This window comes from Gossypium raimondii, chromosome 12, assembly GCF_025698545.1.
Source record: "Gossypium raimondii isolate GPD5lz chromosome 12, ASM2569854v1, whole genome shotgun sequence".
NCBI lineage: Eukaryota > Viridiplantae > Streptophyta > Magnoliopsida > Malvales > Malvaceae > Gossypium > Gossypium raimondii.
Window position 1 is genome coordinate 2,957,920 of NC_068576.1, and position 72,089 is coordinate 3,030,008.

The 72,089-nt window shown below is 31.7% G+C and overlaps 4 protein-coding genes across 5 annotated transcripts; 3 read left to right on the forward strand and 1 right to left on the reverse strand.

The window, feature by feature from the left end:
* Positions 1 to 7,795: 7,795 nt before the first annotated feature.
* On the forward strand, positions 7,796 to 11,914 carry LOC105762824 (hypothetical protein). The gene is made up of 6 exons (XM_012580745.2): positions 7,796 to 8,098; positions 8,653 to 8,888; positions 8,966 to 9,224; positions 10,889 to 11,068; positions 11,144 to 11,299; positions 11,398 to 11,914. The coding sequence occupies exons 1-6, from the start codon at positions 8,069 to 8,071 to the stop codon at positions 11,569 to 11,571; spliced, it is 1,035 nt and encodes a 344-aa protein (XP_012436199.1). The 5' UTR covers positions 7,796 to 8,068; the 3' UTR covers positions 11,572 to 11,914.
* Positions 11,915 to 13,585: 1,671 nt separating this feature from the next.
* On the forward strand, positions 13,586 to 17,611 carry LOC105762825 (polyadenylate-binding protein RBP47B). 2 transcript variants are annotated; one of them, XM_012580746.2, is made up of 6 exons: positions 13,586 to 14,167; positions 15,357 to 15,837; positions 16,103 to 16,185; positions 16,261 to 16,391; positions 16,654 to 16,750; positions 17,269 to 17,611. In XM_012580746.2, the coding sequence occupies exons 1-6, from the start codon at positions 13,799 to 13,801 to the stop codon at positions 17,290 to 17,292; spliced, it is 1,185 nt and encodes a 394-aa protein (XP_012436200.1). In that variant the 5' UTR covers positions 13,586 to 13,798; the 3' UTR covers positions 17,293 to 17,611. The 2 variants fall into 2 exon arrangements, with proteins under 2 accessions (XP_012436200.1, XP_012436201.1); XM_012580747.2 differs by having other exon boundaries at positions 13,587 to 14,167; positions 17,272 to 17,611.
* Positions 17,612 to 25,236: 7,625 nt separating this feature from the next.
* Positions 25,237 to 26,557, forward strand: LOC105762826 (hypothetical protein). Its single transcript, XM_012580748.2, has one exon. It carries the CDS (start codon positions 25,430 to 25,432, stop codon positions 26,432 to 26,434), a length of 1,005 nt encoding a protein of 334 aa, XP_012436202.1. The 5' UTR covers positions 25,237 to 25,429; the 3' UTR covers positions 26,435 to 26,557.
* Positions 26,558 to 60,123: 33,566 nt separating this feature from the next.
* Positions 60,124 to 61,361, reverse strand: LOC105762827 (hypothetical protein). Its single transcript, XM_012580749.2, has 3 exons — positions 61,129 to 61,361; positions 60,725 to 60,973; positions 60,124 to 60,641 (listed from the first exon to the last, which is right to left on the reverse strand). Exons 1-3 carry the CDS (start codon positions 61,232 to 61,234, stop codon positions 60,382 to 60,384), a joined length of 615 nt encoding a protein of 204 aa, XP_012436203.2. The 5' UTR covers positions 61,235 to 61,361; the 3' UTR covers positions 60,124 to 60,381.
* Between the last annotated feature and the right edge of the window lie 10,728 nt (positions 61,362 to 72,089).

The window sequence follows — 72,089 nt, forward strand, 5'->3', positions numbered from 1 at the left end:
TGAATGTAATATATATAGTTGGGAAGTTGGATTTGATGTCACGGTTATCTTTGTGGTAGTATGGGGGTGTAGAAGGCACTCAAGTAGGGTTTAGCACTTATCTCCAATTGAAGAGAAATTTATAAAGTGAGTTTATTTGAAACTACTATGCTGGGGCAATGGGATGTTTGGCAAATGAGGAAACTATGATTACTCTATGGAGAAAGGATTGTATGAAACTATAATTCCACGTCATTTCTATCTCTTTTTAATAGCAGGAGAAAAAATCTAATTTGTCATTCTCGTATTGGAAAGAGATAAGGATGACGTGGAATCACAATTTCATATAATCACTTCTCTTACTCTATGATGATTTCCAAAATTTTAAAACAATGTCCTTAATAAGTGTTATTACTAATGTTTGATGTGGCATTGTTTTATTGGCCTTTTCCCTCTTGATTTTTAACATTTTTAGTTGAATTTGAAGTTTTTAGGAGGAAAAGGCTGAAAATCAGGAGGAAAAATCTAATTTGTCATTCTCGTATTGGAAAAGAGATAAGGATGACGTGAAATCACAATTTCATATAATCCCTTCTCTTACTCTATGATAATTTCCAAAATTTTAAAACAATGTCCTTAATAAGTGTTATTACTAATGTTTGATGTGGCATTGTTTTATTGGCCTGCAATTATGTTGCTTTGGGGGCCTAATTTCTTTCCAAAAAATGTTGATATCACTAAGTCCAAATATATGTCAAGTTGGGATGAAAATTTTTGTTGTGGATTTAGATATTTATGGATATTCGACTTGAATTTTGCAGATTCAAATAATGTTTAAATTCAGATATTAAAATTATTATATGCTACAGATTTGGAGTGGATGTAGACTCCTCGAAAATCCATTATCCGAATCTAAAACCTCTTATATATAAAGTCAAGTTTTAACCATCAATACTTACATTAAACATTTACACAAATTAATAAATAACATATAAAAATATAATAAAATATTTTCTGAAATTAAATATAATAATTAATAAAAAAAATTAAATATAATAAATTGGACCGTATTGATGTTTGCTGAAATCATTCTATAGGTGTTAGGCTCTGCAATAATAAGATTTTTGAATCCAGAGTATATTAACGAAGTTGAATATGTCTTGCTACTCTTCACTCTCTCGCTTAGTTCCCCCAACAGTTTTGTTGAAGTTTTAGTTATAACAACTAACTCGATAGAAAAACTCAACAAAGGCAAACTGTTGGGGTTTTGACAGCAGCAAAAGAAGAGAACAAGACATTCAACAAAGCAGGAAGAAATAAAGAACAATTTACTTGCTCACAAACGTGCAGCAATGAGGCATTCTACAATTTACTTGCTCACAAAACGTGCACCAAAGAAGCAATCTGCTTTATACGACTGATATGCTTACTCATTCAATATGAAAACAATACATCTGTAATCAAAACACATCACCAAATATTCAACTAATCCCACTAATCAGCACTGAAACATTGCTTGTACTCATGAATAAGCTGACTTATCAGCTCAATCATCACCTAAATCCATCAAAACAGAAAATATGTTGCTGCAACATGCACAATTGTTGCACATGCGTACAAGCTGTATGCACTCAACAAAATCATCATAGCAGCATGCACTTCAACAAAAACATAACAGCAGCATGGTTGGCCATTTTCAACACAAACCAAGGGGTCCTTTTGCAATAATACAAAAAGAGACATGAAACACGAAAAAGCTTAATAAAAAAGTTGGTAATCAGTAGGTCAATAATCAACAGATACGTAACACGATAATATAAATAGTGTATACCAAGAATAGCAAACATTTTGGCCGGTGTAATCCTTAGAAAGAAAATAAAGTTTTTATTACTTTGACAATGACGGGCTGAAGGCCCGCTAGATTGCAACGGGGTGACCGAGGGTAAAGGATGGATGACCGGAGAGGGGAGAAAATGTTAGGGTTTCAATTTTTTTCTGATGTAGAGACTAGAGAATAGGGAAAGAAGTGGTCGGTTTGGGGTTTGGGGTTTGGGAGGGTGTTTTTATAAAAGAGCCCCTGCAAGTTAACAAAAACAATATTGTTGCTTTGAGTTTTTATGGTGCTTGATGTATAAACGACGAAGATAGTTGCTATATTGTGGTGTTTTGTAAAGGATAGTTGCTTCTTCTCCAAAATTCCCCGCAACATTTTACTCCTTTAATGCCGCAATAAGCACATACAAAAATTAAAATTTTCTGCATAATTGCTAGAGGAAATGCCATGGAATCGTGCAACTTATCCCGGCGAAACACCGCTATATGTTAAGTTTAGATGGACGCTGGGTGTGGAAACAATTTCCTGCAAATTAAAAATTATTATACGATGATATTTATGTCTACAAATGTTGTTAAATATAAAACGTGGCTAGAAAATGCCACCAAACCACCATTTTGTTGTACTAGTAGAGAGAGAGAGAAGTTGTGCCTTCTCATATTGACATGTAGAAGGGGCTTTTTTTTCAATTTGGCTGGAGAAGAAATGAAAATATTTATTTGTATTTTTAAAATATTATATATTTATTTCTATTATTTTATAATTAACTTATCATAAATTTAATACACGTCAACATTTTGCTAATTAATTTATTAATTATTTTAAGATTTAATTTTCATTGTCTAATTAATTTATTAATTATTTTAAATAAGTCCATAAACATTTTGCTTTCAAAAAAATAAAATTTGAATGTGAATTATTTATATTATTCATGTATTTATTTTTTTATTTATAAGAAAAATTTAAATATAAGTCATCAAAATTTTGAAATCTATTTTTAAAATAATTTACAAGTTTAAAATATTATTTATAATGTTCTCTGATAAAAGGTTTTAAACAACTAAATAAAAATAGATTTATCAACATTTAAATAAATTATATAAGTTTAAAGCAATTTTTAATGATGGTCACTATTAAATATTTTAATTTTATTTAAATAATAATTTCATATAACATACGACCAGTTTAGGAGATAAAAATCTTCGAGTTTTGAGATAATTTTGAGTTCTAAAATATTTTTAATTATATTTAAAGTGAGTTATATTTTTAAATTAAATTTTACATATGATTTTTGAATCAGTAATAATGAACTTTTAAATAATAAATAGGTAGATTTTGCATAGGCCGATTAAATTTGGGTTGTTGGATTGAAACTTGGAAATATCGAGATGAATCTAATTATTTATGTATTTCAATTATCTTGGGAAATCCGAGCATAACTTTTCAATAAAATGCTTTTAACAAGAAGCATTTTTTAAAAATATTTGGGCAGTCATGTATGATCTTTTTCAACATTTTCAAATATGTTTCACATTTGGTAGTATAGGCTTCTTGTGAAATGGATCCCGAACATAATAAGAAGCATTTTTAAAAAAAATTGTATAATCATATTCGATCTTTTCCAACATTTTCAAGTATGTTTCATATCCGGTGGTAGAGGCTTCCTATAAAATGGAGGTGATATACAGAGATTTTTTGGAGTTAAGATAACCTTTGTGGAGAAAATTTGCATGTCGAGGAGAAGAGTGTAGATGTTAACAATATTAAGTTATTTTTCTTCATTTTTTTGAACAAAGTTCATAGTTGCTGCAACATAATTTGGATACTCACCCTAGTAGACTAATTTGTTTACTCTATTTGTGATATTTTATTAAAAAAACTGAGCTGAATGACGACATGAATGTCAAGTTAAAGATTGATGCGCATTACTCAATTGAGAATGTTGTAATAGAGTTATATACTCAGTTTGAGGATGTACAAACATTTGCTCTAAGTTCGCTCTAAGTTCATTAACATTTGCTATTAATATGTATCCCATTTTTGGTTAAGAAGAGAAAGCAAAAAGTACAACCACCTGGTTGCGTGGTGGTTTCTTAACGTTGTTGGGAAGCTCAAATCTGAAGATGTCAGAATCATCAATACGAAGACATTCATCTGTTGGATTCTTAGATTGCAACTTTGGTGTTTGACATTTTTAAAATTTGCAAAGTTTATTAAATTAAATATAATAATATACAAATAATTTATTTAACAAAACAATAAATTTATAATCTACAATATTATTAAAATATCAATATAGTTAACATAAAAATTTCTTATCTTTCTAAAACATCAATATATAATATAATAATAGTTGCAAGAACTAAAACCTACTATTCGAAATTTTTAACACTTAAAACAAAAGGAATTACCTTATATTTCTTAAGGAATTTGAGACCATAAAAATCGATTAAAGGCACGAAATTACTAATTTTGGTAATTAAGAGAAAATAAAAATAAAAAAAGTATTTAGAGATTGAGATTGATAATTGAGAGAAAAGGAATTTGAGAATGAAATTTAGAGAAATGGTTTGATTAAATTGATTGAGAATTGGATGAAAGTGGGAGGGTTTATTTATTTTTATTTAAATTTTTTTACCATTGATTTCAACGTTGAAAAAATGGATGGTCTTGATTTTTCGAACTTTTGAGACCCAAAAGCTAAGGTTATTACAAGAATCAAAATATTCTCTTTCACAATATTAAATGTAATGCAAGCGAAAGCATGACCTATTATTCAAAATATGACCTATTTCTTTTTTTTTATTTGGTAGAAAGGAAAACAGGCCAAGCGTAAAAACTAAACTAAAGAAACTAATTTCTACTTGACTATATAAGAACGGTCAAACAGGTATCCTCTTTTAACAAAATCTTGATCTTGGACGGCAGATCTAAACGATCGATATCATCACTAATTGTCTTGGCTAGGTAATCTGTCACTTTGTTATTGGTTTTTCAAATGTTCTGAATTTTACTTTCCAATCTCTAGAGTACAAGTTGTTAATCATCTGAATTTCAACAACATTGTTAACCTTTGCAAGTCTGGTTTGAAAAACCTCAATAAGCAAAGCATTGTCACTCTCCAATTCGACTTGTCTAAAACCTTTATCCCAAGCTAGTCTCAACCCTTTAAGAACCGCTCTAGCTTCAATTTGGGAAATATCTGTTATACCTATTGCCATCTTGAAACTAAACAACCAACCACTGCTTGGTCCCCTCGCCACTCCTCGATTGTTTCTCTTAAACCACTCCTTGATAACGATCCATCAACACTAATTTTGATCCATTTGAAGGTCGAATTTTGCCAACTATTCACCGTCATAGATTTGCATGCACACCCATCTTTCAATTGCCCCTCCTATTTGTAATGATTTAGTCCATGCGGTAGTTGAGGAAATAATATTTCTTCTTTTGCAAACAAACTAACAAACAATCCCCCAAAAAACCTCCCATTGTCCACAACCAAATGCAAAATTACCTTCATTCTTTAAGTTCCACGTGATCCATTTTTCAAGAGGAAATGAAAAAGCATATCCAATATTTCATAGGAACAACTGCTTTCCAAACTGATTTTGCAAAAGAACAATCCCTAACAACATGCAATGTGGGTTCCAAAATGGCACCACATTGCTCGTAAAATGGAACCTGAGTCATACCTTGTCTAGCACGCTCCTCATTTGTTAGTAGCCGACCATGAATAAGCAACCACAAAAACATCCTGACTCGTTGAGGGGGCCATAATCTTCCATATTAGCTTGTTGCCCCTAAAATGTCCTGAATCATCCGCAACAAAAAAATGTTTGTAAGACTCCATGACAGAGAACTTCCCTGTCGGTGTCCATTTCCAGGAAACAAAGTGTGAATCGACTCCACTAGTAGGCACTTAGTGTGCAAGAATATGTGTTAAAATTCCTCTAGGGAGAACTGAAGATAACCACGGTATATTCCAGATTCCATCCAAGAGAGCCACTTTACTTACTAAAATCGTGTCATTCAGCTCCCCAGGTCCAAGATAGAATTGTTGTAGAGGACGAATCTCTAGCACCCAATCATCGTTCCAGAAATTGACTAGGCGACCATCCCGAATAATCCGGATAATGCCATTTTTGACTTCATCCCAAATGTGCATCACAAACCTTCATAAGTAAGATGGGTTATTACGCTGAATATCATCAAGTACCAAACTATGGATACTATATTTATTTCTTAAAATTCTAACCTAAAACGCACCAGGATTAGCAATCAAATTGAAGCCAAGCTTCATAAGGAACAACTTGTTTTGAGCTTGCAAACTTTGGATTCCCAGACCACCATTATCTTTAGACCGACAACAGATATTCCAGTTGACTAGAGATGGTTTCTGAATAGAAATAGAAGACCCTCACAAAAAAAGCATGAGCCAGTTTTTCAATTTCATTACAACAAGAATTCTTGCAGTTGACATGAAATAATTAGGAATCGACAGCAAAACAGACTTTACTAATGTCAGATGACCTGCTAATGATAGCTTGCACACATCCCACCCAAAAAGTTGAGCTATGACTTTGTCCAGTATGAATTGAAACATATTAATCCCTACTCTATTGTGAAAGAAAGGCATTATGAGGTATCTCCCCATATCACTGGCCCTTGTAAAGCCAAGTTTAGAGCATACACTCCTAGCTTCCTCGTCCCTAGCATTAGATGAAAAGGAAACTTGAGTCTTTTGCTTGTTAACACGATGACCAGCGAAATGAAAAAAGGTGTCTAAGACATGCTTGAGACAAACGTCTCCTGAGTCATCAGCTCTACAGAACAACACTAAATCATTTGCAAAAAATAGATGTGATTATTGGTTCCCATAGCTTCTGATCAACTGTCGCTTCAATTAAATGGCCTAACAATTCCATACACAAAACAAAAAGATATGTTGACAGAGGATCACCTTGCCGAACACCTCTTGTTGGAATGAACGAATCAGAAATAAAACCATTCCCAAAAAGTTGCATTGAGGCAGACAAGACACATAGCATAATCGCCTGTTGTAAGCTTTTCCAAGATCAACCTTTACCACCATCTAACCCTTTTTACTCTTGGTTTGCTTCATCGTATGGATTACCTCTTGAGCTGTGATAATATTATCCGAAATGTTCTGTGAGGCAATAAAGCTCGACTAATTTTATCGAACCAGATCTTACGTAATTCTTCAGAGACGGATTACAATTGTTTTTGTAATTATTTTATAATTATTTCTTTTTTTTTTCAAAACAAATAACTTGATTAATTTAATTCCCAATAATATTTATGGCAAATTAACTCTTAATATCATTAGTCTAGTTAATTAGTGATAACACTCATCAATCAATTCTAACTCATAGGAAATTATAAAAAAAAAGCATTATTACCAAAGCTCTATTTTGTTTTAATTTTATCATAAATCTAGTATTTTATTCTTTTAACCATCTGCTTAAAATGACATGATTAACTTATTAAATTTTAAATAACCCATTGCTTTGTCCAAGGATAATATTGTTTTTTTATACAAATTTTCCTTTTTTAATTCAATTATATATGATTGACTCCTCCATAATTTAATAAATACGTCGCAGTTGTGTAAAAATTAATATATTTAATAATTTTATTATAATTAATAAAAAAACAAAATATACATAATGCATGAGAAATTGAGGGATCTAAATCAAATTCAAATATTGATAAAGAGAAAACGAAGGAATGGAAAGGTATGTGAGACCCTAATTTATTACAAGGTTAAAAAAGCTTGCTTTTGTTAATGAAAAATAATTAAAGTAACCTTTTTTAAAAAGCACAAGTCCGTTACCAACAAGTCATCATCACATAATTAAAACGGAACCTGTCCACAAAACGCCATCGTTTTCTGCTTGCTCCGTACTCGCAGCTACGATTATTAAAAAGGGGTTATGTGACTGTAAAGGATGTGCAGAAAGCAAAGCAGAGTGAGCGTTGCTTCAGAAACGGGATTTAGGAACAAACAAACAGCCTTCAATCATTTTGTTCTAATCTCCGCCATAATTAATCTCATTCCTTTTCTACTTTCATTTAAAATCAAAATAAAGAATTCCAGTTTTGTTTGAAAGATAAGAAAGATCAAAGCTATTAGCTTCTTCCCTTTTTATCATTTGAGTGAACAACAAAATCCCATTGATAAAGGAGTTGCCAATGCCATTTGATTGCTTTACTTTTTGAGCTCTCATAGTCATGGCCGACGATCTCTGTTTCTTCACCAAGGTCAGTTACCCCCCCCCCACTTTTTCCCTTTTGTAGGAGTGTGTTTTTTTGGGGGGTTTCATTGTCGTTATCTTGAGTGAGATTAAAGATTCTATTAATTATTTCATTTTTCATATTTTAGTGTCATGCGAATATACTGATCTATTTTTCCGTGCACACGCACAGAAAACTGATCTTTGTATTGTAAACCCATATCTTGAGCGGGGCTTGTTTTCTATCGTCAATTCGCAATACCCAGATTTCATTTTCATGAAAGATGTGTTCTTTGATATTTATGTGCATGTTGGTTTATTTATTTACGTTAAACGTGATTAATCAATTAATTCTAATTGTATATTAAATTAAACCAAGTAATGTATTGCTCAACTCACAGCTGAGTCTTCTAGCTAAATCAGATCAGAGTTCAGTTCAGTGCTATAAGAATGCCTACATCATCTCTTTCACAGGCTCCATTTAATGACTTATCAATAACAAAGTTCTGCTTTGTTTCATCTTTTTTTTTGCTTTATTGGTATAATTTGTTATTAATATCTGGCAGATTCATTAAATTTCAGGATTCTTTCATCCTAAAGTCGCCAAAGAAGTCTCCATTGGTGTTGAGGACGGTTGTATTGTTTTTTGTAATGGTTTGTGGAGTGTATATCTGCACGATTTGTTTGAAGCAAATAAGCACTGGCAGCACCACTGAATTTTTGAATTTTAGAGTGGTCCAAAAGCCCTGTCCAGAACCTAATATTGAGCCATGGGAAATTCCTTACGTACACTATCCGAACCCCAAAACTTATAGCAGGTAAGAGAATGATTTTAGTCCTAAGTTTGGTTTCAGTTTTCAGATATAAATATGGGATTAATTTTGTGTGTGATTAGGGCTGAATGTGCCTGCAACCCAGTCCGGTATTTTGCCATTATGTCAATGCAGAGATCCGGGAGTGGATGGTTCGAGACATTATTGAACAACCATACTAACATAAGCTCAAACGGGGAGATATTTTCTGTCAAAGTTAGGAGGAGTAATGTGTCAACAATTTTTGAGACTTTGGACAAAATTTATAACCTAGACTGGATGAGTAGTGCCTCAAAAAATGAGTGCACAGCTGCAGTTGGCTTGAAGTGGATGCTTAATCAGGTGAGCACCTCATGGGTGAAATGCGATTTCTAAAGTTTAACTGCTAATTGCAAATATTTCTATGGCAGAAATACACTGAAAATTACTTATGTTCTTCCCATATGAATCTGCAAAAAGGAGTTGAGTACTAAATGGTTCATGCTATCTGCTATACAAAGCCTTAGTTATACCAGTTAGATTCATATTAGGAATGGCTAATTTAGTGGGCGGGAGCTCTACAACCAGGACACCAAAAATGAAGCAAAAGAAACCCAAAACATCCTTTATGTTTATAAATACACTTGTGCTTTTAGGTTTTCTAATGGTCTTTCAGTGAATGCAAGTTTTGAGTTCCTTCGTTTCTGCAGCATAATCATGATAAACTCATGACAGCTAATACCATTCTGTGTTTGATTGCCTCTTTCTTTTTCTAAATTACCTACTATCTTTGTTTCCCAATCCAGTTTTATGTAATTCTATTAGGAACCTGATGCTTTTGCCCTGTAATTAGAAACCAATCCCCAACTGCTCAAAAAGAATTAAATGACTATCCTAGCATGCTTTTTCACACAAGACAATCCAACATCATGTTATTTTTGTTAGTATTCCAATATACCACCAACCTCATATTCTTAACCCAGCCAATTGATTTCTGTATAACTGCTGCTAATTCGAGCCTTACTTGCATCTAGATACTCCTTTTATTAGGACAGCAGGTTCTGGGTCTTCTTCTCTTTAGATGCGAGTTTGCATAAAGTTGGGTTATGATTATTAGCTATCCTAGTGCTCCAGATTTCTGATAATAATTTAGGGAAAATTATTAAGTGTATCACTAAGGAGAGTTGAGCTGTTGCATAAGTTTGTGGGGTTTTTCTTTTCCTTCTTGTGACTTCTACTTGGTAAATTAAGGGGGTAAAAATGGGGACAAACATGATGTCTCATCTAGGCTCTTAACATATTTGGTCACCCTGGGGATCATGTCAAGCTTTCTATGACGTTGCTTTTGCAGCATGATAATAGAAGAAAGGTGCAACGAGAGTTAGATCAGTTGTGGCCTTCCTTTCATAAAATGGTTGGCTGTAAATATAAAGCTGTGTCTCTATATAGGTAGGAGAGATTGGAAGTCTAAAAAATGTTTACCGTTAATAAAAATTTAATTGTTAGATTTAGATATTTCAAGTTACATTGATCTTTTAATGAGAAGCACATTTATTGGTAAATATTTACCACGACATTGATCCAGATATCATTTTCCATGTTAACTTGAATTACTATAATAGGATTCTTAATCAAAATTATGAAAAGGAAACAGGAGATAAGTTTCTGATAACCAACAAACATGGAAAGAAGACATGACAACAGCTCATGCAATTCTGATGGATTAAGGTAATTGAATTCTGTGTTTGGAAGTGGAGAAAATGTGTATCAAACAGGAGATAATCCCCTTATTTGATGATTTGGAGACTCAACTGAACAATGAGGTCATATTTTGTTAGATCTTGCCTTCGAGATAAACATGTACTTCATGATTTTCAGAACAATGTCTGCAGCTCAATATTCATTAATGAACACGCTTTCCCTATGTTTGAAACTTTTTCAAAGACAGTATTTTGTCTACACACATTGCTAGAGTTTGTGATTATGCTTGTCTTTGTTGCATTCGTGATCATAATCTTTTACTGCAGGGACTGATGCAACATCATAAAGAAATAGTAGAATACTTTAATACTCGGGGTGTTTCAACTATTTTCCTCTTTAGAAGGAATCTTCTGCGCAGGATGATTTCAATACTAGCAAATTCTTATGATCGGGATGCTAAACCACTAAATGGAACCCACAAGTCTCATGTTCATTCACCTTATGAGGTTTATGCCCCCCCTCTCTCTCTCACACACACGCATAAATATCTAAAAGTTTCAACTCTTACGAAATGATTTCAGGCTGCAATACTTGCTAGTTACAAGCCTGTAGTCAATGTCACAACGCTGATTCCAAGCCTAAGGCAGGTCGAAGAGACAACTAAGAAAGGTTTGGAGTACTTCAAAAGCACACGGCACATCATTCTTTACTATGAGGATGTAGTAAAGAACCACACTGTAAGGAAAATGTTTCAAAAAGCTGATCTTTTAGTCTGGTTATGAATCTTTTATCTAAGTGCGGGTTCTTAATAGACTCATTTCTGGTCATTGTGCAGAAGTTAGCCGAGGTCCAAGAATTCCTAAAGGTTCCAAAGAGGGAGTTGAAGAGTCGTCAAGTAAAGATACACAAGGGATCGTTATCCAATCACATTCAGAATTGGGTTGATGTTGAAAAGGCACTCAATGGAACTAAGTATGAAAGTTATCTACATGCAGATTACAGGAAGTAAAGCAGTGGCATTGATGTACATTCCATTTTTGACCCATTTCCACTCTTCCTTTGTTTCGGATCTCCAAGTGACAGGCACCAACAGTGAACCTACCAAGCTGAACTCTGTTCGGATTTTGGGTACACGGCATGCATCATTTTGCTTTTAAATTTTAACCTTACACTCACGCCTTCGTATTCTTTTCATTCTTTTGTTTTTCAGTTGATATAGCTTTGACAGAAAACTGCTGTATTTATGCCCAATCAAAGGAGAAACTTGCCTTTTTGCGTTGTATATGTTAATATGAATACGTTCAAGTTTTTAAAAGTTGAAGCAGGGAGACCTCCCACATTCAAAGTTCCTATTTCGGGTCTCATGAGTGCAGGCCAGGGGCTTGACCGGCAGAAACTTGGACCCTTTTTGTTTATGAACCCATTCATCCCTCCATTTTTGACCCTCCAACCAATTCCAAATATCTGAATTAAAACGTTTCTATTTCTTTTTTCTTACGACAGCAAGTGATTGTAGAATCTCAACCAATCCACCAGGTTTAGTTCAAAGAAAAATCCAGCAGGTTTAGGCATAACCAGGTGGGGTTTTAAAGTTTCTTAAACTTTAAAGTCAAGTGGGGTTTAAAAAAAGTTGGGGTTGTTGGTTTGAGAGTCAAAAAGACTCAATTTTTGAACATCCTTCCAGGAGTTCTTTTAATCGTTATTATTATTATTATTATTTTGCGCTTTAATCTTCTGTTTCAACATCTAATCTCAAGTTATATAAATCTATTGCTATACTATAATGCATAGTCTATGGTTGGGGCTAATGCACTCAATTATCACTTTGGTACCTTATGAATTTGTTGTATCAATTTTTAACCATGTATTAATATTTGTACCATGTACAATGCCAATAAGAAGATACTATTTACCTACTTATTTAAACTATGGTCCTATTATTGTGAGTGAAGTCATGTCATCTGTAAGTCATGCATCTAACATACCAACTTTCGACCTACTACCATGAGAGCACAAATTTTCAATATACCAAAATACACGAGTCTTTACGTTATAAGTCAACGAATCCATAAATATATTTAAGATAAATTCAATTCGAGTTCAATATGATGTATTATCAATTCAGACAATCATATTTATGCCTCTATTTTTTAGAGTAAACTTTGCTCCAACAAGCAAGACAAGTTAATACCCCAATTGGACTTATAGACGACAAAATAGTCCCCTATTATTTGAATTATTTGCTTAATTTAATTTTACGGACTATGGGTAATTCAGACGACATATGAGTTGTCTTCTCACATTATAATCCATCCATATAATGCAACTTATTATTAATTAAACCTTAGGTAATTAAGGAGCTTATATTTACGTATATATTTTGCTGTTAATGCTAAAACTATTGAAGACAAACATATAAGATCAATTAAATGAGCATGTGGTAATTTTATTATTTCAATCAATTTAAAATTACTACACTAAGGGTACTATTTCTAACAGATATTTCTTGTTTCTTATGATCGTGTACACATATTTATTTGAAATTATTTAAAACAAAAAAAATTTGTAGGATATTATTGCAATATGTATGTTACTAACGTATTATATGGAAAGAAGTATGTGCATTGAATCATATACAACAGTTATAACTCACATTTGTAATTTAAATTAATTACTATAATAGAAATTAAATAATCTATTAATTCAATTATTTGATGAACGTATCAAATTAAAAAGTGGTGATGATGAGCTTACCAAAATTACACATAAAAAAAATAATAAATTCATAAAATATCTTAAAAATAGAAAAAAAAATTAAAATTGGATTTGTGATATTGAAAATACTCTAATGCATTATCTGTAAATCTAAAAGATGATCTAATAGGGGAATGGCGGTTGGATCTAGACCGTTGAGGCCAGGTCAGCATGGTAAGATATCCCCACACGACCATCAGGTGGGTCCCTGTCTAAAACTCACGGGCCGGCAACAAACAAAATACGTAAACAACCACCATCGCTGTACCCGAGGCCGAGGCCCTTCCTTCTCGCTATTTACCCCTCAACTCAGATCCATCATCCACCGCCACCCTTTATAACCTTACATTCCCTTCTACCGCACCCCCTCTCTCTCTGCTTTTCTTTCTCTCGTTTGGCCATTAAGGGGGGAGAAAGAGAGAGAGGAAGGAAAGAAGAACACCCAGAGTCTCAGATCAGCTTGTTTATCTATATTATCAAAGATGCAGTCAAGTTCAACCAACGCTCCTGATCTCAACTCAAAACAACAACAACAACCGCCAACGCAACAAACCAGACAGCAACAACAACAACATCCACAATGGGTGCCTAACCAGTGGATGGGAGCCATGCAATACCCGGCGGCTGCTATGGTCATGATGCAGCAGCAGATGATGATGTACCCTCACCATCATTATATGGCTTACAATAATCATCATTACCATTATCAACAATACCAACAGCAGCAGCAGCAACAACAAAAACAGCAACAAGGGTGTAATTCGGATGAGGTTAAAACGATCTGGGTTGGTGACCTTGTTCATTGGATGGATGAAACTTATCTCCACGGTTGCTTCTCTCATACTGGCGAGGTAAAAGTAAATACAATAGTGTGGTTATAGCATGAAATTGATAGATGCATGTCTTGTCATGAATCTTACACTAGATCTTTTTTTGTTTTATGTTTTGAGGAATCTGTTGGTTTTAGTATTTTTGTTTGTGGGGTTTAAGGATAAGTTAAGGTTCGAGGTTTTTTGCTAATTTAAGGAATGCTAAGTTTGTGGTTTATGTTTTTAATGTAATTACAGTTTTAGAAAATAATCTGCGTTTATGGCCTAAAACTTTTTGCCCAGAACATTAAAGCTGATTAATTTAAAGACAAGGATTGCTTTTAATTGAAGCTGAACAGATGAATAGACTATATAGTAGATTGCCATTATAAAATAAAACTGGATAATTGCCAAAAGTCAATTTAAGCTGTGTTGTAGACTGCCTGGATGATTAGCTTTTGGTTAAGAGCAGTTTACATCTCGTTTCGTAAACATGGAAACTTAATTATAAGAAAAAAGACCTCTTATTTCACATCAAAACTTTGCTGCTGATGCTTTCAAGAAAAAGAACAAGCTTTGCAGCAGTAGCAATCTTAGGTTGTTATAAAACTAGACATGTAATGACTTTTCATGTTGGGTGTTAATTAGGGGAGATAGGCTGGATTACGAAATCAATTATGCTTAAAATTCATTTTCCCCTGCTACATGGACTCCTCCAAGTTTCTGAACATTCAGAATTTTTGTTTAATATAGGCTTTTTAATGTAGATAACTTCTTGAACACATAAAATAGGATCCTCTTGGTTTGGATCCAAAAGTCACTGAGATGCTTATGTGGTAGTGTGAAGTCTTGGACACCATTTTGAAGAAAGTGCCTGGCTCATATTGGCATTTATTTCTGGGAAGGTTCTAATGTATCCATGATCTTTCCGAAAGCTTCCTTCTTTCTTTGCTTGTATTATTTGAAAAATGGGGGCCTAAAATGACTTCGTATCTTGTACCATTCTTTGGAACCTTGAAATCTTCGAGAGGATTTTATTAGCTTCAGTTTTATTTTTAGTTTCTTGGAAAGTTAGCTGCTCAGACCCATCATACAGTTGATGTCTAATACCAATACCATTTTGAACATTTTACTTGATTATCCAGAAGGCAGGCTATTGTACTGAAAAGGCTATTGCTTATCATCATTATTATACCCTTGCTTACTGAAATTTGGCATTTCAAAAATCCAGGTTTCTTCAGTAAAGATTATACGCAATAAGCAAACTGGTCAGTCTGAAGGATATGGGTTTGTGGAATTTTACTCAAGGGCAACAGCTGAAAAGGTTTTGCAAAGTTATAATGGTTCTCTAATGCCAAATACAGAGCAGACTTTTCGTCTGAATTGGGCTTCCTTCAGTGTGAATGAAAGGCGGCCCGATGCTGGTTCTGACCTATCTATATTTGTAGGAGATTTGGCCACTGATGTAACTGATTCGATATTGCTTGAAACCTTTTCTAGTAGATTTCAATCAGTGAAGGGAGCAAAAGTTGTTATTGATTCAAATACTGGTCGTTCAAAAGGCTACGGTTTTGTTAGGTTTGGTGATGAAAATGAAAGGTCAAGGGCCATGACTGAAATGAATGGTGTGTATTGCTCCAATAGACCTATGAGAATTGGGGTTGCAACTCCCAAGAAAGCATCTGGTCATCAACAACAGTATTCTTCACAAGGTAACCTAATATGGTGAACTGTGCTATTTCCAATGGTTCATCTTTTTATCTTTTTCTGGTTGGAGCATGGAGCTCTCAGAATTTCTCTTATTTCTTGGATTATCCTGTTTCTGTCATCATGTTCTCGTGTGACTTGAATAAATTACTACAGAGCTAGTTATTTCTAAAAAAGTAAATTTGTCTTTCAAATGTACTATATTTCTTATCTTGTATCTTGATGTGAGACTTAATCGAATCATTATATCAATATTCCACTTTTTATTAGCTTTGGTGTTGGCTGGTGGACATGCATCAAATGGTGCTTTGGCACAAGGTTCTCAATCTGATAATGACTCAAATAACACTACTGTGAGTCCTCCTCCTTCCTTTGTGCATTCTTCACCTGTATATCTGCCATTGATCAGTAATTTATGTTTCTTACAGATATTTGTTGGAGGACTTGACTCAGATGTTAGTGATGATGATCTTAGGCAACCTTTTTCCCAGTTTGGTGAGGTCATCTCCGTAAAAATACCACCCGGGAAAGGATGTGGGTTTGTGCAATTTGCAAACAGGTGCCTCCCTATATGTACTTCATCTCATTTTTTTTGGGATAATAATGTACTTTGCCTTGTCACACTCTATGTTATGCTGAAGTATGGTTTTTATTATTAAGGGATTCTTAGTTACAGCTCCATCAATGTTAATACTTTCACAATGTTGATGGATGTTGTTGAATTAAGTGATGCAGAGTGATAGGTTCTGACAGTTAGTATCTTGATTATATTATTATTTTTATGATGATGTCAGTAGTAATATGATGTGCTTTCTTTTCAGAAAGAATGCTGAGGAAGCAATCCAGAGTTTGAACGGGACGACCATAGGCCAGCAGACTGTTCGTCTTTCTTGGGGTCGTACTATAGGAAACAAGCAGGTAAATTTGTGCTCAAGTTCCTATTCTTAGTAACTGTCACCTATTGCTGCCTTGATATTTGCGAAATGCTTGGAGGGTTTGCGATTCCTAGGTCTAAGTCTCGACATTTAAGGCATCTGACATAGGTGAAAAGGGATGGAAGAGAGCTCCTTTTCATTTTTGATGAAATTACAGCACATGGGAGTTACAATAGTATTTAAGTATTACATATAAGAATTGTATATTTTTACAGTATGGCATGAGTGATGCTACAGTCTATTTGTTACTTGGGCATTTCTGTCCCATGCATATTTGGACATGGGTATGGGGCATGATCCTCCAAGTATTTGAAAAAACTTTGAAAAGTTGAATGTACCCCTGTCGGATATATACTCGCATCTGACACTCACTCGAGTCCAAGCAACATAGTTGTAGGTAGACTATTTTATTTCCCCTCCCTTCTGCTACTTTTCTTCCCCTTAAAATGCTTCCCTTAATTTATTAATGCATTGTAGCTTACTTCTTGAAACTGGTTTTAGCAGTGGAATGGAGGACATCATTGAGGGCAAGGCGATGGTGGTTATGGCTACGGCTATGCTGCAGCACCAAATCAGGATCCAAACACGTATACTGTGGCTGCTGTTACTGGTTCTTCTTAAGAGGGGTGCATGACAATCATGAATGGCTTGTAATCTGAACTTGCAGGACAAGTTTTCAAGTTAATCAGATTCATTAATTAAGTAGGATGGGTTTGGGTTTTGCTTGCTGCTTTAGCTGATTCTTCAGGTTACAGAATTTTGTAGCTGGATTTTAATCTTTAAACCTTGAAGTTGTTTTAGAACTGTATTAATATGTCATTTACAATTTAAATTTTTTGCTTGAGAGGTTTTTTTTTTTAATTGTTTATTTGTTAAGAACTGAATTTATATAGAATGAAAAAGAATGGGCTTTTAATCACCATTTTCTTCATGTTGGAGCAAAGAAAAGTTCATATTCTCTGGGTGCTTGCAAGTTACATTGTTCCTTTTCTTCAACTTTGGCTAATATACTAAAAATGCCCTTAAATCATCCCCTAAGATTTTATTATTAAAATAAAAATATTTTGAATTTTTAAACTAATTTCATTTATGCTTAGAATAATTTATTAAATAAAAAATATTAACAAAATAATATTTTAAATTTTTTGAAAGTATTATATACCTAACTTCTCTTGAAAATTTTGATTTGTTATGTTAAAGTGTATCAGCAAAATTATTTTCATAATAAAAGATAAAAATAATTTAAGTGCTTGTTTTAACCCAAAGTAATAATTTGCCCTTTTAGTATATTTAAGTTTTTCTCTGCCATGCTCCATGTTTTTAGGGTTCTTAGTTCAACTCTTACACCATGTTTGGTTGGGGAATGGAACAGTATTCTCCCTTATTCATCGAATGGTAAATCATTCCTTTGTTTGGTTAATGGAATGACTATTACTTTCCTATTACTTGTTCACTTTAAAACTTGGACTTGGAAAATATAAAAATAATATATTTGAAATAATTCAATATTAAAATATATATTAAGAATGTTATTGAATTATATATTATTATTTTTGTTAAATTATATTTGATAATAATTATATTAAAATATGATTAAATTATTTATTATTATTGAATTATATTTAATAATAATCTTATTAAAATTTAATAATAATAACAATAATCATCTACTCAGAAAAGCTCCGCAAGAGGTACTTGGACAGTTCAGTGTTTTTCCTTATGCTGTTACAACATTTATTCCATTCAACCAAACAATTGAATTACTGATTACAACTCTATTACATTACAACCCTATTCAATTCCAGTGAACCAAACGTGCCGTTATTCTCTTTATTCTTTTAGAGATTTGAATTTCCAACTTACTGAGAAGAAGAAAAAATACATAATTTCTAATTAAATGTAATTTTAGGGATTGGTTGATGAAGATTTCCGAGTAATCTCCATGACAAAGCAAATGGAATATAAAAAATTGTTCAATTAATATCTAATGAATACTTGTATTCTTAATAGACGTGGTTTTAAATAGGCATCTATTGAAGAGTAATGTTTTTTTTATGAAAAGACACTATAACTATTATAAATAATAGAGAAATTTCGTTTTACATGGCATATTAAAAATACATATCATATCAAAATATTGAGAAATAAAAGTTTCTTTATTCTCCTCCATCTTCTAATATTCAAAGATTGTTCTATAAAAGAATTGAAGCAAAAGTTCTTTATAGAATTTGATGCTCTTCTTATCGTTGCTTAATGTTTAGTGAACTAATTTTATTAGTACAAAATGCAAAAAATTACGAGACTTCATTGTACCTTCAAGATTCATTTATCAGTAACTCTCTTACAAACGAAAATATAAACGGTTAAAAAGAACCTTAAAGTGGTAACATTATTACTAAATTTAAAATTTTCAACTAATTTGTCGTAAATTTATTTTTATTCCCACCCGCACACGAAGATCTCTTGCTGCATGGAAATTAACACGCCTTGGCAAGCAATCAGGGTGGAGAAGGATATACATATATGTAAACAAAGTCTGCATAGATTCAGCCATCTTATTTGATATTTTCCTCATTTTCTTCTAGATTAGTCAGCTGCAAAATATAAAAACTCCACAGCCACTCAATAAGGGCTAGCCACAATTTGAAATTTCATTTTTTTTGGGGTCTTCACAATGCATCTGAAAATAATAAAACACACATCAGCTTATTTAATAGAATTTAAAATTCAAAACTTAATTGCATTGATTTTTATAATCACCTCTAAAACAGTAAATAGAATTTAACAATTTTATAATCTGAATATTAATATTTGTAATTTGTTCCCTAGTGTTGTTTTTTTTTTTTTTTTTGCATTAGGAGCACAATCGCTGGGCACTGTTGAAGCAGTAGAAGCAATAGCAATACAATCTTTAATTGTCAGGGATGAGGTGATCGAGTGTGTTGATGTGGTCCGCAAAAGGTGAAACATGATGTTGAATCTTGTAGGAAAGTGAAGAGGGATGGTCCATTGTCCAACAATAAAACCAGATCATAAAGTCAAAATATCTTGTCATAAACCAGATCTGCTGGAAGAAAAAGACTCTGGTCTTGCTAAGCTTTGTGCATTGAAGGTCAAATTGCGATATTAACGAGGATGAAGTACATTAAACAAGCATAAAACAGGTTGCCCAACACATTTATATTGCTGCAAATATGTCATGAAAGCTCCTTACGGACGAGTTCTCGTACTCCAATTGCACCTCGAAACCTTTCAAAAACTTTTAAGTTTCATTTCGACAACCTATTAACTAAAACTAATACATAAAAATGAGAAACTCAAATAATTAAATATATAGTGGGAAATTATATGGTATATTGTCGGTAGAGTTTTCAGATTAAAACAGAGTTAGGAGTTGACAATATAGTAAAATATTAAAAAAAAAGACACATATCAATTTTTTAAGATTTCTTGTTGAATTAAAAAAATACATTGCGAGTGTACTAAATACTCATACATACATTTAACTAATTTGCTGATTGAGCATTTAGATGGTGCAAATGTCACGGTGTTAGAACTTTAGTTTGACAAACCGTGCGACCTTAGACAATTTCTTGGGTTCAATCCGCCTAAATCATCATAATTCTCGAAGAGTGAGAATTGTTGTAGAAATTCTCTAAGACACCGAAGCAAAGCGGAAGCAAACTCGAAATGAAAGAAGTCACAGGCGAATAGAAAAGCCACAGAAAAATAGTGTACACCAAGTGTTTGAGTAAATACTCTCAAAGTATTCTCTATTACTTTGAAGGATTACAACTGAATGATTATAAATGAGAGGAGGGCATCTATTTATAGTTGGCCTAAGGAGTACTAGTTAGAATGAAACAAGGTTTTTGAAATTGAAAAGAACATGCATTTAAGATGAGAAAGAATGTTATTAGTCTCAGGTACTGAAGGAAGCGTAGTGGGAGGATAAACTTGCCCATTAAGTTTTCCTTTCATGTCTACCAATATAAAGCCAGCATTGGCTTTCTGACAAAATTATGTGTTTTCTTTGGAAAACTTAAATTTTCTCTTCAACAACTTTCTCTACAATTTCCCAGAAAACTCGAGAATTAAGACCTGTCTGAAAGATCGAGTTCGTCGTATCCAGCAAACTCCACCGACATTGGTACATGATAAATTCTGATAAAACTCAAGTTATTATCATGGTTATTTACGGGACCTTAGAGTTTTATGCTTTAGGGTTATTTTAAGGGAAACAAGGAGGAAACTTTCAGTTTTTGGGTTTCCTATTAACACTCTTGTTCGACATGTTTAGTTTCTTGTAAAATGATCTGATAAGATAACTCTTCATGTTATTGCTCAAGAAACTCCTAAAAGCTCTTGAGATAAGGGCAAGGGTCCTACTGTTTGAGCTTTTCTACAACTTGTCTAGTGAGTTCCTTCATACTCCATGAGTGTGTTATGTTTTTGTTCATGTTTAGTATAAAGGTAAGTCTACTTGTTATGTGAAGGTAAAGTATTTGCACCAAAGTAACAAATGATTATGGTAAAAAGTCTAATATGCCATATCTGCATTAAATGAATAATCACAAAACATATCATACAATCAATTTTTATCAAATTCAGAATCAAATACCAAATTACATGGATTTTTTCAATTTATTCAATTTAGTCCCTAAAACTAGGATAAACATAACTTTCAAGTTAAGGCCTCGATTAGAATCCAATTTCATCATGACTCATTAGGGACATTTTATTTTCTATCCCTATCAACATTTCACAACAGTTTTGTATTTAATTTGATTTGGTCCCTAATGTATGAAACTAACAATTAAGCTTTACAATTTAATCCTTTTCATAATCTAAGCTTAATTTCTAACAATTTCACACCAATTTCATTCAATCTCAACAATGGAAATTTTTAAAAACTTTAATAGTTTTACAAATTAGTACATTGGCTAGCTAAATCAAGCTCCCATAACTTTAAATCTATAAAAATTAATAATAAATGGCTAGGGACTTACCTAAAAATGGTGATCGAATGTGTAAAGTTTTCAAAAGCTTTCTCCCATGGCTTTTCAGGGTGGACGGTGGTGTATAGATAAAGAAGATGATATTTAATCTTTTTTCACTATATAATATTTAATCTTTTTTCACTATCTTTAATATATATAATTTGTTTAGTTTTAATTAATTAACTTAATCATAACGAATTAATCACTAATCATTAATAACTTTAATCTAATGGTAATTAACATCACATCACACTATCGTCCATTTAAAGTTGGTCTATTAGCCATTTTCGTCATTTGAATAATTTCTATTTAATTTCCCAAGCCTTAATCTAATTAAAAATCTATAACAATTAAATTTTTACAATTTAGTCCCTGAGCCATAATTACTCACAATTTCATCTAAATCGCTTAACCACATTTTAATTCATCTATACCCTAACTCCGTAAATACCCTTATTTAGTATTTACAGACTCGGTTTACAGAAACAAGGTTCCGAAATTGCATTTCCTGACACCACTAGAAACTAGATTGTTACACCTCTATTCTACTAAGGGTCTGTTTGGATAGAACAGAGTAATTAAATGAAAATATAATTACTAGGCTAGTAATTACACTATCTTGTAATTACAAAAAATTGTAATTCCCTAGACTTGTTTGGCTGACATAGTGTAACTACATCGTAATTCCCTATGTCATGTTTGGTAGTATAAATTGTAATTACATAGTTAAATAATTTATATTTTTAAAAAAATTTAATTACTATAATAATATTAGTATGATAAAATAATTTCTATGAAAGTAACAAAATTAAAATCAAATAATGACATGTATCATATTAGTCTAAACAAGTAGTTGATAATACAATTACTAATAAAAATAACAAGAAAATAAACATCATATGTATTTTATCTAATTGTTCTAGTGCATACTTGTTGGGTTTATTCCCTCTTTAATATTTAACAGATGCTCATTATCATCATCTGTTGGTTCTTGACTGAGTTCATCATCATTTGAATTTGAATTTGCATCATTAAGATTATCAAGGTTTCATTTTTCCATGTATTATATGAAGTATGGATCATCTTAATTCCACTTATGATTGAAGGTATGGATATGCAACCTGCTGGTGTCACGGGGCTAGAATTTTAGTCTTGCAATCTGTGCAGCCTTCGGTGATTTCTTCGCTTCAAATGCGCCTTAAGTTAGCCTAACTCTCAAAAAGTGAGAATTCACAATGAGAATTCTCCAATGCACTGAAAATAAAGCAGAAACAACTTAAAACTAAAGAATCAACAAAATAACAGAAAAAGCCACAAGAAAGCAACGTTCACAAAGTTTTGAGTAAATGCTCTCAATACTATTCAATAACTATGAATGAGGATACAATGGGATCAAATGGGATCCTATGAGAAGATTACAAATGAAGGGGAACACTTTTATTTATAGTTGAGCTCCCCAAGATCCAATGGTACAATTTACTTTACATCAACAGTCGAGATTGAAGCCAATCAACAATTAAGATTCTTAAGGATTTACATGATCCCTTAAGATTACAAAATCAAATCTTCTAAGACTAGTTTCCATAAATACCATGGAAACCTTAGTTTTTATGTAAATGTTTTACTGGGCCACCAATGCTTCAAGTAGATGGGCTTCTTCAGATGTTCCACGAATTATGCCAGTTTAAGTGGGTCAAATGATTCCCATTTAATCAATTGACCTCCATAGACATTCTGTATGCATCTGTCACGGGGTTTGATCCGTGGCCTGTAACATTAGTACGACCAACTTTGTTTTTTTATGTTATACTAAGATGGTGTTGTTAATATGGAAAATATTCTAGAGCCACACTATTCATAGACATAGCTTGCCTAGATTGAGCTTTTAAGGTCAAATCCCAACCCATCTTGCTACCTCAACTCCTAGAGCCATTCTTGCTTGACAAAACGAGTTGCTATGCCCTAACTTTTCACAAAAAAAAAAAAAAAAAAAAGCAAAGCAGCGTCAGACGCTCATATTTAAAATTAGCATAACCACATATCCTTGAGGAAAACATGACCCTCTTCTTCCACTTTAAAGGACGTCTAACATCCAAGCAAACCCTCATCCGCAAGCAATTTCGCATCCCCCCTCTCTAAACGCTCACTATCATACTCCAAAAATTTCCCGATAAAATCTCCTAACTTTCTAGCCAGTGGCTCAGAGAAGAAACCCGATGGAAGATCATGTACTTGAACTCAAAAATTTGCTAGAATTAAAGGCACCTTCATCGAATCGTTCCCCTCCTCAAGACGATGAATCATCAGCAAATGATTATTGAAAGTCCAAGGGGCCCCACTAGCTACTCGCTCCATATCCATCTCGTGAAAGAAACGAAACAAGAACAAGAACGGTTTCTCTCCTAGATCTGAGATATGGACTCCATTAACAAAATGCCATAAATTTGCTATCGTGCTTCTCATCGCCTGGAAGTGAATAAGCAAAACTCATTTTCCGTAACTGCAGAATTAACTTGTCTTTAGACCTCCAGAATGCCGTCCTCACCGTCTAGAGACATCCCCGCCAGATCCCTTTCCATCATGAAATCTCAATACCAAGAAAACAGAACTCGAAACACAACAGAGCAGATGCTACAGCCAAGTAAACAAAAACCACAAAAACAAAGAAAATTCAAAGCGAATCTAAAACATAACAAGCGCCGACACAAAACCACAACCCACCAAAACCTTAAAACCTAATAACATGCTAGATCTTTTTAATTTCTCAAACTTTATTATTAAGTAGTTTTTTAAACCCTATTTAAATGGAATTTGACTTTATTCTTTGTTTTCACTTGTATATATAAAAAAAACCATCCTATTATATCAAATAAATATTTAAAATTGATCACTTAAGGACTTCTGGGCTTGGCTAGGCAAGCTACATTTTAAAGGTCGCTCTCAGATTAATCATCCTACTTTATCCTTTTCAATTAACCCATAAACAAAGATTTAAATAAAATATATTCTGCAGTCATTTTGATAGATTTTAAAAAAAAAGAAAAGAATCAAGATGACAGCACTATATTTGATATTTCAATTTGGGCACGGCTCCTTTGATTAATAAATTTTATTATGAATTAACTGGACCCTAATTTAATTAAAAAGTATTAAAAAGCTATCATATTTTATAAATTAATAAAAATTACAATATTTTTATTCTACCATTTCAACTAAAATTACATTATTTTTATATAAACTTTCTTCACCCATTATGATGTTGAAAATTCATAAGAAAAAGTAGTCAGATTATTTGGGGAACAAGAAAAATAGTCATATTATACATGTGAGTGATATCTAATATTTTTCTTTCACAATGAGATGAAAACCCAATAAGCAACTACAATATATCAGTTTTAAATATCAAATAGTGTTCAATTAGAATATTTGTTAGTTTTTTCAAATTTACTTCATAAAAAATACAAATATTTTATGTCCAAAATCCATGCTTGAAATCAACGAATTCATTAATTGGAAGTGTTGATTGTAAAGGCGGCTTCAGTCGACTTGGTCAATTTACTCTCCTTCGTCTCTCCTTCCCTTTTCCCTTTTCCTCTCGATAAAATCCCCTGATTTTTATGTTTATGGTGGTTGAATTTTGAGAACCCGAGAAGCTAAAGGAGATGGAAATGGTAGCGCCACTCCCCGCTGTGGATTTCAACTTCGATAGCGCCTGTTCATCTCCATACATGACTGCTCCTTCAAGTCCTCAACGCTTCGGCAATTTCCTCTTCAGTGCTCCATCCAGTCCCACTCATGTTTCTTCTTTGTATCCTTTTCAATGGGAGGAAAAGCGTCAGAGCAACCATGATGATGATGATGATGGCGGCCATGGGTGTGAAGAGGATTTCGAGTTCAACTTCAGTGGGCATTTAGAAATACCTTCTTTGTCTGCAGCCGATGAGCTCTTCGATGGCGGAAAGATTCGACCTTTGAAACCCCCGCCTGGTTATGATGAATCTTTCTCAAGTGCCGTTTCTTCTCCAAAATCAAAGCGACAACATGGTCAAAACGACATACAGTTTGGATCACAACAACGCGGGAGAGAAAGAACCTCTGCTGCTGCATCTTCTTCATCTTCAACGTCTTCAGCCTGCAACTATGTTCATAAGAAAAGCAGATCATTGTCTCCGTTAAGGGTATCCGACATCATGTTCGAGCAAGAAGAGACATCATCAAATTCCCAGAAAAACAATGAATCTTCCACGGCAAACAATCCAAAATCTTCTTATGTTTCCTCCCTGCTGTCATCCATTTCGTTCTCAAAAGTCAACAAAAAATGGAAGTTGAAAGACCTATTACTGTTCCGGAGTGCATCAGAAGGGAGGGCCGCGAGTAAAGATCCCCTTAGGAAATATGCTCTTTTGTCAAGGAAAGAGGCGGAGGAGGAGGTTAAAAACGCCAGCTTCCGCTCCACTGATAGCATGGGTTCGGTGTCGAGTTCGAGGCGGAGAGGACGGGTTTCGGCTCACGAGTTGCATTACACGGCGAACCGGGCCGTGTCGGAGGAGATGAAGAGGAAGACCTTTTTACCTTACAAGCAAGGCCTCCTTGGATGCTTGGGTTTCAATCCAGGAATGCATGAGATTTCCAGGGGCATTGGGTCATTGACACGTGGATCATCTTGATCCACTCATCTAATGCCTCTTTTCTTGAAAATACACATTCCCCAAATTTCATTCTTTTTATGTTTACATATTTTCATGTATCACTTTGTTTATATAAAAGAAATGGAGTAAGAAATTCATAAAGGACAGCTATAGATTAGAGGTTTCAAACTTATGTGCTCAAATTACATGTATATTAGTGTTATGCTACTTTAAAAGATGGAGAAAAATAAAGACATGGAGTCCGGTACTTCAAACTAGGTTTTGTTTGCTGGGTACCAAAAAAATATTGTTTATCAAGTAGTTGGGGAGCCTGCCAACAAACATTTAATTTCTCTCAACCTCAACTAAGCAGCTCACAGTATTTCCAGATAGGGCCAAAACTATTGCAATTTTTCTGACATTTTCAATGGCTGGAAAACATTTTAGTCAACTTTCAATTAATCCGATTATGTAGAGATTTATTTTTTATACCAAATTTTTAGATTTTTGAATATATTACTGAAAATTATATGAGCTTAAAAGTATCCAAACCATTTTTGCTAACATAAAATCATAGGGACTTTGGTAGTGTGCATATACGGCATGATTTTTGTCATTAATTCTATTAACTTTAGGACACAATTCCTACTAAAATTAGTAAATGTTGTTTATTTTTCACAAGTGTAATTTATATTGGGAATCCAATTTTATGAAATTGTACGGGGGATTTTTTATTTGGTGTCAATGCAAGATTGGGTGGCAAGCTTAATTAAATTTGGCAGTAAAATTATTTTTTTGGATAAGTTAATTTTTATTAGATTAGATATTTGATGCATTTCTATGCATCATCAATTAACTTCAAGTTATCACTTTATTATAGAGTAAAATAAATAATGTTGAAGGACTTTTCATAAATACTTGAAAAATTAATTAAACATAATTAAAATAGTACAGTGCTAGCATCACGATACCTTTGCAAGACGCTGTCTTCAACAACAGCCCATTTTTCAGTGGAGTTGAAAACAGTAATTTCAAGATCACAATTTCGATGAGTGAGTACGTATATATTAGTAATTAATATTTAAGAGTTAAATATAGTATTATGGTGAATTTTGATTAGATAGATTTTATTAATTGGTTAGTTAGTCAAGGTACAAGTGGTGCGTACTAACAGTCAGTTGTTTTGAAAAATGAGGTATCGGAATCTCATTTTCATCAAAAGAAGCTCGTAAATATTTTTATTAAATATTTATGGAATTTTTGTATAAATGGATTCAAGTTTGGCCCGATAATTTTAATGATTTGATAGTTACTTAAGTAAAAAGGACTAAATTGTAAAAATAAAAAAATTAATTATTAAAAGGCTTCAATGGTAAATTAAATAAGGTTTAAAAGGAAATTAGACCGTAGTACATATGGGCGGACGGTTTGGTTATAATTTTGCATTGTTTTATTGAATTTTTTTAATTAAAAATAATGGTTAGATAAATATAATAAAACATAATGAAAAGCAAACATCTTTTTACTTTCTTCTTCCACCGAAAATGAAACTTCAAAACTCCTTTGTTGAACATGTTCGGCCAACTTAGGGTCATTGCATAGTAATGTTTTCTAAGTAAGTTTTTCGTAATTTTTATATTTTTGAGATCGTTGCAATTAGGTCTATTTAATTCGTATTTCTATTTTCAAAATTATTAAAGATGTATAAATTTGTCATTGATGCTAATTGATGTTTTCGAATGCTTATGGTAGATTTTGAAGCATAGAAATGAAATAAGATTACATTGTTAAGTAAATTTTGTTAATTTTGAGTTTAGGGATTAAATTGCGAACATTTCAAAATTTGTATAAAATTTTATAAATTGTGATAATAGGAGGTTGTACAAGGACATAACTAAAGTGGGTTTAAAATTTGAAGTTCAAATTGGAAGATATGATAAGTCCAGTTTTAGGGACTAAATTGAATAAAATATAAAATTTTAGGAGAAAACTGAATAATGAAATTGAGCTGATAAATGTTTATAATTGGATGAAATAAGAGAGTTGAAATTTATAAATTCAATTGAATGGTTGTATAATTTGGGAATTGGACCAAACCAAAATTAACCTAGGAAAAAGACAATTGTTGATTAGTCCTTAGAGAACTGATCGTTTTTTTTTTCAGGTAAGTTCGCATAGTATGATTGTATTTAAATTATTTTACATTTGATTGTAAATTTCTATTTGTTTGATGTTAATTTGAATGGTTCACAATTTGGTACAAAAGGTGAATTGTGGATTGATTTGCAAATGAAGGATAAATTGACAGATAAAACAAATTTAATATGTTGAATTGAATTATGATATATAAAATGAATTTATAGTTTTCTATAATGATTTCAATCGTACTAGTATGAAATTGATTGACTACCGAGATAGAAGATTAAATTTAATATAGTATGACTGGGTGAAATTATAAAATTAACTTGGAATCAAGATGAATTATATTGTCACTTATGTGAATTGATGATTGATTGATGAGATTATGATATGGAATTGAGAAATTAACTTATAAATGAAATTGAGAAATTGTACCATATTAAATGTTCGGTAGAATCAGATATAGTTAGCATGCCATAGGATAGGAATAGTTAAGGGTTATACGACTACGTGTCGAGGAGTGTTGGGCACACCCATTTGTCAGTTATACCGACTATTGTTGAGCACATCTATTTTTTGGTTATATTGACCAGCGTTGGGCGCATCTTACCATTTTTGGATTAATCCGATAGGCATAGGTGTCAAATTGGAGTGATTGGTTGCATCTGTGTATCCGTTCGAATCCGAGTCAGGTTAATAAGGGTATAAAATGTGATATTTGATTTGCGAGATATAAATTGGATTGATAATTGTGAAATGGTAATAAGAAATTGATTAAAAAAATATATATGAATATCGATAGCATTGAATGCTCATACGTATTGGATATACGAGCCGGAGGGCCAATATGGAAATGTGATAAATCTATGAATTTGATGCAGAATTCGAACAATAAAATGGAATAATGACTACCATTATATTGAAATTGGATGTATTGTTGACAACAAATTGGAATGATACGATATAATCTTTAGATTGATTAATTGAAGCTTGTATACATTAATGCATATGTATAATTAAGACTTTTAGTTGTATTTGTAAATTGAAATGTTGAGAATGGTATTGAGTTGTTAGTTCCATGCGATTAGTATTTAAATTAATTGAAATGCTACAGGTTTAAATTATTATATGAATTGGTTATGGGATGAACTCACCTTGTAGATAAAGAGTTGTCGGGTTTAGGCAAAATCGTCAAGTTGAATAACTTGTTATATAAATTCATAAAATGAGGTAAGTTGTTGTTTTAATAATTGTGAACTTACTAAGCATTTGTAATGCTTACCCCATAGTTTCCTTTTCACTGTATATTGCTAACTTGCAAAAAGTGTCAAGCGGATCGTTGAGAAGCTTACACTATCATGTTGTTGTTTCGGTAAACTTTTAATCGTTTAAAGCTCGATTTTTTGGCATGTATATAGGTGATTCGTTTTTGGTCAACCTTGCGTGTTGATGCTTTAGTTCTTGAATGTGGTTTATGTTTTGATTGGTTATATGTTATGTACATAGGTTGACATGTGTAAGTGTTTTAAATGATTGATAATGGTATTGAAGGCTTGCATGTTATGTTTACATGTCTTATACCTCAATATATATGTGAATGAATGATGAAAGTTAATGGTTAGTTTATTCTTGAGAACGGCTTGATGCATAAGTGATTAGTATAGAAATAAATGGACAAGGAATGTGTACATGATTTCAATGATGCAAAAGGTAAAAATAGAGATGTCATTTGTGTACTAAATGAGGTATATTTGGAAATTGATTTGTATGATCTAAAGTGTTCTTGTTGAGGGGGTACTTGGTGCCAATATGACATGATAATTGGTATTGGTTGTGGATGATAAATTAATGTTTTGCATATATGAGAAGGTTGAGTAATGTGAAGTGAATAGCATAAATGGTATTAATTGAGTTGAATGAATTGTAATTTTTTGAAATCCTCGATTTGGATGGTGCCATTGAGACATATTGGTTAGTGAATTAGGGATTGATATATGTATGTTTTGGCCTGATTTTGAAATGTTTTGAATTGCCAAAATGTGTTTTGAAGTTAGTTTGAAATTTTATTTTGAAGTAAATACTTTATGATCTATTTGGTACCACTAGGACGGCCATACGGTTGTGTGAGATACACGAGTCGGAGGCACAACTGTGTGCAGCTTGTAAAATATGAACATTTTGGTCCATAGGATCCCCGTTTGTTACAGGGTTTGGCCACATGGCCGTGTGACTGCTAGATGGCATGGCCATTTTTTTGCCACACGGTCACAAAGAGTTACACAGCCTAGGCACACGGACATGCGACCTCTGTTTTTCATACTTGTCTTTAACTTTTGAAAATGTTTCAATTTAATCCTTATTTGTGCTCGGGTCAACTTAAGAGCTTTCGTAAGCTCGAATAAGACTCGAATTAATTATATATCATAATACTTGAGTGTTTATGACATGAATGATTATTTGAAGGATTTATGTATGATATAATTGATCTGTAATTTTGGAAATGTTACAAATTAGTCCCAGTTGAATTCTGGGTGATACTAGAGCATATGTAAGCTCGTATAAGGCCTTGGAAATATTGTATTTGGCGTTTATGAATTGAATTGGATTTGATTGTATGATTTCTATTTAATTTGAGTATTAATTTTATATTTATGAAGTACTCCATGTTTATTTGAAATAATCATTGTGAATTGGAGGTGCTCTGTTCCGATTATGAATGTACCATTCCATAGCTCGGGTCTGGTGATCGGACTGGGTAATGGGTGTTACACCACGCCCCTACTGGCCGCAACCACCACATAATACTTTACTTATGCATAGATAAATTAATTATACAGTACATTGCATAAAGAAGATGATTTACCTCTTGATCAATGATGATCTTAAAAGCGAACGAACAAAAGATTTAACCAAATTGAAGTTAAGTAAGAAAATAGGGTTTTAAAAAATCTGGAAAGAATAAAAATTTGGGGGACGATCAATCTTCTTCGTGAAGATTCCTCTCCTTTAAACTGTTAGATGGACAGAAACAAATCTCACAAGTTCCGAAGTTAAAACTGTCGTCTAGACCCACTATCACGCGTTCAACACATGTAACTGTCTCAGAAGGGTTACTTTATAACCCTTCTTTGATCAGCCGGGGGGACAAATTGTTACAATCGCACATCTCATAACCCGATTTAAATGGTGACTCGACTAGAGAAACCCGAGCATGGCGACCCAACTCGAGAGCCCGAATAGCTCGCCATCCCCTTGTCCGTCTAACATCCATAGCTAGCCATCTCTCGTGTCCATGGCTTGTCATCCCTTGTCTACCTAACGTCCACATCTCACCTTCTCATTATTTGTACACCTGTAAGGATTTCTCTTCGAGGAACCCCTCAGAGGATACATGTCAAATCTAGGAAGGATAACATGTCCTCATAAATGACACATAGTTATCCCCTACATCCTATCAAAGAACCATGCATTATAAATACGAGGTGTAATCCCGGGAGGGAAAAAAATGGAGAATAAAAAAACCATCAACATATATAAATCAAAAAGGAAAAAAACTGAAAAAGAAGAAAACAATAAAGTCTTAAAACTCTGACTAATTGAGTAATCAGGGTGCGATGCTCGGGTTATCATCTATCTTTGTTTCAAAAGATCAAGTGATATTCTAAGCGGTTCACTTACTCCCCTGGTCATAATAATTATGAGTATAGCTAGTAACCAACTAGAGTTGTGATAGATTGAGTAGTTGATGTGAGGTGTTAATATTGTCATCTCTCTTCGTGCCAAAAGATTTAATGACACTCTAGACAAGTCAATAAGATGCTTGACTTGAAAAAAAAGGGAAAAATAGGAATAAAATATTATTTATGGTTGTGAACTCTGTTTGATTAAGATGTCTTGACAAGTTTGGTACAAAGTCAACTTTATGGAGCATAATTCGATTTTATTGTGATAAATTGGGTCCTTAACTAGACTTGCAAGTCATTAGGTTTGTTGTTAAGAAAAAGATTGTGGAATTACTATTTTAATTGTGTTTCTTTATTTAAATTGATTGAACATTATCAAAGATGACCTAAGTTAAACGATTTTGGCATGTTTATGGTGATTGATACAACCACCAATTCCTAAAGGAATCAAGATATCAATCTTCCGAATGGTCTAACCACTAGAAGTAAAGCACATCTAGGAAAGATTAAGTTGAATTCATTTGTCCAGGAATTCATTTTTTTCCATTTTGAAGAAACCCAAGACCAAGAAACTCATGGATAAATTTTGAAGAATTATTTAACCATGGTAATTTCTAGAAAAAAACAAGTAACCAGTAACAAGCATTTAAGAATAAATGATTAAAACAAAACAAAAATGACAACACAAATTTAATATGGTTCAACCCCTTTAGCCTGCATCCAATATATATAATTACTCTTTATTTATAAACTTATTATTTGGTTACCAAGGATTCTAATTTCTTAAGACTTCTCATATAATATAAATATTACTTAAGTAAATTTAGTGATCAAGTAATCTCGAACCAATAGAATTATATTTCAATCCTATTTTAACACCAATTAGAATTTAGATCAATATCTAACAATAATCTTGACTGACATGATGCCTTAAAATTGTTTCTTGGATGACCTTTTTCACTATAATCAAACATATTAATTTTGATCTTTCCCAACTTTTCATCTCTCTTTTCATGAGAGGTACTCTCATCTATATATGGTGGACGAGAATCTATTAGGAATCGACATGTATATATAATGAGCAAGAAAAGGTCGAGAAGATCAAACACAAATACTTACGTTGAAAGCTCCTCTGAAGAGGATAAAAATCATAGGCAAAGGAGGTATAAGCTTTTCAATAAATGAGTAAACAAACGAGAGTACAATATGGAGAAAATAAACCTAAACATACTAAATGTACATTACCTAAAACCCCGAATACAAAGCTCAAAATCCTAAAGAGAAAAATGGTAAACAAAACCCTAATTCTTATAGGGCACTCACAAAAGGGTTATAAAATACTCTCCACAATTATTACGAAAACACTCACCAAAACTCGTCTACGACTACATCTTGTTGCCCCCAAAAGAAAAGCCTTTACTGATTGGCATCTTAAAATAAGGATACAAGGTTCCTTTAAATAGGCTAAGATTAGAGTTCTAATCATACTAAAATATCCCTTGAATAAAGAGTCTAGTTGGGAGAAGAAGTCCTACTGAAAGTCTAAAATGCGGTTGCCAAGTAGGAGAACATGTCATGACATTGCAACGTTCCATTTGCCTCGTCATGACTTCGTCCATCGCGTTGTCCTGACGAGCAGACGCTCCTCGTCCCAACGTTGGTCCTGTTTTGGCCCTTCTTTAGTTACTCTTCGATTCTCGTCTAAGGTGCTTGTAACGTGTCTGATGAATGCGAGGCACGCCCCATAAATCTCCATATTGACTCGTATTTATCACGTCTCCTTTTCTATGCTCTACCACGGGCCAAAATTGAATTTTGTTGAATGCCAAACAAGTCTAAATCATGCCCGAACTTGGAAACTAAAAGACTCTTAGTCTTCAAATCAAATTTGTATAATGCAACAAGGGCCAATAATACTGAAATAGGAGAGACTCTCTCCACCTGATTGTAACCCTCTACGACCAACCTTTCCTTAAACACTCTGCGTACTACTTGAGTCTTAAAGATCAAAAAAAGAGATGAGATTATTCTCTAAATCAGGCACATGCTTGACATCTGACACGACTCCACCTTCAACTAGATTATGTGGAGAGCAACAAATCATCACCTTTGTCCTCGACCACATCAACTACCTTTCTAAAATAAACATATTCAAATATTCATTCAATTTATATTTATAAATCCTTTAAAAAATTCAACATAAAAAAAAAATCAAAGATTCAACATATATTTAATCATAACACTAAATAGATATATTAAATTCATAAAATCTTAAGAACAAATAATCTAAAAGATTAGAATAAATCTTCCATTTCCAATTATTCAACTTGGCAATGTTCTAATGCCACTTGTTAAAATGAATTAAATCTTATATGAAACTTAATCTTCCAAGGTTCATCATGTCAAATCATTAAGAAAATAAATTAGATAATGAAGTGTACCTAAAACAATTAATATGTTGAAATCCTTGAGTCTTGCCATTTGTATATTCCATATTAGTATGTTATTTAGAGAAAAGAACTCATTTTAATTAGATGGATGTAAAAAAATTAAGTTTCATATAATTTGAAGATCATAACCCTAATTTGTGACTTATACACATTTAGTACAATTTCTAATTTCGCATAATTTCTAATTAGCCCATTATAAATAAAAATTAGTTACTAGTGTATCTAGATATAGCCAACTATACTTTATTTGATAACGAAGTGCGATTATCATTAACCATATTAGCTTTCTTTTAATTTGTACTAACTTTTTCGATACCAAATAACATACAATTATAGTTATATGCTTAGGGTTGTGTTATTTATTAATCAAATAAATAGATTTTTTAGAAATTCTAAAAAAAAGAAAATGATAGGAATATTAAGATTTAAATTTGGGTTTATAAATGTTTTTTCAAAAAAAATAATTGCAAGATTTAATTGAACTAATAATTAAAGTAATTAAATTGAGGTTGATAAATTTTAAAGTAAAAGCTCAAATTTAAACTTGAGCTTTACATTTAATTTTTAAATTCTAATAAATAAAATAAAATTGCTAGTAAAAGTGTATTTGAACAATATAGTGTAATTATTAGGGTAGTAATTACACTTAAAGAAATTTCGTCCCCGAAATTTTCCACTAACAGAACAGTCGTTCAAACACAAGTCTCCCTACTACACTCCCGCTGTGCACTCTAATCCCAATGCACTACCATACCATACTTAACCTCTACCCAAAACAATATTACTTCATTAACATACACAAAGCACAATCCTAGAAATAGATAGTCAAATCATTCTCAAACAACAATACACCAAGTCAAAATAACCTACAACCATACATGTCTCAATTCACTGAGGACACTCCCTAATCTGATGCTCTGTGGACCTGCATCTGAAACACACTCTTAACTTTTTTCGACATTCGCCCGGATGACGCTTCTTACAATGCGCACAGACTGAAACGTCCACGCCACTAGAAGAACCTTCGTCATTACCTTTACTACCATCTTACTGAGATTTGACATGCTTCGCAGATCGAGCTCCGTACCTAAAGGACTGCGATCCCTCTTCTTCCCACATTCCCCACACCTACCTTGAACCACTTCCCTGGTTCTCTCTCAACTAGCCTCGAAGACTTTCTCTAAAACTTCCCTCACCACTTGAGTCAACGCCTCAATACCAACCTCTGGGTTATCGTTACCCATAGCTGGCAAAACCACAACGACCTCTGACTCCTGAGCAGTCACAATCCCAAAGAAGTAGATGACTCTTTGAAAGTCCCACTAGGCTAATCCTAGCAATTTAGCTTGTCACCAGAATCCATATCGAACCTCGTAACTAAACTTAATAGATCTACAATATTAAAACCAAGCACAAAAAAAGAATCTAAACACTATAGTTCTAATTTTACAGATCTAAACTTACAATCTCAAAGTTTCATACGGACCAGCATTGGAGTCTCAGACATTTCATTTTCGTAAAACATTTTCAAAACACAAATCATTTTCAAAACATTGTGGTATGTTTGTCAAAAAATATTTTTAACACACACACATGCGAACACGTAAAAACACAGGCCGAGTTTTTACAAACCTAACTTTGATACCATTAAATGTAACACCTCGAAACCCGGCCTAGAAGTTTCGACTGAATCCCAGAGGTCATATTGACCATCAAAATGGAAAAATATGAATCAAGAGTTTAAACACATAAATTCTTTTCGAAAATCTTTTTCTTTTACTGCTTACTAAGACTGAAAATAAATTTTGCCAAAACGCTTTGCAAACGTTGAAATTATTTTTGTTTAAAACTCTACTTGGGACTAATTTACAATTAGTAAGTTATTGATAACTATACTGTCATCTTGCCAAAAGATCATATTTAGTTTTAAACTCATGCGCCACATTACAAATTTTAAGTTTTGAAAACCATAAACTCAAAACATACTGATTGTCCGAAAACAAAAACTCATACCACAGTATTATAAACTCCCTTACAAATCAATTAAAAATAATAAAGTGAATTTTAAGAATCATCATTAAAACAAACCAAACTCTTTAAGAATCTGAGACCACTAGTATGCCGAGTCCAACCTCCAAGCTCAAAGTTAACTTAAAAAGAGAGGAAACTAGGGAGATGAGCTACGCGAGCTCAGTGTGAGACCGAAATAGTATTAAAGACAAATGGCCGTGAATCAAAATAGATATTTTAAAAGAGATCTTGTAGACTAAGTATGAAAGTCTTGATCTGGTAATCAGACATATTAACAGTGTCATTGCCAAACATAACATAAAGATATTATCCTTAACACACCAATTATCTAATCACGTCGGACTACTCAAATTATTTCGCAGTTGTGCCACTGTCCTTGTAGACAGACTTATACTCGAATCTGAAATGTATGCAACAAACTAAAAACCCACACAACCAACTGAACACCACTTCGTCCACCCTGCACACCACATTTTTGGCAAAATTTGTTTTCAGTCTTGGTAAGCGGCAAGAGAAAAAGATTGTCGAAAAAAATTTATGTGTTTAAACTCGTGATTCCTATTGTGCCATTTTGGTGGTCAATGTGACCTTAGGGATTCGGTCAAAACTTCTAGGCCGGGTTTCGGGGTGTTACAACGATTACTTATAAAAATAACAAGAAAAGCAAACATCAGGTGTAATTTTATATAGTTGCTTTAGCATTTCATATTTGTTGGGTTATTTCTTATTTAACATTTAACATATACTCCATATCATCACCTGAATTTAATATGTATCATTAAGATTATCAAGATCTTCTTCTTCCATGTACTCTTCAAAGTATAGATCATCCCAATTCCACCTACAAATGAAGTTATGAAGAATGCAACATGTCAGTACGACCTAACCTTGTTTTCTTATGCTATACCTTGTTGATGTTGTTAATATGAAAATTCTTTTTTTTAGAACAACAAATGTTTTCTCAACCACATTTCAAAGCTTTGAATGTTTCAAGTTAAAGAGTTTGCGAGTCATCTCTGGTGCTTGTATCTGACTCTATTCTCTTAAATGGTATCGTACCCCAGAATATGGTGCAAGAAAATATTTTGTATTTAAATAACTAGCATTTATGAGATAATATTTATGTCCATGGTGCAAATATTTTGTAGCTTTAATTACAAAAAAAAAATTATATAAACTTAATTTGAAGAAAAATTTATACTATTTTATAACTCTTTTATATATAAATTAGGTTTAAAATAATATAAAATTTATAATATATAACTTTAAAATTGTTTTATCAAGTGCCCAATAATTTTGATAATATTTATTATAAATAATATACTTTTTGCCATAACTTTAGAAAATTATTTTAACACTTTTTAAGTATTAGTTTTATAATATACAACATGAACACACATATAACTTATGTCTTTACTTTTTACTATAACTTTCTTTATAAATAAGTATATTATAATACTTCTTATAACACGTAAATTAATTTTTATAATATATTTTTGGTTATTACTTTAGAACTGTTTAGGATTTAAATAATATAATTTTTCGTTATAACTTTATAAAATATACATAAATTATTTTTATAATATAACTTTAGAATATTTTGTCATAACCATTCCAAACACTTATATGCACTCATGTTTATAATATAATTTTCATAACTTAAATTTGTATAAAAATATTCCTTTTAAAGTTCAATCATGTAGGAACGTAAAAGTCATAACGTAATTGAATTTAGGCGTAATAACTCTGATTCTTACATTCCTCCTAAAATTAAAAATATATAATTAAAGTTGTTCAATTAAACTTAATACTATAAAATGTATCAATTATAATTATAAATAATTGCGCTAAAATATGAGTTTCTAGATACTAGCAAAGGATTTAACAAAATTAAAACCAAGGCAAAGTAAATGTCAGATTTATAGCAAAAGCAGTTGAAAATAATTGGTGTGATTTGTTTCGGTCTTAATAAAAACATTAGTTTACGCATTCCAAGCAAGATCCCAGGAAAGTAGAAATGTTGGAGAATAATACCACACCGCATGGTTTAGCCAAAAGAAAAAGTGGCACCACAAATGGCAGTGGAAAAGCTACTTCTACCATCATCATTAGCATTTTGAATAATTACGGATGATGCTTAAACAGTCTCAAATTGGGTTTTTTGCAGTCAAACAAAAAGATGAAAACAATCCATCCAAACTACCAAAACCACAATTATGATAATAATTCGGATAATTTTGATTTTTTTTTCCAAAGCTGCAATGATGAAGGGCTGGCCAAAAAGACCCTTTCATTTTAAAATCTTGGTAGGCTCAATCCATGTGCATTGGCTTAAAGTTTCAATCAATTTAATTTGCTTTGTTTTTGTACCTAAAAGCTTCAAATAAAGAGTGACATAAATGGCCTAATGATGGTGAAGTGTGTTTCCGTACCATAAACTGTTTTTTTTTTTTTTTAAATGAAGGAATCAAAAATCAAAATCAAAATTAGATAATCAAGAATTTCTCCAACATTTTGTATTACAAGTACAGATCATTTCCACCAACTTTGAACACAAAATGTAATCATTTAGCAAGTAGTAATCCGCATTTGGAATTTATTTATGGGATGAGCAGATTTAGCCAAGGGTCCACGGTGAATGTAGCATGCAACCTAGTAATTATAACTGGTATGCCAATTGCAGAGTGCTATAACTTCAATTATGCTTGTTATTACGGTCTGAAGTAATCAAACTGAAGGAGGGAGAGATCAGAGATTGATAATTAGGGTACAGTGTTATGCTTTCATTTGTAAGACATTTTTATATGGTCCTGTAGCGATCAGCCAATGCTTACAATGTTAGCTTTACAGAAAGTTTAGCTATATCAATTATAAAGGAGACCTACAAGAAATCTTGTAATTATGGTCACTTCCCGTTATCCTCCTTTAATTCTTTCAAGGTGGCTTGGACCATGGCCTATGATATGTGATGCAATAATGGCTCATTTTTATAATATATATGTAAAAATTTTATACATTGGAAAGAAAGGGGGAAAAGGCTCGTCTCATTTATGATAATGATAATGATAATGACAATGATGTGGATGATGATGATGCTGATTTTAAAATGGCATAGAAGATTGGTGCCTGTTCTTGTTCTTTGCTTTGCATTCCATGGTTGTCGGGGATAACATGGTTAAAGTAAATAAAAAGAAATGCAATCTAAAAGATACACGTAAGTAAATTTCTTTATTGGCAAAATTATTCGTCCAAGTTTAGATTTAAAATATAAAAATACGAGGTCTAAAAGATTAATTTGATAATAAAAATTAAGCTCATTTAAAATGTGGGTCGAGTTAAGACTTTAACATTTTCGGACCAACTCAACTTATTTTATACTTTTGTAATTATATATTACTTAATTTGTATCATATAAGATTAAATATATAATCATACAATACTATATAAAAATTAACAAAGATGTAAATGTTGTCTAAATTTAAAATTTTAATAAAAGAAAAACTATCTAAAATATTAAATATTAAATTAAAAATAATGTATTTTGAAAATAACATGGATTAGTTTAAGCAAAATTTTAAACTTATATTTTGGATCATATTGACTTTTAACAAACATAACGTATACTAATATTATACATAAACCGACTTTGACCCAATTTAACACTGCGTATAAACACTTATCTTAACCGTTCTAGATAAAATGATTATATTCTAATTTTGAACCCTAAAATTAGTAATTCAATTTAAAGATTTTAGTATGGAATTTTTAAATTTAACCCTTCTAGCAATTTATACTTTTATCCTATCCAACCAAAAATTACTAACTTCGTTGTTGCAAAAAACAAAAAAAGTAATACCAAACCATTCAATAAATAAAATACAATTTGATAGTACAAAAAACTTAGGAGGTTTTTTTTATAAATTATAATATTTATACCTCGTTCGGTTACTATTGTAATAACAAGAGGAAAAAATTATTTATTATGTATGTATTATAATAGTTAGACGTAAAATAATGAATATTTACTATAAATTTAGACTTAAAATTAGAAAGATGAATAATAACTCTTGTAAAAAAATAAGACCTCTTTAAAATAAGCAAAAAAAAATCATTCTCTTTGCTAAAAATAAATTATGGGAGTGGCTAAGTATTACCAATTGAATTAGTACTTTATTTCTAACCCATATATAAAACATGTGTAAAAAATAATACTTCTACCAAATGTGTATTAAAAATTCATGACTGAGGGTGTAAAAAGCTCTAAAACTTTTTCAAAAAAAAGTAATTAAGCCACTGTTTTTTTTTACACTCAATTGGGTATTTGAACTTTCAAAATGCATAAAAAAGACCCTCAAACTTTTTCAAATAAAGCAATTAAGCCCCTACTTTTTTTTGCACTTAATTGGATAATTGAACTGTCAAAATGCATCAAAAAGGCCCTCAAACTTTTTCAAAAAAAGCAATTAATTCACTATTTTTTTTGCACTCAATTGGATACTTGAACTGCCAAAATGCATAAAAAAGGCCAGAGGTGAATCTAGGGGGCTGGCAGGGGCCCTGCCCCCTAAAATAGAAAATTTTCCATTTATAAAAATTTAAATTAGTAATGGTAAAATTACACTTTGTCCCTCAAAAATGATAAAAAATTTATTTAATTATCTAAAAATTATAAATATATAGACTATTATTAAAATAACAAAATGACATTTTTACTATCATAAAAATATATAATTTAATTTCGGCCTCCCAAAAAATATTTTTGACTTTACACCTGCACCTCTTACGTCGTATTTCTAGATCCACTATTGAAAAGGCTATTTGACCGTTAACCGTTAAATAGAGGTGCTCATGGGCCGGGCGGCCGGCCCGGCTTGACTACCCGCCCGAAAACAGGGAGGGCTTGGGTAAAAATATAGGCCCGAAATATGGGCTTGGGCAAAAATCGAGGCCCGTTTAAAAAACGGGCTGGGCCTCGGGCAAAATTTTTTTGGCCCGGGCCTGGCCTAGCCCAGCCCGGCTATAAATAATATATATATTTTTATTTTATTATTACATTTTACAAATTACATTTGACCTTTCCCATTTCCCCTCCCCATTTCCCCAACCCCGTTAAAATTTTAGACAGAAATCCCTAACCCCTTCCCTTCCCTCCTCCCTTTTTTTCCCCAAATCGAAAACTCACCTACAGTCCCCACCGATCCACCATCCCACCTCCGGTCTCCGGTCCTCCAGCACTCCACCTCCACTCCACAACACTAGGTGGCATTGTTGTTCTCTTCACTTCGATTCTTCTGCAACTTCCGAGTCCGACCCAAACCCTTCAAATCAACAAGTTCAAGCCTTCAAGGTAACTTCTTTCATTCTTCTTCACTTTAGTTTTCATTTTAATCATGTATTTAAGACTTAAAAGAAGGCTGCTCTTTATTGCTGAGTTTAGTGACGGTGACATGCTTCAATTTTTAATATACTGTTGCCATGTTCTCTTTGAACTTTGAAGTTTGAAGTCATTTGCTAGTGCTTTTCTGTAAAAATTGTCTAGATGGGCTTGATCATTTTCCAGATTTTGGCTGGTCCTTTCTACCTTTATCTTTCAAATTTATTTTATTTAAATTCAATAATAAAAGTATTATATATATATTATTACGTGGACCAACGGTTCAAGCTTGATTATATGCAGTGGAAATGACTTCAATGGTACTTCGATTTCCATTTTTAATGAAGTTAGTACTTCAAGAAAAAAATCAAATTTTAGATAAATTGTTTAATTTCAAATTAAAAGAAAAACTATTTAAAGTTTAAATAAAAATTATTAAGTATATATTTTAAAATGATTGTATTGTATGAATTTGAATTTGAATTTGAATTTATTGATGTAAAATTAAAATATGAATTACGATGTTAGGTTTACATGTATGAGTAGTAAATACTTCTTGTCATCCGTTTTCTTGGTCAACAAACGGGAATTTGATCTTAAAGATCCTTAAGATTAAAATACGAATGAAGTTAGGTTTACATGGTCATGTTTTTGCAAAGTCAAAATTTCATCTGCTTTTCTTTTTGGTTTGATCTGTTTTTTGGTTGGTGAGAAAGTGAATGAAAAGTTGCTGAAAATGAATTGAATTGAATTTGTCGGTAGCTTTTTAAGATACTTTCCTTCTAAATATGTTGATGGACAATTTATATTTTGTTATGAAATTAAATATGTTGATGGATTAATGTATGAATATTATGGTTTGTTGCTTAATTTTCCAAAGTCATTTTGGACTTTGGAGGTTCGTGTACTTGTGGGGTTTAACTTATGTTTTCTTACCTCAAAGATAGTTTGAAGCAAAATTAGAGATTTAGTAAATGATAAAACTCAAATTGATTTAATATGATTTAAAAGCAATGGTATTATGCATAGATAATATTTAAATTAATTATGTTATTATGTTATTAATTTAAGTTAATTAAATTTGACAGTTTTTTGCACTTAAAACTTAAAAGCAATAACAGAATATTTAAATTAATTATGTTATTATGCAATATGCATAGAATATTTGTGACATTTTTTGCAGTTTTGGTATTATTTGACAGTTTTTGCGACTTAAAACTTAAAAGCAATAGCAGTGCTTATTGCCCAATGATAATATCTTGCTAATCCTTATTACTTGTATAATCATTTTATTTTTATTCTCTTTTTAAGAATTGATTGTTACCTAAATGTCACAAATGTGTAATTATAGACAATTAAATAACATTTAAATTCAATTAGTTGGTAATTTTTAAACTTACAGTGTATTAGTTTAGTGTAATACTACGTCAATTCTAACATAAAGTTTATAGATAACATGATGAAAGCTATTATTTTAAAAAATTTTCATTATATACAAAAAAAATATAATTTGATATAACTTTAATAACAATTAGTTTTAACTTTTAAGTAAAAAAAAAAAACGGGCCAAGCCGGGCCCGGGCTTCATATTTTTTCCACGGGCAGGGCCTGGGCTACATCTCAGGCCCATATTTCAGGCCGAGCCGGGCCCGGGCCTAGTAAGCGGGCCGAAATTTTTTTCTGGGCCCAGCCCGAACCCGACCCGGCCCGTCCCATGAGCACCTCTACCGTTAAAGTTATAGAAAAATTATAAAATGTTTCATTTGGTACGATAATTTTTATAATTTTTTTATGAATTTTATATTTCTTTACAATTTTTTATAATTCGGCTTTATAAAATTTTATAAATTTTTTTTCTATATTTCTATATATTTTATAATATTTTATGATTTTTATAAAATTTTAAATATTTTTATATTTTTTATTAAAATTTAATAATTTTTATAATTTTTATTGATTTTTATTTTTTATCATTTTTTGTCACATGTCACACCGTGGTGGCTTTAACTGAAAAAAATAGGGGCAGTTAACTTTAACGGTCAAAGGGTCTTTTTCAGTGGCAGATCCAGAAATACGACTTAGGGGGGCAGGGGCGAAGTCAGAAAATCTTTTGGGGCGGCGAAATTGAATTATATATTTTTATGATAGTAAAAGTGTAATTTTTCTATTTTAATAGCCTATATATTTATAATTTTTAGAGGATTAAATTAAAATTTTATCATAGGGGGTAAAGTGCAATTTTACCTGTAAGAGCCCAATTTTTGCCCAGGCCCAATAATAAAACAACAGGAAAAAAATAACAGTCCATTTACAAGGCCCGAGAGCCCAAAAAATTATTACAAGCCCAAATACAAAGAGAGGCCCAATGGCCTAAAATCCTAATCTTTTAGGAGAAACCCTAGTTGCCCTAGCCTCCTGCCACGCCGCTCCTCGACATGTCAGCAGACGCGGCGCCCGAAACCTTTCCCCTTGCACCAAAACAGCAGTAGCAACCCTGTTGACTTCCACTGCCCCTGTAAGAAACACAAAAAAGGAAAAGAAGTAGAAACAAGCAATCGGAAAAACATATATTGTAATATTATTTCGATTATAAAAACCGATCTTTGTAACACGAAAAGGAGGATTTTTTTTCTTTTGAAATAGAAGAACAAAGAAAAACGTTGAAAAAAATGTGGTCCATTTTATTTTCTATTTTTGAAAAATTGCATAAGAAATAAGAAATAAAAGTTTTTTTACCAGTCGTCTCGTCTCCCTCCATTGTCGGAGACCTTCTTCGACCCCGAATGCTTTGGAACCCATTAGGGTTTTCGCCGAAGCTTCGACGAAAGGGGACATGAGGTGCGCGAAGAACCAAACATTCCTCTCTTTTTTTTTCTCTTTTAAAAGGCTTAGCTTTTGGATCTAGCTTTAGGGAGTCAAAGGGACTAAAATAAAAAGGCAAAGTTTTTAACTCCAGCCACCGAAGGTGACGATTGTAGTCGCCGATTACCGGTGGCCATGGCAGAGCGTCGACGGCCCTATGGCCGAACATGGAGAGCTTTAGAGAGAAAAAGAAAGAAAAGAGAAATTAAAAAAAAATGTCTCAAATGTTTTTTTATTCTTTTTTGACTTAAATAGGGTCATCAAAATGACGTTGTTTCATCCAGGCCCTAAATGCCCCAAAATGACGTTGTTTTGAGGGCCGACCCGACGACCCGATCAAGATCCCCTGGGATCCGCGTGTTTTCATGGGAAGGGTCTAATTGTCGCCGTGGTCCTTCCTCCTTTGAGTCTTTTTCAATATGGTCCTAATTTCTTTTTTTTTTCTTTTTAGAAATTATACCATTTAATTTAGATTCGTTTTCAGTTTGGCCCATAGACAGCTACCGTCTGGGAGTGACGCATGTACTGGGTTGGATTAATTGCCCTTTGAGTCCCTAAACTTTTGTATTCCATCTTAATTTAATCCTTTATATTATGTTTCCTTGTAATTTAGGCGTTAAATTTTGTTATATTTCCAATTTAGCCCTTTACTTCCCTTCCCTTTTTCTTATTTATTTCGTAATTTATACTTTAAGTTCTGTTTAAATTTTAATTTAATCCCTCATTTATTTAATTCTGTCCCGTTATTTTAGGAGGGCGAGGCCCCTGCCAGCCTTCTAGATTCGCCCCTAGCCTTTTTGATGCATTTTTGCAGTTCAAGTGCCCAATTAGTACTAAAAAAGAGCACATGCTTAATTGCTTTTTTTGGAAAAAGTTTAAGGGACTTTTTGATGCATTTTGACAGTTCAAGTACCCAATTGAGTGCAGAAAAAAAAGAGGAGATTAATTGTGTTTTTTTTTGAAAAATTTTGAGGTCATTTTTTTTATGCATTTTGAAAGTTCAAGTACCCAATTGAGTGAAAAAAAAAACAAGACTTAATTGCTTTTAAAAAAAAATTTTGAGGGCTTTTACACCTTAAGCCATAATTCATCTATTCAAGATCAATTATTAGTGTAAGAATATTACCATAAATCATAATTTCCTAATTTAACATGTGTATTTAAAACACCACTCAATAAAATTCAATTATAAGAATGTAAAAATATTATAGTAGATAAAAAAAGGTTTTGCCACACGTTTTGAAATAAAAAATAAAAAGGCCTAGTTATAAGTTAATATTAATAATTTTAACGCAATATCAAAATTTCTAATAGAAATCATTAGATATTTTGGTATACCAAAATTTTTTTTCTTGTCCATGCGTGGGGACCAATAGTCTATACCAAAATTTTTATTGTTATACCAATATTTTTAACATCTCTACCCAAATTTATTAGGTGTAATGGCCCAAATTTAAGGTTATCGGAACAGTGGTTTCGGGACCACAAATCCGATGAGGAAAATTTTATTTTTCTTCTATTTTTATGGTCTATGATTTCACAAAATGATTTCATGAAAATTCTGTTCGAAAATTTTGACGTTTGGGCACTCAATTTAGTCAAAAGGACTAAATTGTAAAAAGTGCAAAAGTTGAGTTCTACATGTTAGAGGTGTCCAATTGTTATGAAACTTTAAATTGGAGGCACTTATATGGTAATTAGACCATTGGTTAAGTTGGTAGACAAAAATGGACATGAGATAAGTGAAATAGAAAATTTTTAAGTTAGGGGCAATTTGGTAATCTAGTAATAAAAATAATTAAAAGGGAAAAGATGGTAAAAATCATCATCTTCTTCATTAGGACGAAATCAGTAAGGGGGAAGCCATAGTTAGGGTTTTCAAGCTTCCAAGCTCCATAGTAAGTGATCCCAAGCCCCGTTTTTAATGTTCTTTACGTTTTTGAGATCCCGGTAGCTTAATTTAGCTTATTCTAGCAATAATTTAACCTAGGGTTTATATTTGGAAAAATACCCATAGGTGAAAAGTGTTTATTTTGATGTTTTATGATAGAATGTGAAGCTAGAAATTATGTTAAACAACTTTTGCTAGCCGATTTTAAGTGAAAACGAGTAAAACGACATAATCGGTAAAAATACCTAATGTTCTTAAGTACATGTTAGAGTGGAAATTTGATGTTGCCATAGAAGGGAAAAATGTTCAGCATGTCATAAAACATAAGAATAAGGGATGAAGTTTAATTTCCGAGCCTTGGGGTAAAAATGTAATTATGTAAAAGTTTAGGGGCAAAATCGTAATTTTGAAAAAATTTAGAGTCGAGGGCTGTTTTGATGAATGTGAGTATTAAATTAATTAAATTTTCTATTTTAGATCAACAAGAACGAAACTCGAGGTTAGACAAAGGAAAGAGTAAAGTTGAAGACTAAGTTGGTGAATTTGACTATAGTTGGTACCGAGGTAAGTTTACGGTAAATAAATACAATGTTTTAATAATTATTATTAATTTTGTTAATTTCCAGCAATTATATATTTATTTCATGAATTTATCTGATGATTATCCAAGCATGAAATGATAGAGAATTAAAATTTAAAAGTCCCGTTGATACATAAGGATGGTACTGGATACGAATGTCATGACATTTGGGTAAAGAGGTCCCCTATAAGACCATGTCTGGGACATGGCATGGGCACCGAGATGAGTGGTCCCATATAAGACCATGTCTGGGACATGGCGTTACTACGAGATGAGAGGTCCCAGTAAGACCATGTGCAGGACATGGCAAGGGCACCGATATGAGGACATCCCATGTAAGACCATGTCTGGGACATGGCTTTGGCATGTTATGATCAGAAGATACCCGAGTATCCTTATTATTCCAATGTGGTTCAACGGGCTAGTAAACGAATCAGGTACATGAAAGTTCAGTTAAAGATAAGAAATGGCAAGCTCAGGTGAGTTATAGGAGTTAAGAATTTATTATATTAACATTTGATATTCAATGATGCAGCAAGAGAAGAGTAAGTTATGAACACAAGTATATTAAGTAATCAAGCAAGAGAACTAGTATGAGATTAACTAAAGAGTAAAATAGAGATATAGACACTTGAGTTTAATTATTTGTGTTAAATATTGTTATTTATTTGCTAGTAAACTTAGTAAGCTTTATGCTTACGTCTTTTATTTCTCTTTCTCTTATAGTATTGCAAGGTTACTTCAAGGATCCTAAAGAAGTCGGAGATCGTCCACACTATCAAGAACAACTACTCGGTATTTTATGATGAAACATGTTTGGGTTATGGCATGTATAGGGATTTAGTTATTTTGTATGTTTGTAATTATGATTTTGCTAAAGAATGAGGTGTAAGTATTTTATGATGAATGGTTATTAAAATGTGTAAGTATGAAAGTGTTTGTGGTTATAAGAGTCTAAGTGATATATTATGCATGGAAATCATTAAAAGGGTAAAATTTTGCAAAGAAACAGAATTCAGGCAGCACAGTGACGTGACTTTGAAAAATCACCTAGGATGGTATAAAATGAATTAGAGGGTGAATGATATATGAAATTAAATATTGTTGAGTCTATTTTCATGTAAAAATAACGGTTTAGAAGAATAAATTTTATATTTTGAGATATGTGAATTTTAGTGACACAGGGTCAGATCTGTTTTTGGAGTCCCCTGTTTTGAGTTTAGAAAATCACTAAAAATGGTAAAAAAAATAGTTATGAGTTATATTTTATATGTATGGAATCCTTATTGAGTCTATTTTCTGTAGAAACAAGTGGTAGCATTATATGAAAATCCCAGAATGAGAAATATTATTTTTAGTGACAAGAGGTCAGAGCAGTCAATTGGTGAAACAGGGGAGACTTTAACTAATAAACTGTACTAATTGGCTAAGCCAAAAATTCTAAAAATTTTATAGTAGGAAGATATATGAGTATATTTTCAGGGAAAATTTACGTAGTTAAATTTCGAGTTCTGTAGCTCAAGTTATAATTAATTTAGTAACTGCTGCGCGATTGGATAGATTGCTGTAAATAGTGAAATTAAATTTCAAAACAAGTTTTTATGCTTCGAATTAGTAAGATAAGATAAGTAATGCCTTGTGCTCGACTCCGGCAACAGTCTCGGGTAAGGGGTGTTACATTAGGGATATTGTTCGATTTTGATATACCAAAAAATTTCTTCTATTGCCTTTATGTAAGGACCAATAGCCTATACCAAAATTTCTAACACTATACCAATAAGCCTAATGTGATACCAAAATCTTTAACGGATGTCAAAATCTCTAACAAATATCAAAAATTCTAACTGATACCAAAATCTCTAACCAAATACTAAAGTCTCTAATTGATACCAAAATCTCTAATGGATACCAAAATTTGTAACCAAATACCACAATCTCTAACAAAAATCTCTAACAAATACCAAAATTTCTAACCATATATAGAAATTTCTAATGTGATGCCAAAATATCATGTTCTTCAATCTTTAGAACTTTCGTTTGACAAATCCAAATCCTTCATCGAAAAGCTCAAAACTGTCATATTCTGGTTACTGGAATTTGAAACTTTTTTAGAATAAACTTTTTTTTTCAAATCCTTCTTATTTTCTTTCAAGACTAATCTTTTTCTTTTCTCTTTTGAAATCTAGAGACTAAACCCAAACAATAATTTTAGAACTTCTCTCCTATTCTTTTTTAATAAAAATAACCTAAAAGAATTCTTTTAGAATCTTTTGATTGTTTTAGCACTCAAATCTCTCCATGAAAACAAAAAGGGAGATGGAAATCCTTTGTGCAAACAAATTTCTCTCAATCATTTTGGTTTTTGAGATAAGAAAGGAGATGAATTTTGATTATAATGAATAAATAAATCAAAGAAAAATTCTTTTTAAAGTTGAAAAGTCAATATTCAATAACAAAAGTAAAAAAAAAATTAATGGGTTTTCTCTTTTCTTGAAGAATGAAAGAGAATTTGTTCACTTCTCATGCATATTTAGGGTTAATTTTCACAAATTCAAACAATGAAATGATAGTTAGGAGGAGATGAGTAACATACTTAAATCTTAGGCCGATCCAACAATAAAAAATGGAGATCAAAGACGGAGAGCTCAAAAGTTTGGTTGTAGATCAAGGAAAAGAAGGGTTTATTTTGGCAAAACTAATGTCGTATTTGGAAAAATGAGGTTGAAATAATGTTAAGGTGGATTATTGGTGTTGATCAGCTGTCAAAGAGCGACGATCAATGGTGCCAGCTGCAGTCTTCTTGGCAATGGTTGTTAGATTCTGGATTTTATTATACAAAAATTTCTAAGAGCATATCATTAGAAATTTTGGTTTAACACTTTACATTTTTTACCAGAGTTTCTAGTAAGATGCTTATTGAGGGAGATCGACTCCTTCGGGAGAAGTCTTCAAAGTATCGTTCCTCGGGCAGTCAATACAACTCCCAACAATCGTATGTATTGTCTCAAGACCCAGGTTTTGTCTCCCGACTTCACGTAGAGCCCTGAGGGTTCATAGAGTAGGAGCACCTCAGTTTATAGAGGGAGTACATATATGAAAGACGCGTAGATAATTAATCAATGAAGTCGTGTGCGAAGTGGATTGAACCACCAACCAAGGCATAACTAACTTTTTTTAAGGAGACATGGCACCTGAAGTGGCTAGTTATTCCTTTGGTGGGGAAAATTGTATGCTTGGACTCAATCGCTATCGAGCAGGCCAACAATAGAGGTTAGGAAAAAAGGTTAATGTTTATTGCAACTTTTTTAACTTTAGTGGCATAAGGCAAATGCCATACACAAATTGTTGGGTTGAAAAATCATTCAACTTTTGGGTGGAATAGAGGAATTGGTTTATGACATTTTGTAGCACCTCTTGCCAGGCCCAATCGCTGGATCCGAGCTACGAGATGCTACATCCATTTCTTGAACAACTTCGATTGAAACAAACATAAATTTTCCTTAAACACAACAATTTATTCTAAATATACGATTATTGAATTATTATATCATATCATATTTCAAATCGGGGTTTATACGATCTTACGAAAGCTCTATTGATAACTCGAAACCGTTGGAAGACTAAAATGTAACACTATTAAAAGTTTCCAAGTTGATGTTGCGATATCAATGGTCCAAGGTCACGATTTCCAAGAAAATATACAAATTTTCCTATTTAAGGACCAAATTACAAAGTTTTCCAAAACTATACTAGATGGACATCGTGATCTTGGGGTTCAATGTCATGACTTTTAAGGTTGGCATCACGACCTTGAAAGAAAAAGCTAACTTCCCAGCGTAAGGATCAATTTATAGAATTTTCAAACATCATAGAGTCAATGTTGTGACATCAAACAGGGGACGTCGCGACGAGATAGCTTAGTCCGCAACATTCAAGGTGTGAAGTCGTGACATTCACAACAGACCACTAAGCTCCCATTTCCATAGATTTCCAAGCTAACATAAGACTTCAAAGGTTTATTAGAAGGCCTCAAGTTGACCATTCCCATACTTATGATAAATTAATATATAAACTCAATTCAACCAACATCAATTTCATGCATGATCAATATCATTTCCAAACTATGCATCAATTCATCTTCTCCAATCATTTCAATCTGTAACTTGTAATATACCAAACTCAAGCAAGTTCAAAATCATCCTTTATGCTAGCACCAAACTTGACCAGACCATGCATCAACTATATTATAAGCCATACTAAACATACAAGCTCAACCATTATCACATTTACCACATAGCTATCATCTCAAAATGATCATTTGCAAACCAAGGTACCCTTATATACATGCCACAATATTGGACTCAAAGTGAATATAATTCTACCATCTTTTAATAGTGTGTGCTTCCTACTAATCAGGATAGGCAAGCTTCGCAAGATGATGATCTACAGGATCATAAGTTTGTCCAAGTCCCGAATTTGACTTAGGGATCTAGACATTTGGAAAGAAATTTGGATTTTGACATAACCTGAAATGCAAACAAATCCAAGTCAGATAAAAAAATTAATGAAAAAAATTGAAATAAATAAGTAAGATAAATAAAATAGAACAATAAAGAAAAAAAATAAAGAAGATAGATGAAAAGATGGAATGTGGCGAGTGGAAGTCCTAAGGAGCCTTGGAAACAAGAAGAATCCACAATCCCTTTTAAGCGACTCTAATTTCCCCTCCGAGAAAGAAAACTTGGCAAGAAAAAGTTTGAAGATGATCCCCACAGTATGAAAAGATTGTTAAAACTCTTCTAAAAGAAAACTCAAGAAAAATTCTTGAAAAGAAAAACTTAAAGAGATTTTATTAACTCAAAAGAGAAGTTGTTGAATAATAATGAGTTGAGTTTTTGTGTACAATGCAAAGGCCTTTATAGAGGCTAGCTAAATAAATCTAAATAAAATTCTTAAATATTTTAGAACTCTAATGAACCTAAACAATAAGTAGTTTTAAACTAAACTTTCTTGTTGACATAAAGCTCCTAAATAACTTAAGATCTTGAATAATTATAAAAATTCAGAAAAAATAGTAGAATAATAAGAGCTGATAAATAGATTATTGAGTTCATATATAATAAAAATTAAGGCTAAAGTTCGAACCAATATAATATAAACTTGAACTAAAAGCCCAAAACTCATATTTTACGTAATAATCCCATCTAAAAAATTTGCTTGTGCAGTCTTCACTAAAACGGTTATAACTTGAGATCCCAAACTAAAAATCAAGTGATTCAAATTGCATTGTGAAGTTAAGAGGCAAATATTTGATCGATATGAAGACATATGGATCTGAAAATGCCTGGGTCCCTTCTAAAAATGCACCACAAATTGACTGTTTGTCACATGGCTAGGTGTGTGGGTTTGATTGGGGTCCTTGAAGTACAACGCCTAAGCTTGTTAACATCTTCCACATGGGTTTGTCATCATAGATTGAGATTTTAGGCCCACAAACTGTTAGAGTATGCCCAAAGATCAATCATGAGATGGTTGTAATAACATACTTGATTTATCATGTTTATTAATATAAAGTGTTACCATTGTTATTTCAGTTTCTTTTCTGTGTGTATAAATAAACTATTTTATAATAATGTCTTGAGAGTAATATGATTATTCTTAAAAGATCCTTAGTCAAGTATTATTGTTGGATAGGACAACAATAATGCATTAAGACTAACATGTAGTTGATTGATGATAAAGAGTTGTCATTGATATGGAATGTCAAAATCGATGCATGAATATGTGTATTAGAGAACAACATATTGGACTGACCCGTTATGAGTATGTTTCTTGGATTATTATGTAATTGTCACAGCATTAATCATAGTGATTAATATATATGATCCTCAGACTTGAGATCATCATAATCCCAACATCGTGAGTTGTATATTTTGATACAGTCAAACGTACACCGTAACTGGTTGTTCTATAAAGGCTAATGTTGGATATACCACGATCTATGTAGAGGGATATGGTTGATCGATATAGGATAAGTCCCTCCTACATAATAGGAGTAATATCTTAGGCCACTTGATTGAGTGGGACTAGAAATGCATGGCCATGCTCAAATAAGCTGATATGAGATGTCATACTTATTTTATATGATAGTCTACTTAATATATCAAGGAACATGGAATGGACTATCCAAGTGTGACTATTCCATGACTTGTGTCCAATCCAGAGATAAAGGACTTAAGGATTATTGCATGAAAGGTTAATCATAAAAAGGTTATGTCAAATCATGATTTCTTATGACTTAGGTAGCAATGATGCATTGCTAGGTGTCACTCATTGTTTGTAACATTGGAATCGTTCTAGTATTACTGCTAACGTTACAAGAACCTACAGGGTCACACCCTATAGTTGAAATGAACGGAATAAAACATAGTTAGTATTGTGTTTGGTTGTCGCTTGAATTAAATTAATTATAGAATTAATTTAATTCGATAATCAAATATCGAACACATTGTGTACAAGGTTGTTGTACGCATAATGAGAACATGAAATTGGTTAGTATATAAATTCAAATAAATATATAGTTTACCGAAATCATTATTATAATTAATGTAATTATAATTTTCGGTTTAAAACATAGTTATATTTATTTAATTTCTAGAAACCCTAAAAATAGATATAAAAATCCCGTTTTTTCTTTGCTTGGGGTCTAGCAGCCGTCAAAGCAATTTTTTTTTCAAAACAGTTTTGGGGATTTCTTTCGTTCATTGTCAACTGGGTGGATTACGTAGAGGTTGGAGTCACGATAGATTGTGGCTTGGTTCGATAGTAGATCAGATTACTCGTTGCTGAGGTGTTCTTGTCTACTCAGAATAAAGATTCGGTAATTTCGAAACCTTTATTTCACCCCGATTCGTTCCTCACACATGGATCCATGGTTAGGATCGCCGAATGTTTTAATTTTCCGCTGCGCTGTAGGGGTATCGGCGTTCCAACACGAACAACATTGGTCCCTTCAAATTCATTCTCACTCCGTATTATATTGAACTCTAAAATCCATCGTCTTGAAGCTTCAACTCTTCTTTTCGAATTTTTTTGTGATAAAGTCTTGAACGAATAAGTTGAGTTTTGACTTTAACTATTTGGATTTGGATCTTGTGATTGGGCTTTGAGGAAAACTAAGCCTATCTCTATTATGGCCTTTGAATTGAACCGAGTTGTTCGTATCACAAATGCTTTGTAAGTTCAAACGGAAATACTATGCTTACCTTGATCACTTAAAAGTATGATATCTACCAATCATTTCGGTATACAATTTGGTTGTCCTTGGCACATAATGTCATAACTAGTCACATACCAACATTAACATCTAAATAAGTTAGACACACTTACATATAATGAATAACATCACTTAATACCAGGATAATCACATGCCACATATCAAGTTACAAGCATATACCATTCCATATTCAATATATTTTAAAGTTATCTCATTTCAATTAAAATACATATATCTCCCGATGGAACTTTAGTAAAACGGACTCGGATACACGAGTGAACTAAGTTGGTTGTCCGAGTTGAACTTACATCAAGTTACCCGTCCGGGCTAAACCTATGTCATATATTACCTGAGAATCCATGACAAGGTTGGATCTCACTATATTACCCGAGAATTTATAGCAAGGCTAGATCTTGTTATAACCTGTAATAATCTTCGATTAAGTGCACATATGATCCTATTAGCATGCCAATCATATCTTAAGCTTTTACTAAGTTCACATGGGCATCAATTAAATATATTTCAGTATCATACCTATAATCAATCATTTTCTTATATTTATACCCAGTAGTTATTCACAAAGTTTCAATTCAATCTGTTCTATCCATGTGTCAAACTACTAGTATATCAATATATACTCAAACATACATATACATTTATATATCAAATTAAATACAAGTATACATACCACACCAAATGAGTTACTAAATCCATGAGAACTTACCTATTCAAAACACCAAAACAAGTGGATTCTTTAGGGACTAACTTGCAATTTTAGCTTTTTCCCTATTAGCTCCACTTTGATCCAAATATTGATCTAGCAATTATCTTATATAACCAATCAATACTAAACATTTTCATGTTATGTCATGATATACATGATCCTATATAAATATATTTTTGATTCTCCTTATATTTTACATTTTATTCAATTTAGCCCCTAAATTTGAGATAAATACAACTTTCGATTCTTAGCTTGATTAAAATAAGATTTCATATATTTTCATTAGGGACCTTACACTCTTTATTTCTAACATAATTTCATGATAGGTTTTACATTTATTCAATTTGGTCTTTAATGAAACAAAGTTAACAATTAATCAACAATGGAAACTCCCTAAAATTTTAATAGTTTATCAAATTGGTACATGGGTTAACTAAACCAAGCTCTTATGACCTCATATCTATAAAAATTAGAAGAAAAAGACTTAATTTCCCTTACCTATTATTAATGGCCGAAAGCTTCAAAAGCTTGAAAGGGTTTTTATTTTGCTACAACAATGGTAGACGGTTTAAGGATGAATAAAGATGGTGAATTTCCACTATCTTTATCTTTTTTACTTTAATTAACCTAAATTGATTAAATTAAACTTAATTAATCCTTTAATCACAATTAGTGAAAGATGTCATCATCATGCACTATATCCTATTGGAAAATGATATATTTACCATTTTGAACCTTTGGTTAGTTGTTATTCAAGTCCCCAAGTCTTTGGTCAATTTAAATTCTATAGCGATTGAAATTTTACAATTTAGTCCTTAAACCTTAATTAACTAATAATAGGGTTTCAAAACAACATTTTTCGATATCACTAAAAGTTGGACGGTTACACATTTCATCCTCTTGCATCCTTACATATATGTGCATCACATAATTATATTTGTTAATATATTATCTATTGTGAATTTATTGGTTGTTAATTTTGCTATCATTATATAGATATTATCTTATGTTGTATAGATTTCATATTCATGAATGCTGAACTTAGATATATATTTTATATTTATTTAATCCAATTCCATAAAAAAAGAGTTAATAAACTAAATATAAAGTTTGTCCTTGTATCGGATCTTCACCCATTAGAATTGACTTCTGCTTAATTTCCTGTTAACATATTTTACAATTTCTTCTTAACTATTCACACCCGTAGATGTTGACTTTCTAGAAGTTAATTTCTTTTGTTAGCATTCAATTTTCAAATATTTACCTTCAACTTAACGTTATCTAGTGTCAAGAGGCAAATCTAGGAAAATTACTATTTAAACTTTTAATTTTTTAAATTTTGAATTAATAAATATTATATTATATTTTGACCATATTATAAAAATTTAATTTAATCTTTTAAAAATTACAAAGATATAAATTATAAAAAATTAAAATTTTATCTAACTCCTAAAAATTTTGTTCTGAGATGTTAATTATTTCATAATTTTGATTAAGGCCGTTCAAGGTAGCTACCATTGTCTGCAACGTGGTCAATGTAAATAATATTCAATGTTATCTTATTGACCTTTGCCGTCTTTTTTGACTCTATGAAGTCGAGAATGCAGTTAATAATAATTTCACATGGACTTACATTTGGTACGTACGAGATTGAATCACATTATCATTTATAAATTAAAAACAAATGTAATTTTGTACTTTTATATTTTGTATAATTTTCTCCAATTTTAAAATGAAGGCGTGATAAAATTAAGAGTGTAACATCACCACACTTTAATATAATTCAAATTCTTGATTAAATTTAAAAAAATTATCAAAATTTAAAATTGTTGTGAACAAAAAATTCAAATACTAATTTATATCAAGTTAGATTTAATTTTCAAATTTAGAAACCAAAATTTCATTAATCTTTTGTGTTGGAAAAATATGAACACCACATATATAATAAGATTAATTTTATGTTATTATTTGCTATTATAAAAGGTTAGTCCAAAATTAAAATGAGCTAATTTAATTAAAGTTAGGTTAATATAAAATTATATATTAGAGTTATGGTTCTCAAATAATGAACGAAAGGAGAAATAGATTTGGTTTGGAAGTGCATTCATATGGTAACTGAATGCAGGCTGTTTTTTTTAAAGTAGATTATTATATATATTTTAAAGAAATTGACATTTGTTGACTCCTAAATTTAATCTTCTTTCAATTTTAATCGATGAATATTCATGAAAGTTGGTTTTCTGTTATTCTTCAATTGTAATAATGTATAGGACCATTAGAATCAATTTTTAATTTTGATAATCTATTTTAATACCTTTTGAATTTTATGTTTCGAATGATATATTAAATATTAAAATTAGTCAAGAGATTAATATTTTCAATTTTGATTGAAGAACGAGACAGTATTATTTTGAGTTATTTCAAAATTGTAGCATGATTAGAAATTTCACTTTTTGATCTTTATGTTTTATGGAAAATTGTATGTTTATATATTTTAAAATAACTTAATCAAAGTATTTGGAATAGTTTAATTCCAATTGATTGGCATACCGGCTTTTATATCAACAGTCTATAGGATTGGCTAGTTCTAAACTTGCAGAACCATCAGAAGCGGAGTGGCAAAGTCTTTTCAGGGTTATCGCTTGGTGATTTTGGAAGAACCACAACTCTTTCATATTTCAGAATGTTACCTGGATTGAGACTGGAATTATTAAGGTATGCAAAACAATACACTTCTCTAAATAGTAATGTTGCGACCACATCCCAAGGTTGAATTTATGACCCCAATTAGGCGGTAATTGGGTTTGTTTAAATACGGATGGGTCTGTTTGGAACGAAGGTAGGTTTGCTGCAGCAGGGGGAATAGTGAAAACTCGAGATGGAAAGTGGATTTTGGGATTCAACAGATATTTGGGGAATTGTTCTATTTTTGATGCTAAGGGGCATTTTGAATGGCTTGACTCTCTTAATAGACCGTGGTTATAATAGAGTTTTGATTCAAACTGATAATCTTGAGAGAGTCCAAGTTATTCAGGAGAAGATAGCAAATGAATCTAATTCTGCTTTGGTTCGGAGAATTCATCACCTGTTGAGGCACTTTAGTCATTAGCAAATTGGTCACATCTCTAGAGAAGATAATTAGGATACAGATAGACTAGTTAAACTAGCTCGCCATAGTACTTATGGTCTATGCTAATATAAGGACTCCTCACTAGGGGGTAAGTTAATTTTTGTAACTTGATTTAGTTTTATTTCTTTTCACAAAAAAAAAAAATTAATCGAAGCAATAAGTCATCAAAGTGACCTCTATTGTGTAAATTAATTTGTTTTAAAATATAAAAGATTATTTTCACCAAGAAAATAAATATAAAAGGTTATGTACATGTAACTTAAGTTATGTTAATATTGGTTGGTCCGAAAGAAGGTTAATATTTAATAAAATTATATGTACAACTGTAGTAATAAACATGTGATGATTATTTAGTTTTACACGTGAGCAATAAATTAGTCCAAAGGAAAATTTATTGTTTGGCATGTTCCTATTGAGTAACAAAATTTTTGTGTTAATAATGCAAGCGAGATTCGTTAAATCTATTAATTGATTTTTTATGAGTAATATATGAAAATAATAACAGATCTATCATTATACATATGATAACACGTTTGACACATTAAATGTTAAAATAACAAAATTTAGTGATTTAATAATTGTCATTTGATTAAGACTAAAATTACAAATACCGAAAATAACAAAATTAAAATACAATTACAAAATATAATAGCAAGTTTTAACTTATTAATTTCCATACTCCCATCACCAACAACCAACAACCAACTTAAATGGCGTTAGAGCCAATATTTAGTTCAGACCTAAAATATCCAACGAAGATGTACACATCTCAGGGAGGAGGTGGACGAAAGTGATAAATCATCGATGCCGAGGACGTGCGAAGAGGCAAGCCCTTTCTTGCCCCTATCAATAGAGTTTTTCAAAAAGTTTGAAATTAAAAATTAATACAATCACTTTTTAAGATGATAAATTTTTAATTTATTTTTATTAAAAATAATACAATAATAAATTTATATTAATATATAATTTAAATTGCCAACAAATTGGTCAATTTATATTGACTTACAGCCAAAAACTGAATTTAACCCACAATAGTAGATTTTTCCTTTAAAGTTTAATTTCTCATGTTTTATTTATTAATACAGTGCCAGTTAACACTTGAATAATCGCATAAATTACTAGTATGAGAAACTCCATTGCAAATATATATTATATATATACCACCAAAAACATGAAACGATGAACTAGTTTGAAATATATGTTTCATCTTTGAATATTTTACATAAAATATATGGCTAAGTGATCTTAATTTATTCAAAACTTGACATCGAATTATTAAAATACTAATTATAAAATCATGTAAAGCTATTTTAGTGTTGCAATATGATATAAATAGGGGTGAAATCAGGGGTTGGCAGGGGTTTTGGTCCCTTAAAATGGAAAATTTTTCATTTACGTCTTTTGAAATTTTTAAAATTTTAAATTAGTAAAGGTAAAATTGCACTTTATCCTCCTAAAAATGATAAAAACTTGATTTAATCCTTTAAAATTATAAAGATAGAAGGTATTAAAATGGTGAAATTATAAAAGTTATAATTTAATTTCAGCCCCTAAAACAATTTTCTGGCTTCGCCCATATAAGAAAATGTTAGATCTAAATTTATAAAGTGTCTATTGATGATAATTAATAACTTCTTGACTATAATTGAACATGTGTTCTGTAAATTCTGGTTATCACCATAGTCCGAATTATGTATAAGCCTCGGAGATATTTGAGTCAAAACTGAGTATAAAGCCAAAACTAACAAACGACGATTTCAAGCCAAATCGTTCACTAAAGTCTAAAGACTTCAGCATATATATATAAAGCAGTACCGTCTGTCTTCCCTGCTATCGTCTCAATGGATCAATGGTTCCAACGGAAAAGTGGCACTACCACAAACCTCATACGACCAACCTTGCAATGAAAACCGTTACGTTCACCGCAAGCAAAGTAATAGGGCCTCCATCGATTGAGCACAAAGTGGAAGCCGTCGCCGCCTCCTTGTGTGGGACTAGCAATCATCTTTGCTCTTCTTAAGTCACAAGTCAGGAAACTCCACAGGTTTGGCAGCAAGTAAACGCTGTGTGGAAACGTGTTGTTGCTTGGTGGATCATATTTGAACACTGGGCAGCCATCATGTTTACATTAAATATGGATCGTATGAGAGAAAAGAAAGGGAGAAAAGTCGCGTTTAATAATGACTCACCTAGTGTATCGTTGAAGTAGAAAGGACCATTTTGGAATGCCCATTCAGTGTAGTTGAAGCCGAAGTGCCAGTTTTCTGATCCGCCCACATTGATCTTGTTGGGGCCTTGTGTCTGATTAGGGGGATGGTAGGGTCCCCAGCCCCAGCCCCAGCCCCAGTTGGTGTGGTTATAACCAGAGCCCCAATCCTTGTTGGCAATGCTCATTCCCCATAGGGAAGCCACCATCATTATGACGAGTCTTGTGGAACCTGTAAACCGCATGTTTATGATCAAGTGATGAAATTAGGAGATAGTAAAAGTTGAATGATTCTGAGATTGAGAGGATGAGCGGCATTGGTTTATATAGAGGAAAGAGAGTTTTGAAAATGATGAAGAAAACCATAATTCCATGGTGCTAATTTACCGAATTCAATTGACCCTTTTTTCAACATAGGCAGGAAATGGAAAATGTGATAGGGAAGGTGCTTCAAGGAACTCAAGTTTACCCCAAGTCGACTCCCATCCACCATGACGCTTGTTCCTCCTCTTTTCACATTTCCGACATTCCATTAATTCTTTGTTCAAAATCATTACATAATTACCTACCTATACTAAAATCTAACACAGTTGTGCAAAATTTTCTTTCAAGCCTTAAATTTTCACTGGGGTTGCACTACCCTTCGAACTCACTATCAATCAAAACCATTCAGATTTTATTTAAAAAAAAAAGAAAGATATTATAATAATCCGACAGGCAGGATAGTGGGTTGGTGAAAGAAATCGTAAAACCTCTTTTGATTAACCGATATGAATGGATGAACATTGTTAGTTTGCATAAAATAAAATTGTGTTTTCTCTCCTCCACTACAAATTTGCAAATTGACCTAAAATAGATTGCAAAAGTCAAAAGTAATATACGATCTTAGGCTGGCACAACTACGCGCGCACTCACGTTTATGTGATGTAATAATGACGGTTTAACAGCAGATTATATGATTAATCTTGTGTTAGTGAAACAGAAATGTTTTGAGCTTGGCATATGATAAAATAGTGGTAACTTCATTTTGAGAGACAAGCAAAATCTCAAGACATCATTATTCAATGCATCAGATGGCTGCCACTGCATTCACCAAAGTGATGGGTTTTACAGCCATTTGATTGTGACAATCGGAGTGGAGTTTATGCGTAGAGAGCTCAAGTACATTTCAAATTTCTTCTCCTTTTCTAACCATTAAACCCATCTGGCTTGAAATTGAATACAGTGTCCTCGTACAATTGTCATCCTCCACTATTTAACATCAGGTTATGTAATTAGCCTCATGACCAACTTGTTACAGCCATATCTAAAATCGTTAAATTAAATTATAAATGTATGCCTATGCTCTCACTGTGATTCCTTTGAGTGCTATTTTTAATTAATTTATTTAATTTCTAAACATCTTATATATATAATTTGATAAAGTAAATTTCTAACTCCGCCACTACTTATATCATCAACCGGTTCCACTCATTGGAAATGTTTATAGTCTGTTAAACTAAGATTAATTAGAAATGCACAAAAAATGAATAATAAGAGAATCATTAAATGTTAAATGGTAATATAATGTAAAATTATTAATAAATTAGCTCATCAATTCACATGAGTCTCGTTCATCTATGAGAAAATAAATTGACATTAATCCCTATAAAAAATGCTTTTAAATGTTTTTAACTACTAAAGAAAATGGGAACTTAATTCTAACATTAGCAATAATAAAAAGATAGTATTTCGCATTTATGATGAAATCGAATTTATGAAGATTAATTCGTTGTCTGTTTTTGTAAAAAAAATCCTACATAATTCACTAATTTATGGGAAGATAGTGAACCATTGTAGTTAAAAAATGTTTCAGGAGGAATCTCTGAAGCAGATGGTGGTTGATAGAGCAATCCTTGATTATAATTTTCAGTACGAGTACTGCGTACAAGACAATACTTGTGATTGATAGTATAACATCGATCTCTCTATTGAGATCTAATTCAATCTTCATAAATTTCGCGAGATAGTTTCTTACGAGGGGAAAAGTTCTATTGCTTCCAAATCGTTGTCTTCCTCTAATAATGTATGCTTTTATTTTTATGTTTAAAAATTATAGGTTTTGTATAAAACATAAATTAAATCAATAATAATTAATACGTTCAAATTAAATCATATTTAAAAGTTTAATTAAAAATAGTTTTCATCACAATATTACATCTTAAATTAAAGTCAATTTAAGACATTTTTAATATAAAATTTTAATTCTTATACAACTGCAATATTTGAAATTATAAATTAATATTGCATAAAATTAAATTTCAAAATGTAAAATAATATATAAAATGTATTTGACTACATCAAATATATAATAATTCTTTTATGTGATTGAGTTACCTAAATAAAAAAATTTAATTATAAATAATAATCTATATAAAATTTTAAGTGTAAAATAATAACTAAGTTCAAAAATTTATGATTTATATTTAATGTGTATTAAAAGAAAAAATAAGTTAAAAGTGAAAAGAGAAAGAGAGGAAGTGGACAAACAATTTTTTGAGGAGATGTTAAAAAGAAAGAAAAAAAAAGAGTGAGAGGATATCATGTAAAAATAGCTTCTCGTTTCTTTTCTTGTGTTTCTTTTATCGAATATAAAATTTTGAAAAGATAAAACAGAAACAGAAACAAAAAGAAAAAGAAAAGTATATTTAAGATTAATACATTTCACTAAAAAATATATTATAAATATTGAAAAAATATATCAACAAATAATAACAATAAACAAATAGATCATGATAGTGATAAGTGCTAAAGGTAACATGTTTTAATCTCATTCTTAATGTGTTTTTGGATGATTATTCGATGTCAATGGTGAGTTTTATACTCCTAATATTTTAAATTCATGTTTTATACTTAGGAGAGTATTTGGAAGCAAAAGGAGAGAAAAACGGTAAATCAGAGTAAGGTACATAAGCCACACGGGCTGATCCCTTCCACACGTCCGTGTGAGCCATACGGACTATCACACAGGCATGTGGCAAGCTGTATTGATTTCGCGAATTGACACTCTGTACTATTGGAAAACACGATTTTCAAGTTTTTCGGGCATTTTAAGACGTATATATAACAAAAATAAGAATATATGAGAGAATTGTCATAGAATACTCAAGAAAACAACTCGAAAAACATCATTGAAGTTGATTCTGAAGCAGATTTTCGTCAAAATTGAAGACTCCCAATTGATTTCTTCGGAGATTATCATGAGTTTTTTTATTTCTTTTGGTTAGATTGTATCTTGGATGTTTTTATTTTCAAGCATGAACTAATTTTCTAAATACCTAGAGGAATTAACCCTATGATGTACTCTGTTGCTTGATTTTTATTTTAAGCAATAAATACTTAGATCTTGTTCTCAATTATGTGTGCTTAATTCTTGGTTTGATATTTCTAGATTATTGATACTTATTTGATGTGCTTAAATCAGAGGAGGAATAGGCACTGTTTAAGAGTAGATCTAGCGTAATTGAGTGGTTGAGTGGAATTGCATGCAATCCTAGAAATAGGACGACATAAATCTATCGGATTAGAGTGAAATCTAATAGGGGAATCCATAGCTTGAGTTAATGTGATAATATGAGTTTTAATTAGAAAGAAATTTCAATTAATCAGCCAAGAGTTAGTTGCTCTTACTCTCGAAAGAGATATTAGCATACTTTAGAGATTTTTACGAATTAAGATACTAAGTAAAGAAATTGCGTAATTTAGATTGATAGTAACAGATGAAGTCTAGGTGAATTCTTTCCTGGATATTGTTTTGCTTCTTGGTTGTTAATTGGTTATTTTCTTGTTTTGTTCCTTGTCGTGTTCATTAGTTAATTAATTTAGTTAATTTTAGTTTTAATCAATCACTCGAATTGATCGGTTAAATAATAGAAAGACGATAATTACTAGTACTTTTAGCCATCATGAGAATAATATTTTGTTTACCGTAGCTGTACCATTAATTGATAGGTGTACTTATCTTAATCAAATTTTAGTTAGTTAACGACGCATCAGATAGCTTACAATAAAAGAACTAGAAAAGTGTAGTATTATTAAAAGAAATTTTATTTATAGAGAAAACCAAGTACATATGATTAAGATATAGATAGAAACCAAATACATAAGCGCAATGTAAAATATAAAGAAGAAAGGTTTGAATGTGTAAGGATCAAAGTAGAAGATATTCCACAAAGTGATATTCTTACAAATAAAACGCCATTTTTTGTTCATATCTCTAACAACATGGATTCATTACCCACTGTACAAAATTGGCATCACCAAAGATGTCCTACCTTCGGAGCTAGAAGAAAAAGTGAGTTCAACTAAATTAAGCCTATTTTACAAAACCTAACAAAATATAAACTCAAAACACAAAATAAGACTCAATCTTAAATCATTAATAGGCTAATTTAAGTTATAAAAAAAGGTTTTTAGGGTTTACAAAAAAAAAAAAAGTTATAACTTACAATACCATGAATAAAAAATCACATATTGATAATGTCATAAATATCTCATAAAATGTCACAAAAGATAGAATATTATTGTTTTTTATTTTTTATTTTGAAGACTTTTTCTCCATCACATTATTTTTATTTATTTTCCTATAATTACATTTTTAAAATAAATAAAGCCTTCATGAGATTACTAAAAATGCAAAAATTTTAATCTATCATCTTTATTCATATTAACCCGAATTCCACCCACTTCAATCCATTTTTCATATTGTTTTAGTGTAACACCGTCGAATTCCGTTTCTAACGAGCCAAGATCGATAAGCACTCTTATTTATAACTTCGTAGAACCTTAGAATTCTAGAATAAATATCGTTCTTGTCAATCTTTCAAATAGATTACGAATCTTTTACCTACTTTCCCGAAAATCTTGATAAATTTAGTAAATCTTGAAAGTTGATATTAATTCTTGCATTTTTTGTCGATTGAAAGACTCATTGTAGGTGACCCGAATTAGAATTGGACGTGAGGATCATCGTACAAGACCCCAAAAGTCAGGTGTGTGTTCTTTTACGAGAAAATCGAGGCAAAATCAAACTCAACCCAAATCACATGGCTTACCACACAGGCATGTAGGTCACCCGTGTAGACTACATGGCCTCACACACGACCATGTCACCCCTGAAACCCTAGGATGTTCGACTTTCACACAGCTTAGGACCCTTTACACGGCCTCCCACACGACCATCTCTTTCCTGTAGGTTGAAATTTCAAATGTCACATGGCCACAGTCTCTCACACAGCCTAGCCACACGGTACAATCACATGGTCGTGTGTCTCCTGAAACCAAGAATTTAAAGTTTTGGCCTACAATTTTATGTTTTGATCAGTTCAGTCCCTGAATAGGTTTCAATTTATTTTTAGTGAATTGAATTATACAATTAGGTCCCCGATGATATATGGCATACTAGAATCCATGAATGATTATGTTAATGCGATATTTATTTGCATCTATGAATATTTGCTTTAACTATAAATAGTATATGTTACCTTGTATATATATGTGTTCGAAATTGTATGACAGACATGCCCTAAATTATTGTCAATCTAAATAATTAAAGAGTTTGACTTTGCTACCTGTTTTCCATGTATTAGAACGTTAAATATTACAATATGTGGATGTATTAAATTGACTATATTGCATTGCATAGGTTGGGTCAATATGACCGGAGGAAGTAACGATAGTATATCTACATTTAAATGTTTGTTGTGCACCCACAGCCAAAGCATATTCCAACTTCGTCGTTTTGCTGTGCATTCACAATCCTCTGATAGCTTTTATTTGTGAGTATGTTGGGCTTCAACGACCATTGGCAGGTTTCATCTGTAATCTTTTGCTGTGTACCTATAGCCAAAGTAGATTCTAACTGTGTCATTTTGTTGTGTGTCTACAGCCATTGGTAGTATAATTGATCAGGTTATACTATATGTGTATAAACATAACGATTCACTTGTTGAATGGTTGTGAAGGATGGGATTATTGTTTATTAATTGTTATTGTGTGATTAATATATATATATATACGAGTGAAGGACCAAACATTAATGACTTGATATAGGCTAGCATGCCACATATTTGGGCTTGCAAAATTTAAAATAAATCATAAAATATTGAAAAACTATCATGGTAGAAGTATAATTCATATTATATCAGCATAGTTGAAATATTTAGAGAATGAACTTTAGAATAAGATTGAGGATAAACCTTCAAGTGAATATTTTGTGGTTAAAATTTTAAATATCCCTTCGTCTTTCCTTTTTCCATAGGATCTATAACTACTTTAGTGAGGAAATCATAATTCTCATCGATAATAAAAATAAACTTTGATATTTATGTACAAACAATGGTGAAAATGGAAGAAAAACAAAGTGAAATAAAATTATCACTCAAAAGAACTTAAATAATAGTAACTTCCAAACAATAATAAAAAAAGCATAATATTAAAATAATGCATATAAATAGTTTGGTTTAAATTCATAAAATGTAAACTTAATTCATTTTGAACCAAAATGTTCTTGATTTTTTCACCTATACATAATTAATTAAAAAGAAAAAATTAATTATGTAAAATATATTTACTTATAAATAAAATAACTAAAATATAATAAGATTTATAAATAAACTAAGTAACTATTTTGCAAAATTTCTAAATAACCCTTATTAAATCCTAAAGTCTGAATTATTTTTCTGTACTATTTAAAATATCCCAATTAACTCCTATGGCTCCATCAGAAGTTGATTTTATATAATATATAGATAATATTATATAAAAATCTATTATAACCCTATTTAATTCTAAGAAATTGAAAATATATATTAAAATAACATAAAAATGGCTCCTTAAAACCTAGTATTATAAAATATATAAATTAACCTATAATTGATTTTGGATTTAAGTGCTTCATCTCCATTTAAATTATTTAAATTTGGGTCAAAGTAGCTATTTGAACTTAATAATTTATACTTATTTGATACTCTTTTTTTTTTTTTTTGATTTATCTGATATCTAAATTTAAAAACCGTAAGTAGCTTGGCACTTTTTTTAGATATTGACAAACACTGTTAAAATACACTGACGTGCAATGCCGACCAATATCATAGTGACACGTGGTAGTTTCACATTTCAATATGTGGCAAAAAACATTTTTTATAAATTTTATTTTTTTGTCAAGTGTTAAAATGTGAGATTGCTATGTGCCATCATATTATTGATAATCAATTCTGTGTGAATTAGACAAATGCAAAGTACTAAAAAATTTAAATACTAAGTAGAGGTAATTTCTGTAAATTAAGAAATTAAAATTTAATTCTATGTTCTCCTATTGTACTGCTTTAGAGGGGGTTGTTGTGCTTATTAAATTAAAATTTTATTGTCTATATTATCTGGACAGACTGGAATATTTATGGTGCCAGCAAAGTGATGTTACATGCCGTAAAAAATTGCTTATACTCCTAAAATACCCACACCTTAAAACTTGGGGTAACATAGACCAATACAATTAGTGAAGGAATGTTTGGGTATTTGTATAAATTTATATGCTACCTTAGAGCTCAACAGTGTCGAAAGAATCACAATGGAGCAAATTTGAGACCAACAGAAGTTATAGAACAGTAAAATCCCAAACAAGAGACAAATTTAGCAAAAATAGTAAGCATGCTTTCTTTGCACGAAAACTATCGCATAAAACAAATTACGACATATTAGGTAGAAAGAAGAAACATGAACGGATTACTGAATTCCAATCTCTAATATTGTTGTCAATAAAATGATACAGAACATAATAAAGGCAGGCACTGCGTCTTCCCTGGATTCTGGTGGTGTTCCATCAGAAGGGCCGAGGACGGAGGAGCGGCGCCACAGCGAATTTCATAATCCCAACCTTGCAGTGAAAGCCATTACGCTCACCACAAACGAAGTAGTAGGGCTTCTTCTTATTCTTCTTCTTCAAAACAAACTCAAACCCATTTCCGCCACCTTGAGTTTGGTTGGCGATCAGCTTAGCTTTCTTCAAGTCGCAGTTGAGGAAGCTCCTGAGGTTGGGTAGCAATGAGACACTGTGAGGAAACGTGGTGTTGCTTGGTGGATCATATTTGAACACTGCCAATTTTCCAACCATCACATCAACATAAACAACATAATTCAGACATAAGAGTGTTGGGATTTTAACTTATGAATTACCAAGAGTGTCATTGAAGTAGAAGGGAGCGGTTTTGAGTGACCAGTCGGTGTAGTTGACCCCAAATTGCCAATGCTGTGATCCCCCAACAGTGAACCTTTTGGGAATCCCAACCCTTGTTAGCCAAGCTTACTTCCACTACGCAAGCAATAGCCTGCAGTAGAACAAGCCCTTGAGCAAATCTAAACCCCATTTTGTCAATCAAGTTTTAGTCATTACAAACAAAGTGTAAAAGTTGGGTGGTGTTGTCGGCAATGAGAGGATTACTACACAAGTTATATAGGCAAAAACTCGTAAATGTTGACATTTCTCCAACTCATATTGATTTATCATTTATATTTAACATTCTATGATACGATCTATTATTCATTCGAAAAAAAGTCATTAATCTCTAACATAATTATACTATACTTGTTTCGTATTTTTTAATATATCATATCATAAACTAGAACATTTCACGCATATTATAAACATGCGCATTTCATGCAGAATGTTACACTTATCACTATAACGTATAGTACGCCACTTATCAATACATCATTACACAATCACATTTGGCACCCAGAGAATATACTTGCAAGCATCCATATATTTTTACAACTTTATGCATATGCATAGCATACTCATTCACTATGATCATACACAACCACGGAATTCAACCAGAACTCATAGCAGACGTTCGAGCAAAACAACACAAACAAACACCTGAATGGAATACAGAAACTCACCTTAAATCATTCGTCCTCGCCAGATTAACTTGTCCAAACGCCAAAGCCTCCTTCGTCCTGGAAGTTAAGTATGACAACACATACTGGTTAAACCAAAAGTGTTCAAACCTTAAAACTTCAAATCCATATTTATATAGAAGCTTTTCAAGAATCCTTACTTCTCTTTTCCTCTAATTCACAAGTACAGAGAGACTTAGGAGCTTACCACCTTACTAGATTTTCTACTTTTCATACTCGAGTCTCACATTTACCGCCCCATGCCAAGCTTTCCTTAACTTTCTCTTCTTTGGAGCAACCAAAGAAGACGACGCCGAAGAAAATATAAATGGAATTTGGAAAGATTTTTCCTCCTCTGAATAAGGCTACTCACCAATATATAACCCTTCTCGCACGGTTATCAAAGCCCCGATTACTCCATCCATTGACAATCATTTTTTCTCCTAGTAAGGACCCAGCTAGTTCCATCCTAATTGAACTAGAATTGAAACTCAACTAACTACTAATCTGCCACAAGAATTTCCAAGTTTTCCAATAGAGCCCGTCGATTTACTATTTTATTCAATTAACTCCCAAATCCTCCCAAATTCCGGACTTATTAGAAACTGAGTATGACATTTGTGAAAAAATTCTAGTTTCTAATTATGTGCCTTTCACGAAAATTTTTTGGAGATAAACTTGTTCAAGGATCAGACTATTCAACTAGAAAAAATGAATTTAGGCAAAAAATTAGGCTTGTTCAAAATGAATTGGGTTTGGGCTCCAACATTAAAAGGCTCGAGCCTAACCGGTTCTACTTTATCATATACATTTATATAGTATGTAATTTATATGAAATTAAATTAAATATATAATATTATAATGTAAATATTAAAGTATATGTTTAAATTTAATAAAGAAATTAACCAAAAAATCATAAAAGTAAATATTAAATTAAAAATAATATATACTTTTAAAAAGAATTAAAAAAAACAATAAGGATAAGCCTAAAACAGACTTGGGTCAAATATAGGTGAGCTTGACTAAACTTGAGGCCACTATTTTGAGCCAAGCCAGGCTTGGACAATCATTAAATGTGCTAATATCACTATATAAGCCCGCCCCAGCCCTACCCATGAAATACCTTTATTTGAATATTAGGGTTTAGTTTATTCATATATAAATATGTATGTATATAAAATAACTTTAAATTTTAAAGACAATAACTAAAAGTGTTTAAAATTTTATTTTAAATAACATTTATACAACAAAATCAGATTGCCAATTGGACCAAGAACCGACGGTCTAATCAATTCTTTTTTTGGCACATTACAATTTGAGGGAGGGGGTGTCATTGCTAGGACAACACAAAGCTCTTACCCACTAGCTTCTTTAGGTTATTGGCAATTCAATTGATTCATTTGATACCAAAATCAATAAAAATTAGTTGAACCACTAAGAACCGATTGAACAAATTTAAAATAAATTTAATTGGATTAAATCTAGTTAAAATATTTAATTTTTTGTTATAATTTATACCGTGAATGTTAATATTTCTAATATTTTTATTTGTGTTTTTTCTATTTTCTTAATTTTTCTAATTTTATTGTTGAATTTTCATTTTTCCATTTTAAATTTTTATAATTGAACTGGCAATCAATGATGAACCGAAAATCAACAATTTGACCAATTTGACTACCAATTTAATTTTTACAATATTACACATTATCCAATAAGCATTCACATAATTCTTATTATATATATTATCACCAGTTAAAAGATGGAAAGAACAACGCTTTCTTGATTCTAAATATCAAACATAAAACAAAACTCTTAGTTAACCCAATTTGTGCATATAGCCTTTTCATGTTTTGCTAGTTAAGTTTATTTGATTCGTTACATAAGAATTTACCAATCAAATTCAAATTTAAAATTTCATTGTCTTAAATATTTGATTTGATTTTATTCATAATGTTTTAGGTTACATAAGTTTAAATTTTTATTTAATTATAAATTACATTATTTTATTTTACAAAATTCAAAAATTAGTCTTTTTCCTTTAATGTATTGAAATTTGATTACCGTATTTTAGGATAATTAAGAAGTTAGTCTAGTTATTGGAAAATACATAAACTTTAACAACTGATTTTTGTTAGTTTATTGCATATAAATTGTTGAAATATTTTTTTGTTAATTAATTACATAACTGTTTATTCCTAGATCAACAATTTAATATTAAGGGTCAATAGCGTTGTCAATTGGGCTAACTTATCGATTTAAAGTATGATGATCAAATTTTGAAAAATTAAAGTAAAGAGACTAACTTAATAAAGTAGAGGGATAAAATTAGGAATTATATTTGTTTTGTGTTAAACAATAACAAAGATAGAAATAGAATGTTTAAAGTTTCATTTTCATTCAATCTTTCATACTCA

Coding starts and splice junctions, on each gene's coding strand:
- LOC105762824 (XM_012580745.2), top strand. CDS start 8,069: ATGGCCGACGATCTCTGTTTCTTCACCAAG. Junction 11,069..11,143: donor ATGTTCATTCACCTTATGAG/GTTTATGCCCCC, acceptor AAATGATTTCAG/GCTGCAATACTTGCTAGTTA. Junction 11,300..11,397: donor ATGTAGTAAAGAACCACACT/GTAAGGAAAATG, acceptor GTCATTGTGCAG/AAGTTAGCCGAGGTCCAAGA.
- LOC105762826 (XM_012580748.2), top strand. CDS start 25,430: ATGGAAATGGTAGCGCCACTCCCCGCTGTGGATTTCAACTTCGATAGC.
- LOC105762827 (XM_012580749.2), bottom strand. CDS start 61,234: ATGGTGGATGGGAGTCGACTTGGGGTAAACTTGAGTTCCTTGAAGCAC. Junction 60,974..61,128: donor AAAAGGGTCAATTGAATTCG/GTAAATTAGCAC, acceptor TGCGGTTTACAG/GTTCCACAAGACTCGTCATA. Junction 60,642..60,724: donor CTACTTCAACGATACACTAG/GTGAGTCATTAT, acceptor ATGGCTGCCCAG/TGTTCAAATATGATCCACCA.
- LOC105762825 (XM_012580746.2), top strand. CDS start 13,799: ATGCAGTCAAGTTCAACCAACGCTCCTGATCTCAACTCAAAACAACAA. Junction 15,838..16,102: donor ACAACAGTATTCTTCACAAG/GTAACCTAATAT, acceptor ACTTTTTATTAG/CTTTGGTGTTGGCTGGTGGA. Junction 16,186..16,260: donor ATGACTCAAATAACACTACT/GTGAGTCCTCCT, acceptor TGTTTCTTACAG/ATATTTGTTGGAGGACTTGA.